Consider the following 70402-nt stretch of genomic DNA (forward strand, 5'->3'; position numbering starts at 1 on the left):
TAAAGCGGAAGAAAATTCCACCTTCTCCATTTCCTATGAAATTCAATTTAAATCCCAGCCAGTGCTGAGCTTGGAACCATCCCCATTGTGATGCACAAACATTCCGTGGCAATGTGAACTAAGCAGGCTGAGGTCACCAGACAGGGCCTCAAAGGAACTCTGGTGTTCGAAGAGTCCAAGAAAGCTCCTCAGACGTTGTGCCTATCACGCTGCTGTTTTGAAGAATTAGGCCTCCAGAGTTTGTAAGGGCAAAGGTGGTCAGAACCAAAGCCAGAGAGCTCTGTTGTAGTGTGTAGGGCATTCTTCAAGGCTGGATGTAGTAACACTTCCACATTCTGCTTGTTTTGCTCTAAAGCCATCGCCCCCAGCATTACAAGTAGGACACTACACATCACTCCATTTGACGTTTGAACTCAAGCCTGGATCTTGCACATGGCACATGATGAAAGGCTACCGAGAGCTGACAAGAGACAATAGCTAGAAAAAAATCAAACTGACAGGCTAGGGGGAGACTAGACAAGGGGAGAAAAAAGCAACAGACAGCAGGGCTAATAGCTGGACGTTTGGGGAAGGAACCAGCTGTTATAGGGAATTTGCATCCCTTCTGGGTGTGTGGCAGGTGTTGCACAGCTCATCTCTGTTAAAGCCATGAAATCTGGTTCCATCAATCAGAGGGCAAGGGGATCTCAAATGCTTCTCTCCAGAAACAGTCAGGTTGGTGGGGAAGAAGCATTACAATAACCTGCCATATTTACTGACAGAGGAGGCTGTTCCTGAAGAAAACCGCATAATTCTCAGAAAGCAATTGAACATTTATATCAAGAACAGCATCTACAGTGAGACTAGCTGGGAAAAATTACAAAGTCTACCAATCGTCGTGCTTCAGGGCTTTAGTGGATCAAGAGTGAGGGGTCAAGAAGTTTTCCCAGTCATGTAGCACAGTATAATCAAATACACTGATGTAACAGTGTGGCTATAGAGTGAGGGGAGGGGCATTTATGTCTGTCTTCTGAACCCTCCAGCACTATCCACTGTCAGAGACAGGCTCCCAGACCAGACAGACCATTGCTGGTCTGCTCCAGTACAGTAACTTGTGAGGAAGGTGTGAGATCTGCTGTTAGTCTGCAAAGCACAATATACCTGGTCCTAAAGGAAAGGCCCTACACAGGAGGCTCCTAGTCTCCAAAAAGATTTCCTCTGGGTAAAGGAGATGATGGATGCAGCTTTCCTGCAATACTGAGAGGGCAAAAGGCTCAAGAGCATCTGGGGAACAGAGACATGCACTAGGAAAATACAACTTGAACACATTTATTTACATATTCACCTCCCTTAAAGGCCATTCAGACGGCAGCACCAAAATACAGATATAAACAGGAGGGAACAGCTATCACCTACCCTGGAGGTTGTGACAAAGCAGGCATCCTGTACAAACAGCATAAAGCTATTTGTTTAAACTATATACAGAATGGAATACAGCACAGGACTCATCCCTCAGAACATGCTGCACGGTATGAGTGTTCAAACACACAGCAATTTAAGATCCTCAGACTCCTTCAAACCAGTGTCTGTTATCAAGCCACTGACCTCAGCATCCCTTCTGCCTTACACCGGGCAAGGTTGCCTCTGTTCCTGTCATCCCAAGCGTCACCTCTGGCCCATGCTGAGTGGGACTGCCTCTAGCTTTCCTCTGCGTCTCACTTGAAGGAACTTAGCTCCCAGGACTCCCCTGTCCCACACTGGGACTTATATACCTGAATGTTGAGCTCAGAATCAGAGCATTAAAGGATGGTTCCAACAGCTGAGTAACCACAACCCATGAGGATCCACACATGCCCCACAGATTACTTGTCCACTAGTTAGTAGTGGGTTTCTCTGCACGGTCTGTGGCACATGAGCTGTGGGAGACAGAGTCAACACTTGATGACTGCACCTTACTTTTCCCAAACTCTATCACCAGCGTTTTCCCCAGCAGGCTATAGCCGTTCACCAGCAGCATTGCTTCCCGTGCAACCTCGACACCTGGAACAGGAGAGTAAAGTGAGCTCAGGTTACAGGGCACATATAACTGCTCTTACAACCAGCTCTGCTCTCAAGCCCACTGGGTTCAAGCACAGACCTCAGGACCATGTGGTCTTCTCCTGACTATTTCTAGCTCATGTGCACTGTTATAAGCTCATCAGTAGAGCAGTGCGTGGGGAATGCCAGCACTCAGTGAACATATGACACTGAATCCCCCTCTTATTCTATGGGAGGGCTGGAATTCGTCAGTGGGGCAGTGTGGGGATGCTGAGGTCAGATAAGCATGGAGGCCAAATTCCCCTTTTACCCCAGGGAGCGTGGCCCTTCCAGCACAGTGCACTGTGGAGCTGACACTGCACCTTCACTCATCAGGAAAGGCCTGCAAGATGCAGCTGAGCGACTCACTGGGAAAGGTGATGAAGGCCTGGCCCCTCATGCGGCCACTCAGCAGACGGAACTGGATCGGTGTGCCATCCTTCTCCTGGAACCGAGCAAACAAAGAGACCAGCTCCCTCACTGTCACCCGAGTGCTCAGGTTCTTCAAATACAGCACCTAATCAGCCCCCAGAACAATGTGGGGAGGAGGGAGAAAAAGAGTCACCACAGCCTTGTGTGAGAAGGGCCATCTCTATACAGCTAACTCCCATCTCACTCCCACAGCCCCTCTGCCACACACCGGAAGGGGCTAGCCCTGACCCTTGCACTCCCCCTACAGCCCCCCCCACCCCACACGGTGGGAGGCTGGCCCTGCCACTCTCACCCCTCTACAGCCTGCTTGCCCCACACGGCAAGGGGCTAGCCTCGCCCTTCTCACTCCCCCTACAGCCTGCTTGCCCCACACAGCGAGGGGCTAGTCCCACCTCTCTCATTCCCCCTACAGCCCCTTCTGCTCCACAGGGGAAGTGCCTGGCCTTGTCCCTCTCATCCCCCTACAGCCCTCCCCCTGCCCCACATGGGAAGGGCCTGGCCCTGCCCCTCTCATCCCCCTACAGCCCTCCCCCTGCCCCACACTGGTGGTTGTATGTTTAGAGGACAGAGACAGCCATATATGGGAGGGCATCTTATGGCTTCTTTGAGGCTGTATCACGCTATATCTACACCGGTTCCTGTTGGCTCCAGTTATTTATATCATGAGCTCTTGCTGCCTGTTAAACAAGGTTTAAACATAGCATTGCGGGAAGGCAGGCAGATTGCTCATGACTAGTTATGGAGGCAGCACTGTGTTAGTCTAGGTCTCAGAGCCAGAGATCTTCCTCCCGCTTTAGTCCATCTGGGGCTGGGTTTGAAGCATGGCTGGCAGCTAGGTATCCTATGAGTATTTAAGCAAGGGAATCTCTTTTGTTGACTCCAAAGATCCCCCTTTATTCCCCAGCAGAGGAGGCTATTTCTCCTTTGGCTGGGAGGTGACTGCACACACTCGTTTGGTGATGCTCTATCATTAGCAAGCAGGAATCTTTATCCATTAGGATTCTGCCCACTAGCCCCTTCTGGCCTTGGAATCCATGAATCTAATACAGATGCCAGAACAGCATCCCCAGAGCTCCACATTAGGGCATAGAATCAAAGGACTGGAAGGAACCTCGAGAAGTCATCTAGTCCAGTCCCCTGCACTCATGGCAGGACTAAGTATTATCTAGACCATTCCTGACAGGTGTTTGTCTAACCTGCTCTTCAAAATCTCCAATGATGGAGATTCCACAACCTCCCTGGGCAAATTATTCCAGTGCTTAACCACTCTTACAGTTAGGACAATTTTCCTAATGTACAACCTAAACCTCCCTTGCCTCAATTTAAGCCCACTGATTCTTGTCCTATCCTCAGAGGTTAAGAAGAACAAATTCTTCTCCTTGTAACAACCTTTTATGTACTTGAAAACGGTTATCATGTCTCCTCTCAGTCTTTTCTTTTCCAGACTAAACACACCCAATTTTTTCAATCTTCCCTCATAGGTCATGTTTTCTAGACCTTTCATCATTTTTGCTGCTCTTCTCTGGACTTTCTCCAATTTGTCCACATCTTTCCTGAAATGTGGCACCCAGAATTGGACACAATACTCCAGTTGAGGCCTAATCCGTGCGGAGTAGAGTGGAAGAGTTATTTCTTGTGTCTTGCTTACAGCATTCTTGCTAATATATCCCAGAATAATGTTCACTTATTCTGCAACAGTGTTACACTGTTGACTCATATTTAGCTTGTGGTCCACTATGACCCCGAGATCCCTTTCCGCAGTACTCCTTCCTACGCAGTCATTTCCCATTTTGTACATGTGCAACTGATTGTTCCTTCCTAAGTGGAGGACTTTGCATTTGTTCTTATTTAATTTCATCCTATTTACTTCAGACCATTTCTCCAGTTTGTCCAGATCATTTTGAATTTTAATCCTAACTTCCAAAGCACTTGCAACCCCTCCCGGCTTGGTATCGTCCGCAAACTTTATAAGTGTACTCTCTATGCCATTATCTAAATCACTGATGAAGATACTTAACAGAACTGGACCCAGAACTGATCCCTGCGGGACTGCATTCGATACACCCTTCCATCATGACTGTGAACTACTGATAATTACTCTCTGGGAATGGTTTTCCAATCAGTTTTGCACCCAGCTTATATGGTACAATTATAACTGTGAAGAGGGAACATACCCAGTTTATTACCTTCAGCTTGACGTTTACCATACCTTGCTTGGCTCTCCCGGCTTGTAGGAGGAAAACCGGGAGATGCTCCTGATCTCCTCCTCCGAGAGACGATTCTTGCGGATCTCCTCTTCTGGGATGAACTCCACGGGCTCCTTTACAGTTGCAGGCCCCAGGGTGGGTCGCTGGGCCACAGTTCCCGCTGCCTTAATCACGGGGAGGCTGGGACCTCCATACTCTTCTGTCTGCTCTCCCTGATCCAGAAGCTGTGTGGTACCCTTAACCACAGGTCCACTTGGGGAGGGGAAGCAAGGCAAGCATGGATCACTTTCTGTAGACTGGGATTCCCCGGTCAATGGCTTTTTTAGCATCTCTTGACAGACAGTCTCCAAATCACCCATTGGGTCCTTTTCATTCACCATCCTCTTCTGAGCTTCATCTAATCCACAGTAAAGAAATATGGTGACATGACAAAACCGACTACCACCACAAGTAAATGAATAGATTACCGGGGAGGGCTAAAGCCTGGGCCCCAAAGACAGAAAGTTCTGCTCTAGGGCAGCTAAGTCCAGCCTCTGGCAGGAGACTGGGGGTCACTGAAAGGCAAAACGTAGGCTGCCAGCAGTAACTGATGGTATTCCAGATTAGAACAGGTTTCCGGGAAGAACAGCAACTCTACCAGAATGTTTTCTATGGCTCTCATTCCCAACTCAATTATCCTGTGGACTTGATAATCTGCCACTTGATTTCAATATGTTCCAGAGATCAGCACACTGACTGGTTCCCCTGTGCTCCAGCTAGCAGAGACCTTTCTCCACCTGGTCCGTGCTTATAGCTAGTGAAGCTTATTTCCTGCCATGCAGCTTTTTAAAAATGTTATTTTGAACAAACACATTTTGTTGAGCTTTCAGGGACACTGTCAGGTTAAAAATCAGGGATTTAAAGGTGCTTCCTTGCCTGGGTTACCAATAACACCTGCCTTAGTTTATTTAATGGAAGCAAGGGCAAAAAAGAAACTTTCCCCTCATCCATGTAGCATTAAATAGGGTGCTTTTTTACTGTGTTAGGGTCCCAGCAGAGTGCAGTGTAACACCAGAGTGGTTAGTCCCTGGGCAGCTGCACTTCCTGGACGCTGCAGCTGTAGGTGGGAATGGGGATCAATGTCATTAGATTGTCAGCTCTTTGGAGCAAGGACCATCTTTCTGTACTGTGTTTGTACAGCGCTTAGTGCAATGGGGACCTAGTCAATGACCAGGGCTCCTAACCACGCCAATAATACAAACAAACAACAATAATAATAATAATCAAAAGAAGCGGCAAAGAGTCCTGTGGCACCTTATAGACTAACAGACGTATTGGAGCATAAGCTTTCATGGGTGAATACCCACTTCGTCGGATGCATGTCTTACTTGAATAATCAAAAAGGCATTTTTAAAAATAAGTCATGAAAAGCACCTCCATTAAACAGTTTTTCTAACAAACAAAACCTAATTGTTAGGCTTGCAATACCCCTTTAAATGTGACCCTCGCTATGATCTGGTGCATGATGCGTTTCTGCAGTCGCCTAGGGCAGTGCTAGATATCACTGCCTAAGGCTCAGACTGTAAGAAAGAATACAACCAAGGGGCAGGAGAAAACTGATGCTCGGGTGAGAGGCCGTGTGGTGAAGTGGAGAGGGTCCTGAGCTGGGAATCAGGACACCTGGGTTTTAGTTCGGACTCTGCCACTGACCCTGCTGGGTGACCTTGGCCAAGTCACTTCCCCGCTCAGTTTCCGTCTAACCCTGAGTCGGTCTTGTATATTTAGCCAGATAGCAATTCAGGATAGGGACAGTCTTACTTTGTGTATTCACTCTGTCTAGCACGATAGGCACTGATTTTGGTTGGCCCTCTAGGCACTACAGCAGTACAAATAATGAATAAGAGAACCAGGTTACATGCTGCTATTATACATACAGGCTGAACTCTGTCTCCAGCTACACCCATGCCATCCCAGTGAACCAACAGGGTTGCACAGCTGTCAGAGAGCGCTGAATTCAGCCTGCCAGTGCGGGCGTGTTCATTCTGACAGTGGCTCTGTGCAGACTCATATGTTAGAGAGTCCTTTCTTTAAACGGTCTGTTCATGCAAGATTCTCTGGACAAAATGAAAATAGCTCCTTCCCGCCCATCGCACAGTCCAGAAGATTTCTTTAGGGAGAAAGGGCAAGAAAGAAACACTCCAGATCTACGTTCACAGAACACTTGCTCCTGCACACCTAGGTGCTCAGTGAGTTACTCCCACCCTGCTAGGGCCACTGATGGCGTTGGGGAGCCCGTGTACCTTGGTGGTAGAGTGCCCGCAGGAAGGAGTGACGGTCCGTCCCCTGGAAGAGCGCATTCTCAATCTCCATCTCCCGCCGACTCAGCTGTTTGCTGCCAGCAAACCTCTGCGGCAGGGACAAAATGCGCTGGCGCTCTGTGATCTTCTCCTGGATGGCTCGCAGCCGTTCCCGCATGGCTTCAGGGGCTGCCCCTAGCCCAGAGCCCTGAAACACAGTAGCAGCATCGCTTAGGAGAAAAAACACCTAATTCAGACTAGAGGGGCGCTGATTAGCGACAAGAGCTACTGTTATCACCAGACAAGGGCAGAAACATCATTATTTTCAAAGCTAGGAACCCACCACCCAGAGGGGTTAAAAGGGCACAGAGCTCATTCTCATCTGATCTTACTGATAGTTCTGATTTCATTTACTTTGCTCCTTATTTATTTGTATCCACATACCCCACTGTTTCTGGCTCTCTTTAACTGGGCAATGGCTAACATCTGCTCCAGTTTGCCAATCTATTTGTAGCGCCCTGCACAGATACACAATTTATATCCACAGATATAAATCGGAACCAAAGTGGTAAAAGCAGCAGCCTGGCGGTCCATCGCTTCCAGGAGCCAGTGCCCTGCGCCAGCAGCCCCTCCAGCTTGGCTGTACCACTCCTAGCACCACCCACTGCACTAGTGCAACCAGGGACAGCTGCCAGTGAGTGTGGTGCCCGCTCCAGTGGGCAGGGCTGGGAGTGGTACAACCACGCTGGAGGAGCTGCCAGCACAGGACACCGGCTCCTGGGAGCGGCAGCCTGCCAGGCTGTGCTTTTGTCACTGCACTTCCCAATAGAGCTCTGCAGTTCTGCAGTTACCGATTTATATCTGCGGATATAAACTGTGTATCCGCACAGGGCTCTACCTATTTGTGAATGCAGCTCTATGGAAGATAGACATACTGTTAGCCATTCCTTGGAGAATGCTTGAGGTGCCTTAAAATCTGCAATTTATTATTGGCTAGTATTAATACGCTCTGCAGAGCTTTGGACTCCAGACTCCATTTTGTTCTAGAGGGCTCTCTATGCTGGATTCCAGGTTCCTGCGGTTGCTAGTAAAGCTCCTTCCCCACCTTATCTGCTGAACCATGGTTCTTCCAGAGCAGGATCTCTGAGTCTGAGAGCCCCAGTTCCCGAAGAGAGGCTGTTTCTTGCTCACTCTCCTGCAGTGCCTGGAACTGCGATAAGGTCAGAGTCCCTGCTGCCTCCTCTCCAAAGGGCTTGTAAAGAGCAGCTGGGGCGAAGCATCGCCGCTTGGACACGCACCTGCAACCCAAATCAACAGCACAGCGAGATGTCCTTAGGGCTCAGAAGTTAAGTGGGGGGGTAAGATCCTGGCCTTTATATAAACCTGAATATGCTCTCACCACCACCAGCCTAGCACGAGCACCAGAGATGCTGTGCTTCTGAAGCCTGGACATACTCCACATTCTTTTACCTGATACTATAAACTTATAAAGCAAGGGAGCATCAAGCAGTGTATATTTCTATTATGTGCAGTGTCACCTAGTGGCTGAAAAATCTAACTGCACTGTGTGTTTGCATGATGACACTGTTGGGAGAAAGAGCCGTACTCCAGTGCTCACTGCTTGAGTGAGACACAGCACAGGAAGCTCTGCTTGTGCAACCTGCCTCCATGTATTTGTCAATGATTCACCTATACCAATATCTTCTCATCACCTGCATGCTACAGCATTAATGCTGCCATCTGCTGGTGGTGCTGCTCTCAAGAATCTGAATGAGCTCTGTCCGCCGGCACCGAAGTGCCAGCAGGGGCAGCCTTTAGCCTTGTGCTTTGCTGGACAATGCTGGCTAGTTCAATACTTACTGTTCAATAGAGACAGCAGTATCAAGCTGATGGTGAAGGAGGCTCTTCAGCTGCCTCTCTCCCTCTGTCTCCAAATCCTCTAGGAGGAGCTCATCGCTAGACAGGCTGCTGTTGACCCTGGGCATGGAAACACAACAGAGGGAGTCAGTGAATTACAGAGTGCTTTACTCCCCCCACACACCCAAATCTACCATATTTATAATTCTGCAGATATTCTGTCTTTCAGTCCTTTATAAGAACACTAGGAAGACAATGTGACAATCCAGATGGGCTATAAAGCACAAGATGGAACTAAAAATAAACTTCATGGCAGAATTCTCACTGATGTCAATTAGAAAGGCACACAGATGATTTTTGGAAAATTTAAAATATGCCAGGAACACTTTTTTTTTTTAATTCACATTCAATCCTGTAATTTTTATTTACGGAAGATCTATTTTAAAAAATTAATTCTGCCTAGCTTCAAATGACTCAGTGCAATAAAAAAAACCCCAAAATCAAAAACAAAGCCATCAGAGACCATCAAAGAAAGCAGAAAGTTGGCAGCATTCTAGAATATAGTTATTTTAAACTTGATTATCAATCTGCCTTTCTAAGGGAGAACTTGCTCCACCCATGGCACATTGCCTTGCACTTGTTATTTCGTACAGAACTTTAAAGGACATTGGCATCTACAGTTCTGTGGCTTTTTGTTTCCTTCTCTCAGTGCCTGCACCAAGGTCAGAATAGGGGGAGGGAAGAAATAGTTGATACACTTCTCAAGCCCAACTCCCAATCTTAGAGGCACAGGATGTTTCTGCAAAAGTTATGAACAGTGAAATGATTAACACTTCTCAAGCCCAACTCCCAATCTTAGAGGCACAGGATGTTTCTGCAAAAGTTATGAACAGTGAAATGATTAACAAAGGTCTAAACACGTATTAAGATTCAGGCTTTAATACTTTATTGTTATGAATGGAGCTGCCCACACCTCTCCTAGAGCGATTGTTTCAGGCTGCCTCTAAACTCAGGCAGACAGCCATGCACTGGGGAACATTTGGGCAAACAGCTCAGTGTTGGGTGAAGGTTTCTTCACAACAATCACAGCTAGAAACTTCACTTTGTTTTTAAATGAAAACTTAGAAAGTGCTGGTATAACAACATAAGAACAGCCATACTGAATCAGAACAATGGTCCATCAAGCCCAATATACTGTCTCTGACAGTGACAGGTGCTAGATGCTTCAGAGGGAATGAACAGGACAGGGCAATTTCAATTGATCTATCTCAAGGGTTCTCAAACTTCATTGCACCGTGACCCCCTTCTGACAACAAAATTACTACATGACCCCAGGAGGGTGCCGGAGCCCGAGCCCGAGCCCTGCCACCTTGGGTGGGGGAGAGGAGGCCACAGCCCAAGCCCCACCACCTTGGGTGGGAGTGGAGCTCAGATTCAGCTCTGGGTGCCAGCAAGTCTAATGCTGGCCCTGGTAACCCCATTAAAATGGGGTTCCGACCCACAGTTTGAGAAGTACTGATCTATCCCATTGTCCAGTCCCAGCTTCTGGCAGTCAAAGGTTTAGGGACACCCAGAGCATGGGATTGTATCCCTGACCATCTTGGCTAATAGCCATTGATGGCCCTATCCTCCATGAACTTATCTAATTCTTTTTTGAACCCTGTTATACTTTTGGCCTTCACAACATCCCCTGGCAATGAATTCCACAGATGGACTGTGCATTGGGTAAGAAAGTACATCTTCACGCTTGTTTTAAACTTGCTGCCTACTAATTTCATCGGGTGACCCACACAGTTCTTGTTATGTGAAGGGGTAAATAATACTTCCCTGTTCACTTTCTCCACACCCGTCATGATTTTATAGATCTCCATCGTATCTACCCTTAGTCGCCTCTTTTCTAAGCTGAACAGCCCCAGCGTTTTTAATTTCTCCTTATAGAAAAAGCTGTTCCAGACCCCTAATCCTTTGTATTGCCCTTCTCTGGGCGTTTCCCAATTCTAATAGACCTTTTTTGAGATGAGGCGACCAGAACTACATGCAGTATTCAAAGCGTGAGCAAACCATGGATTTAAATGGTTGCATTATGATATTTTGTTTTATTATCAATTATTGGTGTGATGTGCCAACTCCATCTGACCCCTCTCTGTGTTAAATTGGAACTTTCTTTTTTAAAATCACTACTTCGTTTTGCCTTTGCCAAAGACTCCCCACATTTCACCATCCTTTCCTGTGTTTAACTGGAGTAGAAATTAACACAGAAGCTTTTAGGCCAGGTATTGCATCAGTGATACTGAACTTTGGTAGCAAATGGAGACTGCTCAAACCTCTCACTGCAGAGCAGACAGGCTGTCCTCACTCACTTCAGGGGGTGATGGGAACATGAAAGATTGCAAGGTGGCCAACCCAAAGCCTCAAAAATCATGACTTGGGCCACGCACTGAAATAATTAGATTTATTTTAAAATAATAAATACTGGGCTTTTTATTTCTGTTGAGGTTTAAGATCCTTTAGGGCAAACTCACTTGGTGTTTTCAAGCTTTTCTCTGCAGTCACAAAAGCTAGTACCTTTTTTTTTTAAAATGGAAGCTGAGACATTGTTGCCCTCTCTTGATCCAGGAACTGGGGCTTTAAGAAAAACACTAAGTATTGTAGGACTCACAATAAAATCACGAGAGCTGGCAACGCTGGAATTCAGGTACAGGCTGTCTCCATTAAAGGAATCTCACAGGAACTTGCATACAAGGAAATCATTCCCCCAGAGCACCTTCAACCCCCACTTTTCCTCCCCCAAAGCACCTCAAATCCCCATCCTTCCTTTCCCCCCCAAGCTCCCCCTTCTTCCTCCAGAGCACCCCAACCCTCATCTTCCCCCCACCTGAGCATCCCCAACCCCCATTATCATCCTTCCCCATCCCCTCCCTTCCTCCCCAGAGCACCCCAACTCTGTAGCCCCCAGCACCCCCCCATCCCTCATCCTTCCACCAGAACACCCCAACTCTACAGCTACCAGCACCCCCTACTAGCCCCCATCCTTCCCCCATGCTCCCTCTCATCTCCCCTCCCTTCCACCCCCAGAGCACCCCCAACCCTCTTTCCTCCCTCCATCCTTCCCCCACCCCTCCTTCAGAGCACCCTCAACCCCCCAGTCTTCATCTTCCCCCGACCTGAGCATCCCCAACGCCCAGTCATCATCCTTTCCCCATTCCCTCCCTTCCAGAGCACCCACAACTCTGTAGCCCCCAGCCCCACCCAGACTTCCCCCTCCCTCCCCTTTCTTCCTCCCTCCCTCCCCCAGAGCACCCCCAACCCCCACTCCAGAGCACCCCACTCCCACTTCCTCCCACAGAGCAACCCCGTTTCTGCCCCCACTCCCCAATGGAGGGCACAGGAGCCTTCCAGCTGCCGAACCCAGCAGCAGCCCAGGCCCTGGCTGCCCCCGGGGGAGTCACGAGCGCCCAGCTGCGAGATCCGAGACACCCCCCGCCCCCGCACCACCCGGAACCCTCCCCTCTCACCTCCGCATGGCTCCGGCCCCCCGCACCTCTCACTCCCCCTGCCCCAGCCGCTCAAGGCCTGGACTGCAACTCCCAGGAGCACCGTGCGGCGGGGCCCGAGTGGAGGGGCGGGGCGGGCTCCAGGGCCTGCTGGTTGTTGTAGTGCAGCCAGGCTCGCCCGTGCCCCCATTGCTAACCCGCCGCGGAGGCCCATGGGGGCCAACCAGAGCGCGGCTGCCTTACGCGGCCTCTATCAACCTCTCTCTGTTCCCCTGGGCCCGAGCCCCACGAGCTTCCTCACGGCGAGCTGGGTCAGACAGACTGGGGCGCCTGAGCTACAGGCCTTTGCCCAGCTAGGGAGCCAGCTTTCTAATCGCAGAAACCCCCCACGCCCTGCTTCCTGACCCCGCCCTCCGCTCCCTCCATCTCCCCCCTGGCGCTTGGTCTTCCCCACCCTCAAGCACGGCCTGGTTTTCACGGCAAGGCCCAAACAGGCCTGGCTATTGTTTTGACAGATGGGTCCTGCTAAGTTCAGGTTTTATTTGTTACATGATGCTAGAGGGGGCAGCAAAACAGTCAATGAAATTTCACTAAGGTTTTCACCATTCCCTCTTCCCATTTTTCGTAACCAGCTCCATGGTTTTTGTTCACTAAAGTTATTGTAATTGTACGTGTAGAAGTAGGACCACCCATTATCACAGCTACAGTGGGTCCATTAAAGGCTCACGCCTGCAGCCTGATACAAACCCATAGAGCACAGCCACAGAAATGCACACCTACAAACTCCCACACCTACCTGCACATGTGTATTCATGTGTACATATCTAGCATGCACTAACACATACTTCCACATTATTTATTATTACAATTATTGTTTAGTACCTGGAGACCCCAAAGATCAGGTTTCCAGGGTGGTAGGTGCTGGACATCCACATAAAAAGAGAGAGCCTGCAACAAAGTTTATAATGTAGGTAGACAAAGGTGGGGAGAAATGTATGATACATTGCAGAAGAGCCAATTACTAGTCAACATTCACTGTTTAAGAAATAATACGTTTCTTTCAGCGTTCCCTTCTCTTTTAAAAACTTGGCATAAAATGTCTATTCATTTCATAACATCTATTTTCTTGTGCGCAAGCCAGCAAGAGGAACAAAAGTCCAAGGGTTAGGCTACAAATTGTATTCACACAGGTATATACACATGCAGGTGATGCAGCAATACACACACCTCTCTACACAAAGACCCACTTGCCATGCATGTATGCACACACACACACTTGCCTACAGACACGCTTTTCCAGGGACTGCCTAAATCACCCAGCCGAAAAGGGGGTGGGGCTGTAGGGGAAAAGATGTGGGGGTTTGCGGAGGAGAGAGGCCAAGGAGAAGAGCAGGGTGGAGGTGAGGGGGGCAGTGAAGGAGAGAGGAGGGTGTGGGATGGGTATGTGGGGAGGCAGAAGGCTACAGGTGAATGAGGATGTGGGGGGCACAGGGGTGTATTGGTCCATAATGGGAGTGCAGCAGTGTATGGTGGTGAATGGAGTGCAGGGGTGAGGGACATGGGGGTAGCGGCTCTGGGAGGTAGAGAGGATGGGTGGGAGAGTGCTGTAAGGGGTACAGGGCTGGGATGGGTAGGTGTGGGGGACAGGATAGGATAGGTCAGGGGAGGGATGCAATGATGGGGGGTGGGGGTTGGAATGGGGAGAAATGCATGATAGGGACGCAGCCCCATTCCCAGCACTGGGAGATAGGGATACGCATACCTTCAACTCCTGGGTGCTGGTGATGGGGCGACAGACCGTGGTTCGCAGCACGGCATGTGCCGCAGCTCAAGCTGAGCCACATGAGAAGAGGGCCATGCAGCAGCAGGAGAAGCATGCGCCACGTGACCCCGCAACAGCCGCCTGCTGAGCGCTTGCAAGTGGCGCTAGTTCCGCCCCTGCCCTGACCCAGCCAATGGGAGCTGCACCTGTGGGCGGGGCAGCACGCAGACTCACCTGGCAGCCCTTAAGGCTAGGAGCTGGACATGCCAGCTGCTTCCAGACCTGGGATCCCCGCAGGCCACAGTGCTAGGAGGGAGCTTGCCAGCCTCACCGCGGTGATGCAAACCGAACATTCAGTGGTGCTGACCAGAGCCATCAGGATTCCTTTTTGACCAGCTGTTCTGGTCCAAAACTGGACACTTGGTCACCCTAGCCCCACCATAGCCATGGCCCTGCTATGCAGGCTGGTCTGCTAGTAATCACCACATTATGGGTCCTTGGCACCCACCACAATCAGGGCCCCCTCGGGCCAAGTGCTGTACAAGTACGGACAAGTCCCTGCCCCCTTATTACACTAAATCTTCATCCAAATAGGGCAGTAAGCCCATAGGGGCTAGGGCTGTTCCTTATTATGTATTTGTATAGCAACTGAAGGCCTGATTCTGACCTCACATTACTGAGAGGCAAAAGTTACTCTGTTAAAGTCAATAAATGTCAGGAGACTCAGGCCCTTACTCTATCACAGGTGGCAACTGGAGCAATGGGGCAAACCAGTTGAGGAGGAAGGGAATCATGCATTAATGTCTCAATTTTATTAGCATTGGTCTGGAGATATTCATACATACTTAGTGAACTGGAGTTAAAGAGAGTTGTGGAGGGAAGCTGCTCCTTCTCCATCAGCAAATATACAAATTAAGATCAATCCAGTTTCATCACATTCCTACAAATAACAAAATCAGTTTAAAACCATATAGAAGATAGAGGTCTACTGCCACTTACCCTCACAATCCATATATGCCAGGGGTCGGCAACCTGCGGTACATGTGCCAAAGGCAGTACGCGAGCCAATTTTTACTGGTACGCTGCTGCTAGCCGGGGTCCCGGCCGCTGGCACCGCTCAGCTCAGTGCCTGCCTGGGTGAACGGAACCCCAGGCTGGCAGCAGGCTGAGCGGGGCTGGCACCCACGCTGGCAGGAGCTGGCGGAACCCCAGATCAGCAGTGGGTGAACCGCTGCCGGTCTGGGTTTCTGTCCGCCACCCAGTTCAGCCCATGACAGTCTAGGGTTCCGGCCGCCAGCCCCTTGCCAGCCGGGATCCCAGACATCTGCCCCGCTCAGCCTGCTGCCGGCCTGGGATACCAGCCGCTGGCCCCACTCACCTCGCTGCTGGTCTGGGGTTCCAGCCGCTCGGCCCCCGCCAGACGGGGTCCGGGCCTCCAGCCCTGCTCAGCCCTCCTGCCGGCTTGGAGTACCGGCAGCTAGCCCAGCACTCTGCTCCTGGCCTGGGGCCAGCGCTCTGCAGCCCTTATCAAAAATTACACTACAATTAGCTTAAAAACTTTAAAACTTAAACTTTGTATATTACAGTAATCGTTAAAAAAATGTTACTATGTAGGTTTGATGAAACAAACTAGTTGTACTTATGTGCCTGTGCTTAGTTTGTGTTTTTGATGATTTATCTTCTTAAAAAAAAAAAAGAATCTTGTATGTCTCGCATCCCCAGAAAGGGCATCTTGCACCCCCAGGGGGTACATGCACCCCAGGTTAAGAACCACTGCACTAAACTGATAAGATCTGCATTTTAATTTAATTTTAAATGAAGCTTCTTAAACATTTTAAAAACCCTTGTTTACATACACTAGTTTAGTTATATAATATAGACTTATAGAGAGAGACCTTCTAAAAACATTAAAATGTATTACTGGCACGCGAAACCTTAAATTAAGAGTGAATAAATGAAGACTCGGCACACCACTTCCAAAAGGTTGCTGACCCCGATATATGGTGTAGAAGAGCTCATTGAACACTACAAGTGCTGGAAGATAAGGCCCAGATCCACAAATGTATTTAGGTTCCTAACTTCCACTGAAGTTAAATACCTTTGTGAATCTGGGTTAAGTGTTTCTGAAGTGCCAAATTTTCCTCTGGAGAGAAGTGGGTGAGCTTTTGAGCTACATGAAGACCTGAAGAGCTCTGTATAGCTTGAAAGCTTGTCTCTTTCACCAACATCAACTGGTCCAATAAAAGATATTACCTCACCCACCTTGTTTCTCTAGCATCAGGGAGCAACACACCTACAACATTTCCTCCGTAATCTGATAAATCATCTTTGAATAAAAAAAGAGATCGGTTGAAGTTATGACATCTCAGAAAAGATTTGTGGGGTACAAGCAGGAAGGGAGACTGCATCTTATTGCAGACAGCAGAATGCAGATCAAGTTTTCAGAAGTGGAAACAGGCCCAATTTAAGATGGACTGATTTCAGTCTTGCATTTGTACTTTAGTTTTCTAAAAAAGGTTGATTCTTATTAGTTGGTTAACCATTAAAACATGATTTGCAATAAAATACAGCCTTTACACTAAATTTGATACTTTTTGCTCAGCAGGATACACTATATTTATACACATTTAAGTAACTGTATATCTTAAATTAAGATTAATATTTACACTGTTAGAAAATGATGAATAGTGTATTTCTTTAGGTGGATTTTTCACTTGTGATTTTTGTCAAGCTCTATTTGGATGGAATGTGGAATTCACCCCTCCCCACCCCAGCATTTTAAAATTTTATTTAACCAAATAAAAACCAGACAAGCTTAAATGTGCTGGATGCATTTAAAACTTATTTATTAAAACAAAGGAAGTATTATCTGTACTTAATGAACGGAACTAGTTGTTTTTAGTCACCATCCATTCATACTTGTCATAGATTGGAAGAGAAAACAAGCTTCTGTTTTGTTTTTCAACTCCCAATCATCTTAACATTTAATGCACTCGTCATTGAACTGAACTAGTTGAATAAACTGAAATGAAGAAAATATTTTCTGCATCTGCAGAAGAGGCTATTGCTTTCAAAAGCTGATTGAGCACTTCAACAAACTGATTCTTGGTGCTTTGTCAGTGAATTCCACCAGTTCAATGATCTGACTTCCTTTAAAACTTGAGCAGCAAACATGTACTGCTTGAATTTTTTAAATTTATTTTAATAGCACATACTAAGTTTAGGTCTTAATATAGGTCATCATAAGTCCAATTTTAAAGCAAAATTGAGCTGGCGAGTTTAGTCATGTGACTTCACTGTAGTTTAAAACACTCTAAAGACAGCAAACAAGAACCGAGTAAAATACATGAAACATATGTACAAAAACCACAGAACAAGGACAGAGGCTGCAGAACTAAGAAGCTCTATGCAATCTCTATGGTACGAGTCAATGTGAATTCCAGTAAGGTGGATATTGCAGACAATAGGAGGTTTGGCATGAAAAAGCATTTTATTGAAACAAAAAAACAACGTGATATCACAATTTTTACTCTATTTTTCCTAAGTTTTTACATAATGGCTATCAGGTGAATATTACAGCAGTAGATATTTCTTGGATCACTCAATCAAATGTGATCCGAAAACTGCGTTCCTGTTCCTTTCGGCGGCTCTCACAAACCTTCGTCACCTCCTCCACTTTCCTCTGCAGCAGGGCTGTGGGAAGAGGGGGGAAAAACATAATACACATATGAGGATCACATGAACATCATAAGAGACAGCCCTAGGCAGTACAGGTCTGGAGGAGAGAGGAATGTCTCAGAAAGAGTAAAGATCAATGATTAAGATAGGTTTGGGAACAGAAGGGGAGAGAAAAACCCAACACAAGACACTGCTGAACTACAAAAGGCTCATTGGATGGCTTTGATTGGAGAAACTCCAGCAACACCCAGAAACAAGTGGACGAGCCCAAGAGGACATTTTAGACATCACATCAATCTTCCTTACTGATTAATTTATGTTATTTCATTTACATTTTCAACAAAAGTTTTACAAAGTTAGAAACTAAACACTTGCTGAACATGAGTAGTTGGAACAGGCTCCATATTTTGGAAATATGCAAATCACACACACACACACAAGCCGCTCTGCCCTCTTCATGACCTATAATTCATTGTCAATTATTGTCTGTAAAATTACTGTAATAGTTCTGTATGCTGTAGGCACTGCACTGAAAAAGCCTACTCTTTCTGAAAGCCTGTAAGTGACTCCTCCGGAATCATTTTACCAATCTTTATCATAAAGCTGCACTATGGGTCTGTATTACAGAGACATTCTAGTCCATTTAAGTTTTTGTAATACATCTAACATGGGATATCAGAGAGTCTTCCAGGAGCACATTAAGTGACCTGACTAGCATTTGGGATGTTTTCTTTCTTCTTAAAGGGAAAATTATATATGGGTTTATTATATACACATTTTAATGAATGTAAGATACTCTATGTGTTTTTGTTAATGAAGGCAGGTTGAAATGCATTTTGCACTTGGAATAGAAAGCAGCATGTTTTGTGTTAGTACTTCGAGTCTGCAGGAGTTCATTCCAATCTTAAGTCAGACTCCAGGAAAGCCCTCTCCTGGACAAACAAGCTTTCCCTTTGCAGTTAACGTGTATTAGAAGTGTTAAAACACATGCAATAGCCCATATTTTCAAGAACAAATAACTCAGCAAATTTAAATACCCTTTCAAAGCTCCATATTATGCAGGGCACTCTGTGTCACAGTGAGTTTTAGCCCCACCATCAGCTACAAATATATGCATCTCAAAACTTAATAGTCCCATTACAAAGCAGAGCTCTCACCAGTGTCCAGTCAGCTATGGTAACCCTCAAACATTTAATAAGAGAAACAGGAAGAAAGTAAAATTCCATGGAGTTATTTTGGCAAGAGGGGAGACTTAAGATTTTCTAGACTATACCCGTGTTCCGCCAGCTAAGCTCTTGTCATTTTAAGGTGCTATGGTGGGCCGAGAAGGAGCAGACTCATTGGAAATGGGAAGCAGATTAGCCTAAGGTGTGTTTACAGATCTTACCAATGTGAAAGTTTGGAATCTAGTAGGTGCCTGTTCCATATTTTAAAAAACCCACACATTTACTAGGCTAATACAGCTCTCTGGATGCAAATGTTAAAGTTACATAAGTCTTAAGAAACCCCTCAGACAAAATAACAGATGTAACTATTATCTAGAAGAGCTCCTTTGCTTTTATGAAGTGGCTCTAAAGGTGTTTTAAGGGAATGGGATTTAGAAACTTGTGAACAATCTCTATGTTTTACATTTTTAAAATCAAGAAAAATATAATCTTAGAAGCTCCACTTCTCCCAGTCCTGCCAATGGGACAAGCCATTCTGGCTGTTGCAGAAGGGGACACATGATGGGGAAGTGTACATAAGAACAGGAACTCTTATATTTGCTAAACACCCCAAGGGAACAAAGGAAGCACATGAATCATTTAGGGAAAAAAGTACATTTTGTAACATCAACTGCTCCAACCCCTGCTTTAGGGACTAGTCCTATCATACTAAAGTTGACAGGTTCCTCTTTGAAACTTGCATATCCCCTAAAAACAGACATTGGACCATTCAATTCATCTAGTGATCTAATTAACTGGCTGAATAGCCATAATTTACAATTAGGACCCTACCAAATTCAGCCATGAAAAACACGTCACGGACTGTAAAATCTGGTCTTGTGTGCTTTTACTGTATACTATACAGATGTCACAGGGGAGACCAGAGTGTCTCAAACTGGGAGTCCTGACCCAAAAGAGAGTTGCAGGGAGATCACAAGGTTATTTTAGGGGGGAATCGTGGTATTGCCACCCTTATTTCTGCACTGCCTTCAGAGCTAGCCAGCTGGAGAGCGGCAGCTGTTGGCCAGGTGCCCAGCTCTGAAGGCAGCGCCCCGCCAACAGCAGTGTAGAAGTAAGGTTAGCACAATACCATACCATGCCATCCTTACTTCTGCCCTGCTGCTGACGGTGGCTCTGCCTTCAAAGCTGGGATCCCAGCCAGCAGTCACCACTCTCCAGCTGCCCAGCTCTGAAAGCAGCCACCGGCTGCAGCAGCACAGAAGTAAGAGTAGCAGTACCACAACCCCCACACCATTATAACCTTGCAAACCCTCCTCCCCCTCGCCACTCCTTTTTGGGTCAGGACCCCTACAATTACACCACCATGAAATTTCAAATTTAAATAGCTGAAATAATGAAATTTACTATTTTAAAAATTCTATGATCATGAAATTGACCAAAACTGACCATGAATTTGGTAGGGTCCTATTTGTAATACAAGAAAAATTCTCACACTGAGGGAACAAATTGCAACCCCTTTAATAATCATCTTCAAAAGAAACAGGCAACTGCTTTACACAAGGCTAACGTTTCCAGATACTTTCTGCAACTGGACCCACAGATCTGCTGCTATAGGCAACATCCCAGAAGCTGTCAAGTCTCATCATGATGACAAGCACTGGGTACTGAGAAGTTAACACCTTTTAGGAATCTGGAAGCCAAATACAGCTCTGGTATAAGGAGATGCAAGTCTATTTAAATCTATTTAAAGTTGTGCCTACTTTCAACAGGGATGAATATAAACCATGGGTTTGGGAACATTCACAGCTTTGCAGGAGTTGAGAGTGCAGCAGAGCTAGTGTACCTGAGTCCTGGAAAGAGCAGCACCACATCACTCAACAGTGTCCCCTTGTGGCTAATTAGGTTCAGTTAAGGAGAGATGCAAACTAGCTAGAATACTCAGGATCCTTTCCTGGGAGACAGATGGTTCCTGGTCATGAAAACTATGTGTAATAACTTTAGAAAAAGCAATTAAACCCTGGAAGCATCCCAATATTTTAGTGGGAAAAAAACTAGTCCCTGGAGAGCAATCTTCCTTTCTAATACCAAGCATAACATCTGCTCAGTATTATCTTCTCAAAGTTACTTTGCAACTTCTGCAGTGTCCCTCAGAAAATGGAGTTACTGCACCTGCAGGGAAGGAACGTTTGACCTCAGCCAATAGTGTAAGGAGCAATCTTCCTGTGCTGAAAGTCAGGAGAGAGAGGGGCCACAGGATAGGTACTGAGGTAGGAAGGCCAATGGGGGTGACCAGAGCATTTTAAAAATTGGCATTTGTGACCCTCATAAGACATTTTCCATAAAGAAAAGACTGATAACATCATAAAAGCCCATGCTCAGGACTATCAATAGGGAAGCCATTTTCTATTGATAGTTTTAGAACACTGATTTTATTTATTTATTTAGCAAATGTCCAAGAACTTCATCCAGGAACTACTGAATCTATAGGCCTTTAATGGAGCATGAAGAGACAGGGGAATCCAAATGACGATAGACTAGGTACTTGGGGAAGACGCCTCATGTATCTTTCTTTAGTGATCTATGGTCAAGAAACACACACACACCAGAACTGGACTTAGTATTTTAACTTCATAACAAGTGATTGTTTTGCACAGTTCACTACCAGCACCAATCACTATCTAGCTGATCTCTCAAAATTCAGTCCCTCCACTAAGCACTGAACAGAGAGACCAGTAAGAGATTACACTTCCCCTTCTCCTTCAAGATATCCAATCTTCCTTCCTAAGTGCAGTTCAGACCTGACATTTTGGCCAGTCTGTTTTCTTTACTTAAAAAAAGGCTTCATTAAGGTTCTTACCAGAGTTCTGGTCAATCCACTGCAGTGAATCCATGTGTGCATTCAAAATTTTACAGATCTGCTGGAGCTGGAGAGAAATAGATGCAAGATTTTAGGTGTGAGTTATTGTGTTGTAACACGTGGAAATGAACAACAGTAAGAGAAATACCAGTTAGACACCAGTCTATCCTGGTCCTCGGGGCTTGCTGTAGCAGTCAGGGCTAACTAAATACTCCATACATTTAGCAAGTCTATCAGTCACTTCACCCAGGTGAAGCTGGTACAGAAGTAGCACATAGTACAGCTGTATGAGGGACCTCTAGTTTGGAAAATATCCTTGTGGCCTGGGCTTTCTTAAGCTAATAGAGGTCAGATACATCATACCCGTAAAAGGTTTACTCTCAGGGTGGTGTAGAAGAGGCTGGGAAGTTCTCCACTGACAAGCCTACAGGCAAAAACTATGATGGAGATTAAAATCAAATTGATATGTAGGAGAAAGATGAGAATGCAGTCTGAATTAGAAGATGAAAAGTACAACAGATGGAAATAATGTCAGATATACATGGGACGGAGGAGAACTTTGATCCATCACAAGGAATATGCAAGCAGCACAATAGTAAGCAGGATTGCAGCCACACTATCTGTGTAAAACAAATAGTATTTGGTCCTAAACCCAAGCAAGAGATGGCCTGTTGTCCCTAGGGCAGCTGAGTGGTGCACACAGGACTATCCAAAGTTCACACCCAAAATCTGATAGGTCTGCAAAAGTCTACAATATGGTGGAAAATATCTTCCAGACTTCAAAAATATATTTATATAAAAGATAAATACAACAGGTGAGTGATTGTGTGGGGAGGTTTTGCAATCTCTCTGCTGGCAGCATTTATAATGTTCATGTGACCCTAGAGGAAGCATAAGGAAGCCACATTGGCTTGTGCTGGAACAGGAGTTTGGCCAACAGAAAAAAAAACAGGGAGTAAAAGCTGTAAAATCCTCTTCAAATCCTGAAAATACAAACGACGAAGAGTATTGAGAGCTACACAAGTTAAAATAACCTATAAGAGATTTTTACCATGTTCACAAGAGTACTGGGCTCATACTCACTGGGTCACTGGTATCGGCAGGGCCCCCAGATGTGTTTAGGTGCTCGATGATGTCTTTGAGATCCTGTGCCATACGCTTCAACTGGGCATCTATGTTTTCAGCCAATTTATAGCTGCAAAGAACATAAGAGAAGATGTGATCAGAGTGTTTCAAATCAAACAGATATACCAGGTACACTGGGAGGAATGTTTTGCCACACGAACTAGGCAACACCAACATTCTTTCATAGGAGAGAGACCTGTGAGGACACTGGGAGCAGAGATGTCTTCAGTGCTCTTTGACATTTAAGATTCAAGAGGATATTCTCCTCACACCCTGCCAGAGGAATAAAACAAACCAACTGGTCCAGATCCTGCAAGACATCTCTTGGGCAAGTCAGACGCCCTCTCTGGTCGCCTTACTAGAATTCACCAGTCCTTGCCCTAAAATGCTTGCATGACTTGAATAATCACACACTGTGCTTCCCTGGCTCTAATCAGCATCCATGGGACTTCACTTTCAGTAGTATTAGAGAGATCATTAATAGACTGCCCTCAAATAGCTAGTTAAGTCCACATCCCTCAAAAGAACTCCGTTGATGCTACCGAATAAAATATATTGACAGCTCTACTTCCCCATTCCTCTATCCCCACTTCCAATATGGGAAATGTAAGCCACTGGGAAGACTATGTTCCACAAAAAGCTGTTACTAGTTTCCTCATCCTATAGCAACCCCGTAGAATGCCCTGTAGTCCAAGTTTAATTCTCCCTGTTTGCAAATGTTACTACATTAGTTCTGCCCTATCATGTGCTTAACCAGGGTCACTTCCGTACGTTCGCTCCCGCTCCTCATCTGCGTGCTGCAAGTAGATAGTCCCACTCTGTTCCTTTACAGACTCCTCCAGAGGAATCAGCAAATCTTCCAGCTCCTTCTGTTGTGACAGGATGAAATCAAGTTCCTGATCCAACCTGCAAAAAGGCAAATGAACAAGTGTGCTACTGAAAGCAACTTAGGGGAGAGTTATATATGGTGTATAAACTCTTCATCATCAGAAGGCTGCAAGGAGATGGAAAGAACACTATCCCAGGAAAATAAAACAACTCACTAAAGCACTCAGTCTCTCTTACCTCTTCTGATCCAGCTTCACTTTCTCCACTTCTCTGTGTAATGAAGTAATCTAAAACCAGACAGGAACACACAGCATTTAACAGACTGTAGTAACAGAATTCAGAAATCATTTGTCAGGATGTAGGGGTAGATGGAAAGGGGTAGGATTGAGAAAAACACCATGAAAATTGTGTACTAGAAAGAGGAAATAGTGGTATAAATATTTATAAAGAACATTTTAGATTTAGCACTGGAGTTATGGCCACAAAAGCCAACTCCTAGAAACAGGCTGGTCTAAGATTTCTCATCTTATCTGTGCAACTCTTAATCATGCTGGGCCAGATTTGTAAAGCTGTATAAGCAGCAGATAGGTGCCTAGAGGGATTTCCTCCTCCCCCCAAAAACCCACCAATGGGAGTTTGGTGTCTAGGTGCTTTTGAAAATCCCACTGGGTGGCTATTTGCATCTTTCGGCACCCAAATACCTTTAAAAATCTGGCCCTATGTGAAAAGCAGGTTGATAAGGCATGCCATCTCACCTTCTCTCCATTCTCAATCAGTGTCCGATCCCAGGCATTGACCTGGGTAGCCTGATGAAGAAAATGTTTCTCCTGGTCCTCCAGTTCTAGGCTCCACTTATTAATCAGACTCTCCAGCTGAGCATAAGTCATCACTGGGGGAGCACTGGGGTTCGGGAAGTTGAGAAAGCATTAAGCATTAGAATGAATACAAGCTCAAAAATGACAAGATATAAAGCTGACAGCACAGTTAGCGTAAACCACAATACCACTGAATTATAAATAGACCCCAACAGAACATCCCTGCCAGGATATAGTATATCTAGGATATTCACTGTACTGCTGCATTCCAATCCCACCACAGACTCTTTGTCTGGAGTAGCCTATTCTGATTCCTCCACCCAAAATCCAATAAACTGACTACATCATGAATTTGAGTACTCACTCTCAGTACTCAGACACTGAACTAGGACACTTGGCAGTAACTCAACTGGCTGAAAGGACTCACCTGGTTGTTGTGGCGGCTATAGTAGCAGTAGAAGTCACAGCACCAATGGTACCAGTGGTGGTCAGTGGTTTAAGATTCAAGGCAAAGCCTGTGCTAGGGGCAGAAGAAGTGCCTGCAAGGGAAGATTTAGTGTCACACCACACATAAAAGGAGAGGAATGAATACAGAGGAGGAGAGGTCGGAGGAGAGGTCAGCTGTGATTTAGCAGATTGGACGCAAGATTGGGAATTAGGAGACATGAGTTCTATTCGCAAATGACCTTGACTGTGTGATCTAGATTAGCCACTTCACTTGAGTTTCTCCATTTGTAAGATGTAGATAACGCTTTGTAAGGTGTTAGGAGATCTTTAGAAAGCTCTATCCTGTATAAGCAGCAACTGGTGTCTTATTTCTCTTAGTTTTCAAATTATATAGATATAGAGAGAAGATTGATTATAAATAAATCAATATTGCTACAATGGACAGGGATGGACTGAAGATCCCCAAGTTCCCTTCCAACCCAAGTGGCTCTATTAAAATGAGGGACTGAAAGCATGTATTTAACCAGGTAATATTGAGAAAGATACAATGCAAACTTTGCACACATTTCTCTCAACCCAGTTCTGCAGGACCCCAACTACTAGGATACTGGATCTACACATAGCTCTGCCAACGCATGCAATTTGTGAGCTGCATCACCACTCTTCTTTTGGAACTGGACTTCTTATAAGCAGAGCTGGTGAACAAAAAAAATGTTTTTATGATGCTGATGAACATCTGTTAATAAAACTTGACAGTTACACTGCACCTTCTGTTCCAGGACGTCAAAGCTCTTTATGAACCTTAAGGAAACAAGCCTCAATGCTTGTTGGGCAATACTACTATTTTACAAAAAGGAAAGCTAAGACATAGACAGGCAAGGATCACAGAGCAACTGACTGTCAGAGTCAGGAACAGGATGCTGGGTCCTGGATCTTGGTACTGTGTTATTATTAAGTCTAGACAAGGACTTCTCAACCAGTCGGGTGCAACTCAGAAGTGCGAACAACCCACTGGTTGATGGAAGTGGGGAAAAGGCTTCAAAATTCTGCATTCTCTAGGATCCAGGGCACGGAAGAAGCTAGATGCTCCCTTTCTATTCTATCACCCCAACTAATCCTACTGCAGCTCCCTAATCCTTCCTATTTCTCCCTCCCCTCTATCCCTACACAATGTTCAGCTAGATCCACAGCCTCTTGAAGCAATGCTATGCCTGCTGTGTAGGAAGGCTGGTGGCTGGAGAGGGAGATGCTACCCCAGTAACAGCAGCCCCTCACCAACCCTGTAAACCAAACTGCCAAATTCCAACAGTCCCCAGCCAAGACCACCTGTGGTTTCTTGCTGTGAACACAAGTCCACAATGACCACAAAGAATTGTGGGACCAGATGTATCATAACACAAAACAGTGGATGGTTTTCAGATCCTGGGCAGAAAGAGAATGAGAACCATGGGACTATACAATAGTGTTATCAGCATGACCATTCTCATTCTTTTCAGAATCTAGTCCTTACTGGTGGTAGTGATGGTTGCAGCAGTTGTTGTTCCAGGGACCTTTAATCCAAATCCAAGAGTACCCAGACTGGTTGCTGCAGTTGAGGTGCCACCAACTGTAAACAGAAGAGAATGAAACAGCTTCCTCTGCATCCCACTGCACAAGGATCCCCTTTAGAAAGTTACTGTGCCCTGGTCCCTATTTTATCTGTACAAGCAATGAACCAATAACTATGTAGGCTGAGGGAACATCCAGGCATCTAGGTGAAGAATGGCAAGATTGAAACCATGAATACATGCAGAAGGCCTCACAGCTGTTTTAAGAGTTCTTCTCAATTCAGCTGCAAAGCTACTAACTATTATATTTGGATAATTTGAAACATGCAACATTCAACAAATACAAACTGCTAGAACAGGCAATAGGACCCAAACACCAGACTCAAGACAGGTTGGGAACACAATTCGGAAGGATAAGTTCTCAGAGGCTAAATGAGAGTAAGGATTGAGAGTAACTCATTATGGAAACAATCCACTGTATCAAATACAGCAACCTGGATATGGCGAAACTCAGAAGACTCTCTTGTCAAATTTACTAAGCCCCACAGAGAGACACTTTGGAAAAGGGCTGCCAAATCGTAAGCAGAATGAAGGCAGTAAGCCAAATTCAATTCTGGTAGAACTCCACTAACTTCAATGGAGTTACACCAGGGACAAGTTTGGTCCCCACGAGGTGCATGATTGACTCCATACTCACTGAGTTTTTACAACATGTAATGTAATTTGGTTGGAGTGATCTGGCTAGGCTATGTTCCTATGAACACAGCCTAAAGATCTCAAAATACTGCCTGGTTTCTTCTAATGCAAGTGAGCGGCTATTTCTTACTTCAGGTGGCCCAGTTTTGCATGCTCTCTCTGGTAAACTACATGGTTTCTCTCATAGACAGAAAATGAAGGTGATCCTGAAGTTACATAGCATATGTATTTACTGATGGACCCAACCTTCTGCTTTCATGTCCTAACACCTGAAACAGCTGAATAATATAAAAAACAACAAAATTACTCTGGTCCACAGAGTAAAGAAAGTGTCATCTATGGAAAAAAAAGAAAAAGGGAGGGGAAAAAACCTCCACAAACAGTGCAGCCAAAACCCAGGCCTTTATCTAAAAAAGGAGAGGACACCTGATTGTCGTTATCAAGCCAAAAGCCCTCCTCAAGCCTCTTTGCAAGGGTAGGGGCAAAGAAAGTGAGCATTCTGGAGAGCTTGAGTCACAGCTGATTAGACCAAGAACAACCTTATCCTGAAGCTTCTGTATCTTAGAACTACATGTAATACTGTTACAAAAAAACCAAACATCATTCTGGGATGTATTATCAGGAGCGTTGTAAGCAAGACACCAGCAGTAATTCCTCTACTCTACTCAACACTAGTAAGGTCTCAGCTGGAGTACTGTGTCCAGTTCTCGGCATCACACTTCAGGAAAGGTGTGGATAAATTGGAGAAAGTGAAGAGGAGAGCAACAAAACTGACTAAAGGTCTTGAAAATATGAACTAGGGGGAAAGATTGAAAAAAAAAATGGGTTTGTTTAGTCTTGAAAAGAGCAGAGGGGACAGGATAACAGTATTCAAGTGTATAAAAGACTGTTATAAAGAGGAGGGTGATAAATTTTGCTCCTTAATCACTGAGGACAGGACAAGAAGTACTGGGCTTAAATTGCAGCAAGGGAGATTTGGGTTAGATATTATGGAAAACTTCCTAATTTTAAAGGTAGTTAAGCACTGAAACAAAATTACCTAGGGAAGCTGTGGAATCTCTGTTATTAGAGGTTTTTAAGAACAGGTTAGACAAACACCTGTTCGGGACGGTCTAATACTTAGTCCTGCCACAGTGCAGGGGACTAGACTAGATGACCTATTGAGGTCCCTTCCAGTCCTACATTTCTGTGACTCTATGTTTTAATCAAGTACTCAGAGAAAATCTGGTAAATTATTCATACAGCAAATACATAAGCTACTAAAAGTTACAGGTGAGCAATCAAAAAAGATATTCTCCAGTCACCAAAAAGACTGTAGTGCAATAAATCCACATTTTCACTTCTCCAAAGGACTTTTAAAACCTCTCTCTGGCTAGGTACAAAGTGGCGTTTTTCTACACAAATAGCTATATTAACAGCAGAAATCAACCCTTGTGGTAAAATTCTTTAGTCACGTTTGTTTCCCCGTTGTTGACTATGACTGTTAACACATTTATAGGCTTGCAAAGTGAGAGAGCAGTTGGACACAGGGTGAGATTAACTACCCTAAAGTGGGCAGAAGAGGGTTAGTATTTCCTGGTATGAAGTAACTGACAGTAGCTGGCACATCTCCTACCACAAAGGAATTACTGAGATATGCAGCATATTAAAACCACCGAATATTCACATACACCCTTCCCCAAACCAGCACCTCACTTGAAAATAGAATGTGAAGACCTGACCATCATAAACACTATCTCAAAGATAGCAACACAGGGAGGGAAAACTACATTACAAAATTAAGTTGACTTAAGTTACATTGCTGTACAGTCACTGTAGTAATTAAATTACATTTTTCAGGTCCACACTCCCCTCCTGCTGTCAGCAGTGCACGTCCTCACCAGGCGCGCTTCCACCAATTTAAACTTACAGTGTGGGGCACTGGCAGCTCTGGGCTGTCAGCCACCAGGAATTGACAGCCAGAACAGTCAATTCAGTGTTTATACTGACACTGCTTCAACCTAACTATATCAACCTAAGCGCTACAGTTCTCGGGGAGGTGGAGTTATTAAGTCAGCCTAGTGAGCGACTTAGATCAGCAGGAGCAACATTGTAACGTAGACACTCACAGAGTTAGGTCAATGTAAGTGGCCGCATGTCAACCTAACTCTGTAGCATAGATCAGGCCTGAGTTTAACATGCGTAATCATAGTCACTGGCATGTTCAGCTGTGATGACAATATCAGGACAGTAGACAAAAAAAATCAGAGTTAGTTAAAATTGCCACTCTTCTCACATGCATTATGTTCTGGACAAAAGCTTCTATGCAATGAACAGGATACATCACTGACAAGATTTTTGCCCTGAAGCAAACAAAGACAAGCTGACACTATCAAAGACCAAAATAACTGTAGTTGTGCCTTATCACAATTCCTCCGTTTTAGTGAAAAAGCACCATCACCACAAACAGAGCCTGCCAACCTACTCCTTAACCATCTACTTGCCAATACGAGGACAGACTGTGGAAAACTGTCTGATACATGTTCTGTGACTTACGTGAGAGGCCTGTGGAGGCAGAGGAGTTTGGCGCTGAAGAACTTGCTATGGATGCAAACAAAGTAGGCCCAGATGAACCAAGAAGGGAAGCTGTGGTGGTAGGAGCTGTGGATGTTGCTGTCAAGCCTAGAACAAAAAAAGCCAAAACCCATATAAACATATCCTTCTCTGAAGCTTCAACACATACTCAGAATGAACAGAGAATGGGACCTTTTGACACACCTTTTCTCCATTCATCTACACCAGCGGGTCATGACCCCAAAGTGGGTTGTGATGCCGTTTTAATGGCATTGCCAGGGCTGGAGTTAGACTTGCTGGGGCCCAGGGCTGAAGCCCAAGCCCTACCACCTGGAGCTGAAGCCTGAGGGCTTCAGCCCTGGGTGGCAGGGCTCAGGTTACAGGCCCCCTGGCCTAGGACTGAAACCCTTGGGCTTTGGCCCCCGCCCCGCCCGGGGCGCAGGCTTCAGTCCCCCCCACCCTGCCTAGGTTCATGTAGTAATTTTTGTGGTCAGAAAGGGGTCATAGTAAAATGAAGTTTGAGAATCCTTGATCTACACTAATCTTCTTTCTATTGATGCAAGAGTCTTCTCCTCTGCAGCTTCTGTTTTCTAAAACAGTTTTCCTGTATTATGCCTCATCAGTACTACATATCTTTTCAAGTTTAATTTTAAAGTATCTCTTCCCCCTCTCCCCATCACCTTTAAACTTCTCTTTCTGTTTAATTTTACCCCATAAAGAATTGTGAAAGAGTTTTCACGCGCAAAACTCTGTACAAAGTAAAATTGAGCTGTACAGTAAAATAAGGTGCTTAGAGAACTTACAGAAGGGTGCTTACCAAGGAGCAAATTCACTGTAAGACAAAGTATAATGTGTCCACTCCACTCCTATTTTGATCTGTTCTCCACACCCCAATAAACAGAACTATTTCAAGAAGGGTAGTCAGATCCCCTTCACCCTGACTCATCTTTCAGTCACTATGCCCCAGTCACCACCTACCTCCAAGTTTGGCTCCAAATGATAAACTAGGTCCCTGGATGGTAGTAGCTGTCAATGTTCCTGTGGGTGCAGAGGTGGCTGCTGTTGAGGCCAGTACTCCAAAATTTAAACCTGGATTAAGAAATACAAAAAGAATGAAACAAGAGCAAACAGTTCTCAAGCAGAGACTCTAAAATACCCGCAACTGCGGAGAGAGACTGAAAAAAACACCACAATATCCTATAAGTAGAGCTAAGAGTATCTATTATCAGGTTAATATTGATCTCTCTCTGACAGACCTAGGTCCAGAACTGTCAAAGGGATTCACTAGATCTAATACATTCTGTCCATAACAACTTTTAGGATTTGCTCTAATGCAGACTAACTGCAGCTGACCATCACCCACCCAGGCTATAGACTTTACCCCACTTTTTAATAGCTAAAAGACCATCACTGTAACTTCGTGCTGATGTGTCAAATTTGACTTTTTGCTACTTCTACTTTGTCCCTGTCTGAGGTACTGGAACTATTCTTGGGCCTAGGCTACACTGTGGGGGGGTGGAGGTCGAACTAAGATACGCAACTTCCGCTACGCTATTCGCGTAGCTGAAGTCAAAGTATCTTAGTTTGAGTTACCTGGCCGTCCTCACGGCGGCAGGTCGACCGCGGCGGCTCCCCCATTGACTCTGATTATTCCTCCTGCCGAGGTGGAGAACAGGCATCGATTCGGGGATCGATTTATCGCATCTAGACGAGACACGATAAATCGATCCCCGATAGATTGATCGCTACCCGCCAAGCCGCTGGGTAGTGAAGACGTACCCTTAATGGCCTGGGAAGTACAGTGGTGGCTTCAAATCCCGGCACACAGTCCACTGAGCAACTGACTATAAATGCCCACATATAGATCTTCTTTCTAAAGAGAACTGATTTTACAAATGCAACCACTTTTCAACTTGCTGCCGACACTCAGGATGTGGCAGAATTTTTTCAGTCCTTTGAGGTTGAAAACCAGCACATACGGAAAACACAGTTCTAATAAGAGATATTCATCTGTAACAGTCACAATACTATGGTACCAAACCCTTTCCACAAAGGTTTTTGGAACTATGATTGCAAAGACACTCCAAGCCGTGCAAAATAAAGATCAGATGATCCCACTGTCATCTCTGCAGTTGTTTCTTTCTAAACTCTTATTTCATCCCATCATCTGAGTGCGTCTAGATACTCAGACACAAGACATGAGTAAGTCAGTAGCCCAAGATTTAATGAGATAAGACTGCAGACCACTCATCACAGCATTATGGCCTTAGATTGGAGTGCTATGAAAGATAAATTTCCTCTGCGAAATGGCCTACAAAAGAGTCCAGCTTGGTTAACAGGCAACTATCTAATTAGGCCACAAACTGATTTGTTGACTCAGTGCATGCTCACACTCTGTCACTTCCAATTATAGCATCTGCAGCAGCAAACAAAAACACTCCTGCTAAATTTCAGAGTAGCAGCCGTGTTAGTCTGTATTCGCAAAAAGAAAAGGAGTACTTGTGGCAACTTAGAGACGAACAAATTTATTTAACCATAGGCTTTCATGAGCTACAGCTCACTTCATTTCACTCCTGCTAAGGTTCTACTGTTTATATTTTCTAAATTTCATATTATCTGTCGGGGATCAAGAAAGAAAAGCTGACTATCAACATTTAGGGTGCAAAGTATACTCTGTATTTCCGTGACATTATTGAGACCATCCATAAAGATGCCATCTTAAAGACTACATGAAAAAATGTTACAGGTAACTGGTGACTACGGGCAAGCATATATTGGAAAATGCTGACCTACAGCACCAATTCTATTTCACACCAGACAGAAACAGCAGACTTCAGTGTCTATTTATCAAACAAATCATCAATGCATTATTAGAACTTTTAATAGGTAAATACCATTTCATTTACATAGTTTCAGAAGTCAGCTGACTGAAGGAGCTTTAATACGAATATGGTACTGTTAACACTTGGGCTTCCAATTCAAGATTGATACTCACTTGTGGACTGTCCCCCAAGACTGAAGGCAGTGGCTGGTTGTGCAGTAGTTGCTGCAATGGTGGCAGCAGCTGGGGCTCCTCCAAAGGTTAACCCTGTAGGTGCTACTTGCTGAGTTGTATTTCCCACAGAGCTGATATTAAAGTTCGGGGTTCCAGTCTGAGCTGTTCCACTGCTGGCGAAGTTGAACCCTCCAGTTGTCCCAGCCTGAGCAGTGGTGGTGGTAGCAGGGCCAAAAACAAAGCCAGAAGGAGCTGCTACCTGACTTGAAGGCACACTGCTTGGTATAGAGCTGGTAAGGGTGGTACTGTTAGCAAGTCCAAAACCCCCAGCAATTCCTGTAGTCTGAGTGGTGCCACTGCTGCCCAAGTTTAACTTTGGTACATTTCCCCTAGACAGAAAAAGAATAGCAAGGTGAACTGCCCTGTTTATAATATAGTCCAGCAAGCTGCTGAAGGGCAGGTTTTTATAGATTATCTTTAACGTTTTAGATAAGCAGAGTTTCAGGAAGGTCAGCCCTTTACCAGATTCCTTTGTAGAACATCGGATTTAATCTCAAAGAGATAGCTCAGTTCTAACACGCTATACTACAACCCGTCACATCTTCACTCCACTTACCTTGAGGCTTCCTTAATTACCTCCTCTCAGTAAAGTCTACCTTTTCCACACCACTTGGTATGCCTGGGACAACCACTCTCCTTCTATATGTCAAACATCTTCCCCATCTTCCTTCTTCTGAATCCCCCACAAGACTTAATCAATCAACTAGCTTTCCACTTAGATTCTCTCCACTCCCACACACAATGTATTTTTTAAAAATTTACAGAAAAAGACAACTCAATTATGGCAACTCATGAGAACAACACGAACAGATGCTTCCTCTAGTTAGTTCTTACCCTAACGAAAATACGTTTCCTGCTGGGGCTGCAGTTGATGTGGCCGGTGATCCGAAAGTGAATCCAGAAGCCTGTGCAGATGTAGCAGGGGTGGCCAGGGAGAACAGACCTGTAGACTGGGTGCTTGCTGGGGTCTGAGTTGGTGTCCCAAAACTGAATCCTGCTCCACTGCCAGGTGTGAACGAATATCCTGTTGGTGCTGTGGTGGCTGCTGTCTTTGGAGTGCCAAAGTTGAACCCTCCCCCAGCAGAACCAGATCCAAAGTTAAACTGACTCATTATGATTTCTGACTCTGAGAAGAAAAGGAAAGAATAAATTAAAACCACCCAACTGCCCATCGCACTTTGTGCCACCCTAATTTCTGACTGACTAAGGAATTCGGCTTTTCTGTGCATCCATGCACTGTGAGTAGGTAATGAAATACAGTTAGTGTGATTCACTTGCAAAGTGCTACTGAGCTCTACCTTGCAGAGTAAAGAATATTTCAATGCTTTCATTTTCCCCATGAACATTTCTACCAGCGAAACATTAATTCACCACAGTCACCAAAGGCGACATAACACATGTTAACTATAAGAATTTGCCAGTCACGAGTGCTACAAGGATGAGCACTAATGAAATTAGCCTTAACTTCTATGAATCTACAAAGAAAGACAGAGGCTGCCATCATAACCTGGGGCACACTGAAGGCACATGGCAGCACTCCTTGGGAAATGCGCTACAGCAGGGTACAGATATCCCTAACTGAGCTACAAGGCTGTGCCACGAGATGCCAACAGCAGCTGACTAGGGGAAAGATCACGGCAGGTAGCGCCTGCCTCGGGGTGGATCTTAAACTTCAGCAGGCACCACGGAGAGCACCCACCCCCCACACACAATAAACACCCCTTCACCCCGAGAAGCCCCGTGCTGGGCCCTTAGCACCCGGGGACCGGGCAGAGGAAAATGTTCTAGATCCCAAGGCCAGCACCCCCCTGGGCTCATCTAGTTTCAGCTGTTGCATCGCACAGGCCATAGACGCCCGCCCAGTTAAATATCCCTGAGTGGGGGGGATCGGGACGCCATGCGCGGGGCGGGGCAGGTTTCACCCGCGTGCCGCTGGGGGGGCGGCAGGACCCGGGGTCCGAGAGGCACGTCAGGTCACCGCCCCGCCCCAGCCCAGGCAGCGGGGCAAGGCCCGAGGCGCCCCTCAAGGACCGCCGAGCCCGTGCACCTGCGCGGGCCGCCATCGCTGCCCCCACCCCTCAGGGCAGAGCGGCGCGGCGGCCGGGGCCGCGCAGGGCCCAAGGGGAACAGGCGCCGTCTCACCTGGTCACTCAAGGCCCAGCCCCGCGCCACCGCTCTTTGCCTTACAGATCGCGCGCGCCGGCCCTGACGGCGAGTGACGACGGGCAACATGCGTGCGTGTGACGCGTACGGACCGCGAGGATGATGGGCCCAGCTTCCGCCAATCCCTCTCAGCGTTAAGAGGATCTAGCATGTTACTGACTGACCTTGCTGCCATTCCGTCATGCTCTCGCGGGGTTGGCTGAGAGGTCGAGATCCCGCCCTGCACGGGCCGCGTCGGGAGGGGGGGAAGGCGCGCCGCTGCCATGGTAACGGCAGACGCTGGAGACCGCCAGGTACCGAGACTGGGGAGCGAGGCGCCGGCACCCCGGGCGGGGGGAGTCGGGGAGTGGGAGGGACCCCGGGGGATTGGGGCGGGGAGCGCGGGGGGCCAGGGGTTCCCCCCGGGAAGGGGACGGGGACTCGCGGGAGGGACCGGAGCGGGGGGGTGGAGGGCCTGGGGGTGACGGAGGAGGGGCCAAGACCCAGGGGAGGCCTTGAGGCGGGAGCTGGGGAGAGGAGGGGGAAAGACGCGGGGCAGGCACGTTGCGAAGGCGTCGGGAGGTGGGACAGAGACCGGGATCGGGTCGGGCGAAACCCTTGGCGTGCCGAGTAGTACAAGGGGCAGCGGCCACATCGAACCACTTCGGCCCCCGTCGCCGTCTCCGCAGGCTCCTGGCTGCCTTCGGGGGGTTTCCCCCCATGACCCCTGCATTTGGGGCATAAAGTCTCCCCCCCCCCAGCACCACCAGGAGCTGCTCTGTGTGTCGAAGAGTCGAAGGTGTGAGCAGGGGTGAGGTCCATAACCTTTAGCCTGTGGCAGACGGCTCTGAGACCAGGTGCTGTAGCAAAGCTGGAACTATACAGCTCAGATAGTTGACCGCACATGGTTTGAAGTTCTTTGGGAGAAAAAAGAGCAAGATGAGGGTAGTGGGCAGATGCCTGTGCTCAGCCTTGGCCCTGGAGCCAGTGTAAAGAAGGAAATGGGACCTAGTGAGAGCAAAAAGGGGACAATGTCCCTGAGAAAAAGAGGAGAGATACCAAATGCCCAGGCCTATGAGAAATAGAGTAGTCCCAGAATCAGCCAAAGAAAGTGGTCTCTTTTCCACACAACCCCACCATCCACCATACATATTGCCAGGCACCTTTGAAAGAAAAAGAAGCATCTCCGAAGGGGATAGAAAAGTTACTCGGAGGCCTTGTCTGCACTAACATTTTGCTTCAAATTTCCTACTGAAACATTACCACTGTTTCAGCTCTGGCACTGGTAGCAACAGTGCAAGCATAGTTTAGATAGGCAGCCAGACAGTGTGTTAACTCTGTGGCTAAGAATTTCAAAGGTGGCTGCCAATTTTGCTTGCCTCAATTTTCTGGTGCTCAATTTGAGATATCTTAAAGAGTTCTGATTTTCACACAGTGCTGAGTATCCACTCTCTGAAAAACAGGCCCTTTTAAGGTGTCTCAAATTGGGCACCCAAATATTAAAGCACTCAAATCGACTAACCACTTTTGAAAATCTTGTCATAAATTATCTGTACCTTCTCTGTACAGGATTGGATGACACAACAGTTAAAATAAAGTGGCTGGTTTACATGAGAGCTGTGACAATGATGGCAACAACTAGATGTTTCATGAAAAACAGTCTAGTACAGCTATAGCCTTATATCCTAGGAAAAGGACAATTGATGGAAGAAGAACAAAATGATTCTGTTTGATGCCTGTAGAAAGAGTTTAGGATTAGGTCTCACAGGCTGCGTCTACACAAAGGAATGGACCCATAGGTAGGTGATGCAGTGGGATAACACCAGCATAAGAACCATTGGTATTATGCATCAACATTAGTTGTGTTGTTTTGTGTGCCATTTTCCCCCTGTGTCCCAATTAGTGCTGTACTACATTGCTGTAGTTGCATTGCCCTTTGAGTAGCAATCCCACAGTTCCTGGCACAGCTAACTGAAGCAAAAATTTATGGGAGATTTTGAAAGACCTTCTGGGATCCCAAGGGGATTCTGGGAGAAGAGGACAATCATCGTTCACCTCATAAATAGAGCCCTGCAAACCTGTGGCTATTCACAGATGATGTTTTCAGATCACAGATCAGCTGTGGATACAATTTTGAATCCATGCAGGGTTCTACTCATAAGGTTTAGAGTTGGAGGCTTAGAGAATCAGAGAGTTCGGAAAATGCTAAGTATTTCATCTTCCATAAGATAATCTTTAATATTTTTATGTTATTTTTATTGGTTTTAGGAACTATCTAACTTTATTAATACTATCAAGTGATTATATCTCAAAATAATTATACATAAGTAAGAACAACTGAGAATCAAAGTCATCTCCTTATCACAAAAGCCTTCAGCAGATTACATCAAACAGAAGAAACAAACTCACCAACATTCACAGTAAGTTATAAGACCATATAACTTAGCAATTTTCTCACATCAGGAACATCTCTGTAACAGAGGTTGACATCTTCTCTTATACAGAGCTAGCTGAAATTTAACCCCAATTCCGTAAGGTGTTTAGATGCTTCTGTGATCAATATGAAGAAACGGGTTAGGGCATGAGGCTACAACTGGGAACACCCAGGTTCTAGTCTTTGCTCCACCACAGCCTTCCTGCGTGACCTTGGACAAGTTGCTTAGTCTCTCTGTGTCTCAATGCCCCATTTGTAAAATGGGGATAATAGCACTTCCTTAGCTCACAAGTGTTTTGTTAGGATAGCTACATTAAAGAATATGAGGTGTACAGATATATTCCTTTTACCCCTATTGGTTTGTCTGTATCAATCTTATGTCTTATACTTAGATTGTAAGCTCTTTGGGGCAGAGGCTGTCTCTTTGTTCTCTGTTTGTATCGCATGTAGCACAATGTGGTCCTGGCAGGGCCGGTACAACCACTAGGCAAACTAGGCGGTTGCCTAGGGTGCCAAGTGGTTGGGGGTTGCCAAAAGCGCACTCTGGGGAGGCGGTGGAGCAGAGGTGAGCTGGGGCAGGGGAGTGCAGGGAGGGCCACCTGCAGCAAGTAACGGGGGGCGGGGGGCACACAAGAGAACCGCTCCCCGCCCCAGTTCACCTCTGCTCCGCCTCCTCCCCTGAGCATGCCGCCCAGCTGTACTTCTCTCCCTCCCAGGCTTGCGCGCCAAACAGCTGATTGGCACCGCAAGCCTGGGAGGCAAGAGAAGCAGCAGTGTGCTTGGGGAGGAGGCGGAGCAGAGGTGAGCTGGGGCGGGGAGTTGCCGCACGCGGCTCCCCGGGCCGAGGGAGGGGGCGGCGGGGAGCTGCCGCACGGCTCCCCGAGGGGGCAGCAGGGAGCTGCCGCACGGCTCCCCGGGCCGAGGGAGGGGGCAGCGGGGAGCTGCTGCATGGCTCCCCGAGGCCGAGGGAGGGGGCAGTGGGGAGTTGCCGCACGGCTCCCAGGGCCCAGGGAGGGGGCGGCGGGGAGCTGCCGCGTGGGGGGCACCTTCAGGGCAGGGGGGGTGCAGAGCTGCCACAGGGCTGGGGGGGGGGGGCGGACGCAAGGTGGAAGTTTCACCTAGGGCGCGAAACATCCTTGCACGGGCCCTGGGTCCTGGCCCATGAGCGGGGCTTCTTGGAGCCACAATAATAATAAATAATGAGGCAATAGGGGCTAGATAAGTACCTTAGAAAGTTTTCTAACTATCTTGCTTCATAAATAGTAGGATCGGTGTGTGTTTCTGCCCAGAGATGATCACATCTAGAAAACAAACAAAGTGCTTTTGTATTGTTATTTAAAAAAACAAGGAAAAAGTAATTGTTCTTTCTTCAGCTGTTATGTTTGTTTCTGTACACAGGTGAGCAATAGATATGGATCTAGACAGCGTTTCCCAATTCTCTTCTCTGCAAGCTCTCGCTAAACTGCTTGCTGACCCTCAGGAAGAAGACAATGAAGACAATGATCTTGGGGTGAGTACCTGACAAGAAATAAGGAATACTGTAGTCGCATGGGGCCAAATGCAGGTCTGGTAGAAAATGCTGCAACTCCCATGGAAGTCAAAAGTCCAAGGGCCTGATTCTCCTTTCTCGCTGATTTTACGTTGGTGTAACTCATTGACCTCTATGGATTGATTTTAATTTAATGTAAAAAGAGAATCAAACCTAGAAATCTTTTCAGGTGCTAGATTGATTGAAACAGGAGGAAAATTATTGCAAGGTGGCATTCTACGGAGAGGGAAAAGAAGAAATAGTAGGAAAGCTCATGCTCCTGGGAACAGGAGAGAAATTGAATGCTCTAGTCAAAAGGAAATGAAAACTAGCCTCAAACGCAGACTTAGCCCTCCCTTTCCCCACAGTCTGCTATAGATGAAGGCATTTACTCCTAGAGACAAATGGCTTCATAGGAAGGGATAAAAAGATGCAGTGCAACTTGAGAGTAAAGCCTGTGATAATTGGGAGGAGACTCAGTGTACTGATTATGTGTGTCTCTGAAACATTTTAGAGATAACTGATTGTTGGAGGGGATAGAATTGGGAGAGGTGAGTAAGCATTGCAAGATGAAAAATTTGGAAACAATGATTAAGGAAAGAAACATCTTTGCATTCTTTTATCTAGATGACAGTCATGGTGTCTGGAAAGTGTACTCTATGCCCATACTATGTTATTGTCACTGTTGTTGGTATTTTCTGAGTGTGTGTATCAGGGGAGTTATGTGTCTGGCCCTGTTTAGGCCACAGCAGGCTAAGCAACCTACAGTGGTGCAAGGAGTCTTCACAACTCTTTGAAAAGTCTGATAGAATCTTGTACATGTTCTGTTATGGCATAAATAAAAATGACAAATGTCTCAGTCCTCTTTCATGACATCGCATCCACTATGGAGCCAACTGGCTGGCCTTAGAACCTTCTTGTGTAGTAGTCTTCATTTGGGGTTGGATGCAAGTCCCTCAAGATCTACCTTCAATAGCGGGAGGATATGAATCCTCCACACTCCCTAATCATCCCTCAATTCTTCTATATCTGCCTTTGAAAGTTATTATTATGCCTTACTATCTTGTCAGAAAAGAAATCTCGATCATTTGTTTATGTCTTATTAATAAAATGAATAACACTTCTGTGCCAGCAATGGAAAATTGCCCTCAGTGATGCCCATGAAGTCTGTGTCAGTCTTCTTGTATGCTGTGTAGCTGTAGCCATGTTGTCTCCCAGGACATTAGAGAGACAAGGTGAGTGAGGTAATATCTTTTATTGGACCAACTTCAATAAAAGATATTACCTCACCCATTTGTCAATCTTCTTGGTAATTTGGAATATTTGTTTTATTTATTGTCCTCTGCATGTGAAGTGCTTTTATCAAACCAAGAAATTTTTAGAAAACATAGCAATGGTTCACACTGACTGCCTATTAGCATTACAGTGATTCATCATTTAAAATAAATGTTATTGCCTTGCATGATTGCTGGCATTAAAAAGATTCTAAATGCTATGATGGGACTGCATGTAGTACACAAAATTGGTATGCAGCATTGTCATGGCAGGCAAAGTGGGGCAGTTTTCCCAAGTGCCCCATAGGAAAGATCTCTGAGGCCTGGTCTACAGTATGCAGTTATTTCGGAATTAGCCAAGTTACTTCAAAATAAAACTGATTCCGTCCACAAGAACAAACCAATTTTTTTGATTTAAAGGGATCTTTAATCCGATTTCTGTACTCCACCTCAGCAAGTGGAGTAGCGCTAAAATCGAGATTGCAGTTCCAGGTTACAGGTACTGTGGATGCAATTTGACGTTATTGGCCTGCAGGAGCTATCCCAGAATGCTCCCTTGTGACCGCTCTGGACAACACTCTCAACTCCGATGCATTAGCCACGTAGGCAGTAAAAGCCGCAGGAACTTTTGAATTTCCTGTTTGGTCACCATCAGCACAGGTAACCATCAGCACAGTCCACCATCACAGGCGACCATGCAGAGTCCACCATCACAAGAGACCACACAATCCCGGATTCGCAGACAAGCTCCAGCTTGGTCTGAACAGGAGGTACGGGATCTCATCTCATGTTGGGAAGATGAATCTGTTATGGAAGAACTATGTTCCAAAAAAAGAAATGCAAATACGTACATTAAAGTCTCCAGGGCCAATGTGGAAAGAGGTTACTCCACGGACACAGAGCTGTGTTGTAGAAAAATCAAGGAGCTCAGGCAAGCGTACCAAAAAGCCAGGGAGGAGAATGGGCGCTCTGGGTCACAGCTCCATACATGCCGCTTCTACCGTGAGCTGCATGCAGTTATGGGGGATGACGCCACCACTACCCCACCACTGTCCATGGACACCTGCAAGGGGGGAGTAGCACGGAGTGAGGAGGATGAGTTTTTGGAGGATGAAGAGGAGGAGGACGAGGACAGTGCACAGGCAGCAAGTGGGGAATCCATTTTCCCTCCTAGCCAGGAACTATTCTTAACACTGGAGCCAATAGTCTCCCCCCACTCCCAAGGCATGCTCCCAGACCATGACCCTGGAGAAGGCACTTCTGGTGAGTGAGAGCTTGATCAGAGCCACACGGTGGGGGGGTGGGGGAAACCCAGCCATGCTGGGCTGTTCGCGTTTAGTTTAAAGGGCTCATCCCTGCTCAGAGCCTCATCAAAGCCACGCGGTGGGTGTGGGGTGGAGGGGACGGTGTTGTGTGAAGCGATCATCCCAGACAGCCCACAGGCCCTCCTTTTATATGGCAAATCCACCAGGCATTGCTTGCTATGGGAAAGGGGGCCCTGCCGTTTGAAAGCATTGAAATGAATGCGGAAGAAGCAGAAGCCCGCGGGCCCCCAGGGCTTACCATGGGTGCATGAAAGCTGAATTCTGTTGCCTGGCCGCATATGATGGCTTACTCACACCAAAGTGGCAGGCACTTCAGTATAAGAGGCAAAATGCGACTTTGTACAGAAAGAACATGTGCTATGTACTATGAAGTGCCTGTTTCACTGAGAAAGAGTGTCCCCTTTGTTCTCTAAAATGTATCTTTTAAAATACTACCCTCCCTTTTTCTCCTCCTGCAGCAGGTGTAAATGTTTCAGCATGGCCCCTATCTACTCCATCCCAGAGGCTGGCCCAGATTAGAAGGCAGAAAAAACGAACTTGGGACGACATGTTTGCTGAGCTCATGCAGTCCTCCCGCACTGATAGGGCCCAGCTGAATGCATGGAGGCAAACAATTGCAGAGTCGCGTAAAGCGTTACATGAATACGAAGAGAGGAGGGACGTGCACGCTGAGAGCAGGCAGGATGCTATGGTCAAGCTCATGGCGGAGCAAACTGACATGCTCAGCTGTATGGTGGATCTAATGCGGGAAAGGCAGCAAGACCACAGACTGCCACTGCAGCCCCTGTATAACCACCCTCCCTCCTCCCCAAGTTTCATAGCCTCCTCACCCAGACGCCCAAGAACACAGGGGGCGGGAGGCTACGCGGACTCACACAGTCAACCCCAGAGGATTGCACAAGCAGCAGAAAGCTGGCATATCCTAAATTTTGATTTGGTTTCTGGACTTGTCCTTCCCTCCTCCTCCACCCCCTTAACCCAATACCCGCCCTCCCCTGTCTAGCTTCTGATTTCTCTCAATGTTTTGTGCAACAAATAATAAAGAATGGTTTTTAAACAATTGTGACTTTATTTCCTTTCATATATATAGGAAGCGGGTAACTTTAAGAGAAACAAACACAACTCTCACACTGTACCCTAGCCAGTCATGGAATTGGCTTTCAAAGCTTGTCTGATGTGCAGCGCACTCTGCTGTGCTTTTCTAATCGCCCTGTTGTCTGGCTGTGCGAAACTGACCACCAGGCGAGTTGCCTCAACCTCCCACCCCGCCATAAATGTCTCCCCCTTACTCTCACAGATATTGTGGAGCACACAACAAGCAGCAATTACAATTGGAATATTGGTTGTGCTGAGATCTAACCGAGTCAGTAAACTGCGCCAGCGTGCTTTCAAACGTCCAAATGCACATTCTACCACCATTCTGCACTTGCTCAGCCTATAGTTGAACTGCTCCTTACTACTGTCCAGGGTGCCTGTGTACGGCTTCATGAGCCATGGCATTAAGGGGTAAGCAGGGTCCGCAAGGAAAACTATAGGCATTTCAACATCCCCAACAGTAATTTTCTGGTCTGGGAAGTAAGTTCCTTCCTGCAGCTGTTCAAACAGACCAGAGTTCCTGAAGATGTGAGCATCATGCACCTTTCCCCCATCCCACGTTGATGTCGATGAAATGTCCCTTGTGATCCACCAGTGCTTGCAGCACCATGGAAAAGTACCCCTTGCGGTTTATGAACTGGCTGCCCCGGTGTTCCAGGGCCAAGATAGGGATATGCATTCTGTCTGTTGCCCCACCACAGTTAAGGAACCCCAGCCATCCACAATGGTCTGCACATTTCCCAAAGTCACTACCCTTGATAGCAGCTGGTCAATGATTGCATTGGCTACTTGCAGCACAGCAGCCCCCACAGTAGATTTGCCCACTCCAAACTGATTCCCGACTGACCGGTAGCTGTCGGGCGTTGCAAGCTTCCACAGGGCTATGGCCACTGGCTTATAAACTGTGAGGGCTGCTCTCATTTTGGTGCCTTTGCACTTCAGGGCAGGGGACAGCAAATCACAAAGTTCCATGAAAGTGGCCCCACGCATACGAAAGTTTCTCAGCCACTGGGAATCATCCCATACCTGCAACACTATGCAGTCCCACCAGTCTGTGCTTGTTTCCCAGGCCCAGAATCGGCGTTCCATGGCATGAACCTGGCCCAACACCACCACGATTTCCCAATTGCCACATGCCGTGCTTCTAGGAATGTCTGTGTCCAAGTCCTCATCATTAACGTAATCGCACTGTCGTCGCTTCCTCACCCGGTTTTGCAGGTATTGCACATACTGCTGGATAATGTGCGAGGTATTTACAATGGTCAAAACTGCAGCGGAGATCTGAGCGGGCTCCATGGCTATGGAGCCTGCATGGATAATCATGGAAAAAGGATGCGAAACGTAGGAGAGCAGAGTGGCAGTGGAAGAGGTGCTGTTCGGTTCACGGTAGCTGAAAAAAGGTGGGAAATGGTTGTCTTCTGTTGCTTTCACGGAGGCTGGAGCCCAGGACAGACAACATGGAGAAGCTCGGAAGCGCGGCAATAGTGGGAGAGCAGAGTTGGCAGCGGAAGCTGTGCTGCTCGGTTCACGATGTCCAAGCAGAGTTGGCAGCGGAAGCGTTCAATGAGAAAGAGTAGATAGTAGAGATTACATAGGAAGATGAGAGGAAATGAGAGATGGATTTATAGTAGCAGGAGAGCAGCGGTGCACCGTCTGCTGAAAGCAGTATGGCGTCTGCACGCCAAAAAGGCGCAAAACGATTGTCTGTCGTAACTTTCACGAAGGGAGGAGCAACTGATGACACACACCCAGAAACACCCAAGAGAATGTTTTTGCCCCATCATGCACTGGGAGCTTAACCCAGAATTCCAAAGGGTAGTGGGGATTGCCGGAACTGTGTGATAGCTACCCACAGTGCACCGCTCCGACATTCAATGCTAGCCTTGGTACTGTGGACGCACTCTGCCGAATTCACACGCTTTAGTGGGGACACAGAAGACCGAATGTATAAAATCGCTTCCGAAAATTCAAATAGAATAATTTCGAAATAATTTTGTACTGTAGACGTACCGTTAGATGCTAGCACATGTGGCTATAAAGCCATAGTTATGGGGTTCTTGTTTAAATGTAGCACATCAAGGCCATGGTCTCATTGGTGAGAATGAGGTGGGAATTGTTACATAGTGGTTAGAGCAAAGACTGTGACACAAGACTTTTCAGTATTGCCATTGATTTGGACAAATAATTTAACTTTTCTGTGCCTCATTTTCTCCATCTCTAAAGTGGGGATGATAATAATGCTTATAGGGAAGTTGTGAAAATGTAATTAAAGTTTGTAAAAGCATTCTGATATAGATAGCTATTGTTGATATCCTTTGATGAACAGTGCTCTGTAAATACAAAGTATTATTGCTATTAATTGTTTATTATTATTACTGAGGTGGGCTATGAGAACATTCATTTCAGTTGTATTTGGCTTTTTTTAGTCACATTCTTTTACTGTTAGCGCCGTGGGTCCTGGGAATATCGGACCAGCAAAGAAAGCAGAGCCTACAGGTAAGTTGAGTTGTAATAGAATGGTGTCAGCAAAGACAGGGATCCACCATTACACTACCACAATAAAATAGCTGTAATAGCAGCTGCCTCTGACATAGCTCGTCTCAGCTATGACTGAGGGCGGTTGCTTTCAGAGCTGGCCCACAACATTTTGGCACCTGAGGCAGGGAGCTCAAATGCCGCCCCCCAATACTCCCTCACTTGGGCCAAAACTTTGAAAGGTCTCAATTCTGCCTTCTTCCTGTTCTACTCCTCTCATGGTACTGCTCTGCTACCTACCCCAATAAAGGAGAACCAACAACTTAAAATGCCTTGTTCAAAAATTTTAAGTAACACTTAACTTTCAAATGCCTGAACAGCAAATGTAACTTTTCTTGTCTGCATAGTAAACACTGGCATTTTTATCTGTTTGAATAATCAAAGCGGTGCTTTCCGTGCCTTCTTGGTTGCAAAGATTTGAATTGCTTCCTGCTGAAGGTCCACAGTCTGGGCCAGCTCATGCTCTACTGAGGTGGTTGCAAGCCCGACCAGCCTCTCCTGTGTCACTGTGGACCGTAGATGTGTTTTTATTAACTTCAGCTTGGAGAAGCTGCGTTCTCCACTGGCAACGGTTATAGGAAGTGTTAGAAGTATGCGCAGAGCAACAAAAGCATTTGGAAAGAGGGTGGTCATCTTATTTGTGCACATATATTCCAGAACAGCATTTGGAGCATTTGGCATGGTACTCAGTTTATCCACCCAATAAGGAGGAGAAGCTACTACCCCACCATGAAACCATAGACATCTTCCTCAACCCCCCCCCCCCCCAGCAAAAGTCACACAAACCTATTTAGGAAAAAGCTTGAGAGAAGAACTGAGCCTTAACTCTGTGCCCTGAAGATCAACAAACTCAAACTGTGCCAGAGCAAGGGGAAAGGAAATTCCTCATTCACGGTACCCCTCATAGAACGTACTGCCTCCAGTCCTCAGTTGGGAAATTGGAAATTGCAGCACAAGTGGTGACAACTCCACTGGTCACATGTAAAGAGAGAGGCAGGCTCTCAGACAACTGGAACCTAAGTCCTCTAGGGTCTTATGCATTAATGTCAACACCTTGAATTACATCCAGAAAAAAAAAAAAAAAAGAAAGTCAGTGTAGTCTTTGCAGAATGGGTGTAGTATCCTTCCTGCTGCTAAAACTATCAGACAGTTGAGCAGCTGCATTATCCACCAGCTGTACCATTTGCATAGTCTTCAAGAGTGGCCCAATAGTAGTGACAGGTTTCAGAGTGGTAGCCGTGTTAGTCTGTATCAGCAAAAACAATGAGGAGTACTTGTGGTACCTTAGAGACTAACAAATGTATTTGGGCATAAGCTTTTGTGGGCTAAAACCCACTTCATCTGATGCATGGAGTGGAAAATACAGTAGGCAATTATATATATATACAGTATATGAAAAAATGGGAGTTGCCTTACTAAGAGTGGGTCAGTTCTAACAAGATAATTCAATTAAAGTGGAAGTGGGCTATTATCAACAGGAGGAAAAATCACTTTTGTAGTGGTAATCAAGGTGGGCCATTTCAAACAGTTGACAAGAAGGTGTAAGTAACAGTAGGGGGGAAATTAGCATGGGGAAATAAGTTTTTAGGTTTTTTTCATGTAGTGTGTATATATCTCTGCCTACTGCATTTTCCACTCCATGCATCAGATGAAGTGGGTTTTAGCCCAGGAAAGCTTATGCCCAAATACATTTGTTAGACTCTAACGTGCCGCAAGTACTCCTCGTTGTTTTTGCCAATAGCAGTGAGTCATTCCAGACGTCACAATGACATGGAGAACTGCAGTGAGAGCTGTGTCTAAAAGAAACAGTCTCAAATATAACAAAGATGCTTTTAAATACTGTTTCTGCTTAGGAATCCAGAAACAATCAGGGAGCCAAAAGAACCCCAACCTATATACTGGATGAAGGGAAGACACGTCCCCTCAATAATAGGGGTAGATACCATCCCTGCCATATTCCCTATTTGCTTTTTCCCAGTGTACATCATCACCTTTGTTTTGCATATCCCCAAGGATTTATGAAAAGGACTGTGATATATTGTGCTGTTTATAAATGAGAGGAGAAAGGGGATCCCTTTACAAATCATTTCTGTTCACTTAAAATCCTATTTGGAGAAGTCTCAGTATCCTGTAATCCCTTTAGATTTCACCCATCCCAATTTGAGGAATGCCTGATGTTTTGTGACATGGAGCAGAATGTTCCCTGACTTGTTCCACACACAGGGTGGGCAAAAGAGAGTAAAATTTATGGAAATAAAAAATCGCCTCTTTTTCTAAATCTCCACTTAGATTGTGGCTAGGTAGATCCTAGGGAGACTAGGAATACCGTGAAATATCTTTTATCAGACAACCACACCATGGTTAAACACAGCAACCCTAGAAAGACAGACCTATCCTAGAAACTGACAGTATCAAATTCTCGCTTTCATCCCCTCTCCTAGTCACCCTTGATGTGAAGTCTGGAAATAGTAAAGATATCTGGAATACAGAGGAGGTGCCAGAAGGATCAGAGTTTGATGATATCTGGGATCCAAGGGAACAGCCAGAGTAAGTGTAACAGAGCTAAAACTGTGTGCATGGGTTTTGTGTAGCTGAAATACAAGCATGTTCTGCATAGCATATATATTGTGTTTACAACAAAACACACACTACTGAAAAGCTTGTGTCATGGAAGGGCAGAAGGGATGTACACTAGGGGGACGTTTCACTGCAATGTAAGCCCAGGGTTAGTGGGACTTGAGTCAGCTGACCCATGTTAGGGAACCTTGGGCTTTGAGGATCTACACTGTGTTTTACCCCTACGTTAAGTCTTTTCCAAGTGACGCGTGAACCTTGGGCTCTGGCATCCACATTGCAGTGCACAGACCCAAGTCAAAGTAACCATATCCCAGGGTCCCTAATGCCCCCAACTCCCGCAGCTCTAGAACTGTGGTGCGGTGTGGGAAAACTTTACTGCCCACCCTGCACATTACTAGGAAGCAGCTTGCTTTGCAAAAGGCTGGATCGGTTTGCTCTCCATTGCAAACCCAGGAGACTCTCTGATAGTATGCTTGCAGATCGGTGATCAGAACAGAATGGGTTAATGCTAACCTGAGCTGCTGCTATTTGCAAAATGGGGATGGCTTCTGTTTTCAGTAGAGTGGATTGTAAACTGTTGGAAATTGTCCCATGGAGTTGTGGGATACTGACTCCCATGACCCGAGTCAAGTAGGGTTGTGTCAACACTGCAAACCACTAGGGCTTGGACCTTGGGTCTTGGCTTAACTCAAGCTTGGACCCTTCAACCCTGCAGGGTCCTGGGACCCTGGGTCTGAGCCCTAGATTAGCACAATTGCAGTGTAGATGCACGGTAGATATATCCTGATGGGCTTTGCCTCCAAAGCAGCAACAATTAAAAAGTGACTTTAATCTCTTCTGTGGAGGAGACCTTCTAATCTCATTACTGAAATTTGGAGTCTGTTATCCCTGTTATAAGATTATTCCCAGTGTCAGATGCTTGTGTAAAGTAGGATTAGGAGGGAAAGGAGGCCAGTGCCAAAATTTATTAGCCTTCATACATGCCAAGTTTGTATACAACATTACTGAATTTACCTGCTGCTTTTATGACAGTAAGTGAGAGTTCCATTCTTTTGATAATGCTGTACTGTATGGGGGGCTTTGGATTTATATTTATATTGCAGGGAATTAAGTGCTTTAGAGGCAAATACCTGCTGTTGGAGCAGTATTTTACAGGCAATGTTACTTTTCTAATGGATGGCATTCAGTCAGAGATGGATTGTAAGAGGACAGCCTAAAAATACTAATAGACTTCTTCCTTCCCCACCTCAAATAAAGCATTCTTAAGTAGATGCTGTCATGTAGTTTAGGTTGGAAAGTGCTCTGAAGTGCTCTGGAAGATTCTCCGGCTCCAAGGGGTCAACTAATCCAAAAGGCAGCCTTTACATTTATTATCACAAAATATTGCACCTCTGAGGGCCAGATTCTCCATTGGTGTAAATTGGAGTAGTTTCATTGAAGTCAACAGAGCTACACAGTGTATACCTGATTGAAGATCTGGCCCAGAATTTCCACTTTTCTCTGTGCATAAATACAATTAGCCACTCAGTTGCCTGATCTAAAAACTAGGCTGATTTTTCCCCTTTAAAATTAGACCTTAAAAATGAACATTTTTGACAGTCCCCTGTTTAGCCTCCGCTTATGCATCCACATACATTTGTGCACACATTTTTATTTAAAACTATGACTTCTATTGTCCTGTCGAAGTAAGGTAAATTTGTCCGATGCTGATATGAACCAAACTCTCTGGACTCATTCAGTCTCTACTGAAGGAGGTATATCTTTTCTTTGGCCCTGAGCAATTATGTACTGTGTAGCACAAATAAAATGAGAGTATAAATCTTCGTAATAGTTCATCAAATTAATGCATGGAAAAAGCCTTGAAAGATAAATCTAGAGCTGTTATTAGATAGATTTTACACTGACTGAGAGACTAGAATTGTGTTACATGCATGCATGACCACTGGAGATGAAAAAACAGCTTCTTTCCATACAACCTTTCAACAGTCTGGAGAAATTGCTCTATTTATTTTGCTCAATTTACTAAGAGTGTTACATGTTCTAAATACAATCTTCAGTTGTGTTTCCTCATTCATTAAAGACCAACAGAAAGAGAACATAGAATTCCAGATTTTGCTGCATTCTGAATTAGACAGACTGATTTGGAGAGAAAAAAATCAATGTATGTAAAATGGAATATCATTAAAATTAGCAGAGAAAGCTATATTATTTTTGGGCTCCAGGAGCCAAATGATGGACAGAAAATTGTTTGCAACTTAATTACTTGACTGCATCCTTTTAAAATTTTTCCACAGGGGGCTATCTAGGAGATCTAGGAGATAAATATCACATCCACATGGTTCAGTTTCCACCCCCAGTGTCTTATTCCCTGGTCCTGCAAAGGTTGATTGTGCTGTGGAGGCAGCATGCCCAGCATCTGGTGACAAGTGAAGGGTGACTCATTGTTCATCATGAGCCCTCCAGCCAACTATGAGAGACAGTGATAGTTATGAATAGAGTCCCAAGCCAGGTGTCCCTTTGAAGGGCATGTAAAATGGAGAATCTCAAGAGTGCCAGCAGAGATAAAAGGACCTATATTCCCAGAAGAAACAATATTATACTCTTCTTCTCCTGCCCTCCCTTAACATGGAGATTCATACAGGGTTTGATGACCAGTTTTGTCTCTGCTAGGTATGAGATTTTATTCAAGCAACAGGTGGGAGCGGAGGACATCTTCCTGGGGATGAGCAGAAAGGACCCTTCCACAGCCTGTTGCGAGGACATGCTGGTGAGCATGAACCACAGCTCCAGTCCCTTCTCCTTCCCCTTTCCTCACTGTCTCCTTCAATGTAGCACATACCTACACAGCAGCTCTATTACTGTCTTTGGACCTATGCAGGATCTGCTAAGTAGCTTTCAGTGAATCTGCCATTGCCACTGCCCTGAGTATCATGCAGCTCCTTGAGAGCTGGATATATTCCGAAAATACACAACCTGCCCAGTTCTATGGGCCAGGTTCAGACCTGGTGTAAGTGGATGCAGGTCCAACTGGATGTTACACCCACTTACCTATAACCCCGTGTGGTTGGGGGTTTTTTTACACTTGCATAAACTCATTGAAGTGATAGTGCAGTTAAAGAATAGACTGTGTCACAGCCAAGTCGTGGGTGGCCAGACCTATTAGAACCAGAGTCCACAGTCATGAGACAGGAATCAGCTGCATCAGGATACCAGGAGGTCAGAAGCAGGATACAAACTGGAGATCAGCAACCACAAGTCAGATGCCAAGAGTCTCAAGCCAGGTTAGAATGTTAGAGGAGCAGGAGCAGGATGGAACCCATTTGTTCAAACAACTTCCCGTTCCTGCTGCTTGCTTAAATAGGACCAGTGGGCCAATCAGCTGCTCTGGGACTCCACCAGTCAGTGCTCAGGGGCAGAGCCTCATACTAGGGCTGGACTTCATGTGGCCCAGGTAAGCTGCTGTTAGCAGGCTACCAGTGGGAGGGTTGAGTGTGGCTGCTCCAATGAACCCTATGGGCCTGGGTTTGAGAACTGTGGGTCATGACACTGTGTGAAGTAGTGGAACATTACAACATTGTGACAGCCCTCAAAGTCACAGGTATCTGAACCTCTCACCTTACTATATATGATCAGTGACCTCCTTCATCTGCAACATTCATGTGTATTTTATTCTAGTTGGTATAAGGTGCTCCAGGCCTTTACCAGAGCAGGGGCTTTCAGTGACTGCAAAATATCTTTCACGTAGGCTTTCAACTTCGGATTTGTGTAGAGGGTAGTGGTATCTGCAGACTTCATGAAACCATTGAAAGAAATTATTACTACTTCATCTTTCTTCTGATAGAAATCACCTCTGCTAAATGCTGGCCCTGATCATCTGTAGACCATAGTACTGCAAAGCTCATCCCCGCTTCCAGTGCATCTCTAGATTCCCCCTGCCATTACCTCTCCCACACTTCTGTCTTACTTGTACCTGTCCTTTCAGATTAAAATCAAACTGCCAGATACAAGGTCCTCGGACATTACACTTGACATCCAGGACAAGATTCTTGACCTTCGAACCCCAAAAAAGTAAGTGAAGCAGAATTGTTATAAGTTTTCTCTGTAATGGAATTTAACAAAGGCTTTAGGGGAATGCTCAGCAGCATGCAAAGGTGATGATGCAGATGTGATTATTTAATTGCAAGGAAAAATACAGATAGATGGAAACCCAGCCATTATTAATTTGTTAGATTAATAGTGGGCTGGGTTTGGGGCCCCTAAGACTAACATCTCTGGAAACCTCTATAATCCTTCTCTGACAAGGATAGCCTTAAAACAGCAAACCCTATGGGCCAAAATTGTAGTCTACAAAATTGGGCCTACAGTTCTGAATGCCTACTTGGTTATTTGGCCACAAATGCCAAGTGTACATGCATACAGCTGTTCACACACAAAGATGGAGGACCATCTGCAAGTTGATCCAAGAGGTGTGATCTGGATTAAGGCCAGAGGAAAGTTGTCCCTAATAGGCTAACTATATAATACCACATGAAGGGCCAGCTTCATATCCTTCCAAAACCATTTTAAGCTCCGCATAACCTTTTATATACAGAGATCAGATGTTTTCCCTATCTTCCACCAACACAAAAGTGTTTTGGGTATCCATGATTAGCAGGTTGAACATATACGCACAGCTCATATTCTTCCCATATTGAAAAGATCCAAACAGCCCCAATGTTTATTTTTAAGTTGATGCACAAATACACAGAGCTTCAAAGCACATATTTTGATAAATACTAAAGAAAAATTTTATTTTAAATATTAAAAAAAATAGGAATTGCCACATGGGAAACAAAAGTCCATAGGGCCTTCTGAGCACTGTTCAGACCCACTGAAGCCAATACAGTTATACCAGGCATGAATTTGACCAAAAGACCTGTGAATACTGGAAGGTCACACTAAATGTGGCCACCAAATTTTCCCTTCTGAAATGCAACACTAGTCTTTGGAAGTGATGCCAGTCAAAAAGCAGGAGAAATGCATATTAAGCCAGCAGCCACTGGCTAGGCAAAAACCCCTAGTTGGCAAAATCAGACATCTAAGAATAACACTGCAGCTGTAGGGAAACCTCAACATGCTGTTTCTCTTGTGATCCAGTTTCATTAGTGAGTCAGGGATTTGCCATATCTTCTTTGCTTCGAGACATTGCAAGTCCTGAATCCAGCAAATGAAGAGATTCTCAGTAAATCTAAAGGCTGTATAGGGCACTATCTGAGCTAGTGTTGATTTCCCAAGTATAGATGCAATTCCTTGCACTATGAAAGAAAGTAAGATTTTCAGTCTTATATCTTCGAATGCATCCAGTAAATGCTGGACACAGCTGAAGTTGAGGAGCACAAAGGAACTGTGTGCAGCTTTCTGGTCCTGGGGCTGGTTCTGTGTCAGTCCACTGTAAAGCTGCTTTAGGCTGCTCTGAACTATGCCAGCTCCCAGTGGCCCATTCCAGCAGCCAGGGCACAGGGAATTGGGACTATACCCCTCTCCCAGCAACCCCTACTACAGCAGAGGGCCTGGAGGGGCATGATGTAGAACCACATAGCTTAGTGCCTTGTTTAGAGTAGCCATGAGACTTCGCTGACTCTATGTAGTCAAGGATTCCCCCATGCTTGAAGTAATCCTTGGCTAGCCAGATCCCTTGGGATCACGGCCTCTTGTGTCATTGGAGTGGCCAAACTTTTAATCAGGATGCTCCTATTATTTTTTCTTCATTGGGGAAGCTAGGTTACTGCTCCCTGAGCTACATTTTCTTCAAACACATGTTCAGACTGTATGCATTATTCAGATTTTTACCACTGTGACAGCCTGTGGATGTGAGTCATTCTCACTCTGCATCTAAAATGCACCACTATGCAGCAGCAAGAGCTGTGAGAGGCCCGACAATCTATTACTGGAAATCTTTGTCAGAGCACAAAGCCAAGAGCGTGTTAAGAGAGAACCAGATTTGGAATAATTCGAGGGCCCAGTGGGGCAGAGCCCCAGTAGTTCAGTGAGTCCCACCACCTCACACTAAATTAACATGGCCCATCACATTCTGGTTTCTAAATAGCAAACACTAGCCTGGCACTAGTAATTTGCATTCCCTTCTCTAGTGCCTACTTAGGGCTGAGGCTGAAAAATCCCATTTCCTGTTTTCTAGGAAGCTGCTACTGCATCTCCCCCACCCTGTGGACAGCAAGAATGGCAAAGCTTGTTTCATCTCAGAAAAGGAGACCCTGGAAGTCACCTTGAGGATGAAAAGAGAGTTTGACTTCATCAACTTTGCCTAAGGGAAAATGGGGAACGTTTTCAAACAGTGATCTATATGGCTACCTGTTTGATAGCCAAACATTGGCCTATTCCCCTTGGGAATGGTTCAGGAAGGATAGATCCTTCCACTGCAGCTCCTGGTTGTGCAGTTAGGCAGTGTAATGAACCACCCCATTTGTCTGTTGGAGGTGAATAGCAATCAGAGGTGTCTCTGAGCAAGTATAGGATAGTATTTCTATCTCTGTGCAATTCTATCTCTGAGCTTGGGATCCCAGCCTTACCATATAAATTCTCAGAACCTCTGAATTTTCTCTGAACTCATCTTGGTATGTGAGTGTGACCCAGAACACCAGCTGTAATGGCCAATGGAACGGGACTGCGAGACACCATTTCTGCCTCCTAGATAAAATCCTGCTGAGTTCATGGATGGAGATGATTCCATCTTTAGCCTCTCATGGAACTCTAGTGTTTGTTGTACGGGTTTCCCAGGTTAAGCTTGATCTTCCCCTGTTAGATAGCACTCATCATTCCATATCTCAGGAAGGAGATGCCTGTGAGTATGTGTTTTGGAATAGAAGCCATGGATCTGATCCAAAACTCATTGAAGTCAATGGAAACACACCTAATGACTTCACTGAGCTTTGGATTAGGCCTTAGATAGTGGTGCATCACTTGGTCCAGAGGGCAGGACCTAGACCAGACATATGTATTTGGTTTGAATTAGTTGTCACTGGGTTGCTGCTGTTAATGTGATGCTGTAGTCTACACGCCATGAATAATTAAAATGTTACTCCTATCTAACTAAAATGCTTGCATTGACACCTTTTTGGGGAGATCAGGCCCTAAAACCGAAACATATAATGACTGGGGAAAAATGGGACAAATTTACTCGGTCAGTTTGGTTTCCAAATCTTGTAAAGAGCCATCATACCGAGGTTCAGTTTTAATTTACAGATAGGTTGATTCATTATAACAATGTGCATATTTGTAAAGCACCATTACAGTTAAAAATAGGAATGTAAGTGTGGAAACAGGGTTAAAGGATTTAAATATAGGCCTCTTAGTTGTAAGAAACAGAGCAACTGTCATGCTAAGTCTTAGCCTAATATTGCGGGACCTGTAGAAGCAGGGCTCACGTCAGAAGCGGGTGGGAAGACAGCAGAGTAGAGTCAGCGTGACCCCGCCTTGAGATAGCGATGTTTTGAGAACAGAAGTGAGAAAATACAGAAATGGGCAGGACATAACATAAACAAACTGCAGATGTTTTTAATTAATGCATGCCACTAAAATGTATAAATTCTTGTGTGATATTGCTTGTACTTTGAAGAAACTGAGGCAGAGATGCCTCTGTCAGCTGTATTCTTCCCTTGCAATTGCTCAAATAAAGCTGTCTCTGATTTTGTTGCTTCTAAGCTGAGAGTGGAGTTTGTTTTCTTTCACATAAGTAATTTCAATAAACAGATTTGAAACATGCATAAAGATATAAAAAATATTTAGGAGAGTCATGCAGTTGGCGTTAATGCATTTAAATTGGGAGTATTTTGATGAGAGAGGGACTTAAAATACTCCACCGGGTAAGATACAGTATACTTTCTATGTCCCAGATTTAGAAGGCCTCTTCATAGCATCTGTTCCAAATAGGAAAACAGGCCAATCTGCAGTATTTAAATATATATTTTCATGTATACTATATGTGCAACAAATGTCATTATTTATAAAATGAACACACGGAAAATATATGGTGTCTTTATGGCTGATGCCACATAATCAACCCTCAGTTATTCCATTCCTCTGCTTAGGCCAAGAATGGAGAGGAAGATGCAATGGTGGTGTTAAACCATCTGTGCTTCCTGTGTTCTGGGGCTTTGCAAGGGGCCTGCCTGATGCCCAAGCAAGCTAGAGCAGCCTCGGGGTTCCTCTAATTGACAGTCTTCTTACCATGGTCCCTGAGAATCAGAGAAGAGTAGATTATAAATTCTTTGGGATGGGGTATCTTTTTCTCCTGTGTTTGTTCAGTGCCTAGCACAGTAGAACCCTGGTTCATGAGAGGGGCTCCTAGGCAACAGTGCAATACAGATGAGTAATAATAGTGTAGTGCCCTCTGACCACACTTCCAACTACCCTCCAAATGCCCTCTCCCTGAGGGGCTGGGAGTGGGCTAGCACGGAACGCTTATTTCAGCTCTCCTCTTGCCGCGTAGGCCTTCTGTGCTGTAGGAGGCCATTTCCACCAACTTCAAGGCCCCTGGGAGCTGCAGGATAATGTAGCATGCACTTTATTCTGACTGCTGAACCTCTTGGCTTTCAAGAACAGTTTACTGAATTGCGTGGTGCAGTGTTAGCTACCCACCCTGCCGTGCCTCCACCTCTACCCTGATCTGTCTTATTAAACGGGAAGTACATGCTGTATTAATTGTGCCGATCTCCTCCTACCTCTACCCCTCTCCAAAGTGGATCCTGAGAGACTTCCTGTAAAAAGTAGTACTAGGGGAAAGCTTCTGTAAAAAAGCGTCACTTTCCAGAGGGGCTGAGGCATTGCAGAGGTTCCTCTGTGTAACCCTGGAGTACCTTCCAGAGACACAGCAGTATGTACCCAAGAAACACTCCTCCTTCACTAGCAGCCAGACCAATAAATCCTCATAACACTCTGCAGACATGCACTGGTGTTAATCATCCAAGAAGCAAACAGGTATCTGCTCCATGATTAGAGTGGAGAGAGGACAAACTGGACCTGGGCTTTGATGGATTGGATATGTTTAACAATCAAGATCTTGTAATCAGTTTAACAATACAATGTCTTGGGTCTGCATGAAAGTGGAGGAAGGAGATTGACCTGCTCCACTGTGACCAGTGCCCATGCAGCTAATTTCATGACAGGTTGTAAAGGGGAGATGGATCCCTCATGATGGAGATGACAGACTGCCAATGATCTCCCACGAGAAACATTTTCTGTTGGATCAATGACAATTTGCAGCCTTCGGTGTATGTCTCTATTAGGCTGCGTCACATCCTAGGAGAAACTGAGGTGTGTCAAGGCATTTCAATTGGTCCCTTTGCTGAAACCCAGGTAACAGTACCCACTGCTATAGTGTTAATATTCTGTCTGGAAAACAAAGGAAAATTGCCGTTTAGAGCATCTTAACTTCTGGCAAGGCCTAAAGGCCTCCTGAATTTTTATTTGCCAGAGGACTTCAATAAATCATACCACGCACTGGCTCCAACTCTGAGATTCAATGCGGAAGGAGATTGTGCTGGTGTATGAGAAAGCTGAAATCATTATTTCTGGCTGAGTATATACAGGCTGCTGCTGCCAGAAGTTACAGCACCAGCCCTTCTTGGAAAAAGACTAGCTTTGTGATCCTGTTACATAATAGGAATTGGGTTTGTAATAGGGCTGTCAAGCAATTAAAACAATTAATCGCGATTAATCGTGTGATTAATTGCACTGTTAAACAATAGAATGATGTGTATTTAAATATTTTTGGATGTTTTCTACATTTTCAAATATATTGATTTCAATTACAACACAGAATACAAAGTGTAGAGTGCTCACTTTATATGTATTTTTGATTATAAGTATATGTACTGTAAAAAAACAAAAAAATAGTATTTTTCAATTCACCTAATACAAGTACTGTAGTGCAATCTCTTTATCATTAAAGTTGAACTTACAAGTGTACAATTATGTAAAAAAAAACAAACAAAAAAACCCCTGCATTCATAAATAAAGTCCACTCAGTCCTACTTCTTGTTCAGCCAATCACTCAGACAAACAAGTTTGTTTACATTTGCAGGAGATAATGCTGCCCACTTCTTGTTTACAATGTCACCTGAAAGTGAGAACAGGTGTTTGCATGGCACTGTTGTAGCCAGTGTCTCAAGATATTTACCTGCCAGATGCACTAAAGATTCATATGTCCCTTCATGCTTCAACCACCATTCCAGGGGACATGCATCCATGCTGATGACAGGCTCTGCTCAATAACAATCCAAAGCAGTGCGGACCAACGCATATTCATTTTCATTATCTGAGTCAGGTGCCACCAGCAGAAGGTTGATTTTCTTTTTTGGTGGTTCGGGTTCTGTAGTTTCCACATCGGAGAGTTGCTCTTTTAAGACTTCTGAAAGCATTCTCCATACCTCATCCTTCTCAGATTTTGGAAGGCACTTCTGATTCTTAAACCTTGGGTCGAGTGCTGTAGCTATCTTTAGAAATCTCACATTGGTACCTTCTTTGAATTTTGTGAAATCTGCAGTGAAAGTGTTCTTAAAATGAACATGTGCTAGGTCATCATCTGACACTGCTATAACATGAAATATATGGCAGAATGTGGGCAAAACAGAGCAGGGGACATGCAATTCCCTGCCCCCCAAGGAGTTCAGTCACAAATTTAATTAACACATTTTTTTTTAAACGAGTGTCATCAGCATGGAAGCATGTCCTCTGGAATAGTGGCTGAAGTATGAAGGAGTATAGGAATGTTTAGCATATTTAGCACGTAAATACCTTGCAATGCCAGCTACAAAAGTGCCATGCAAATGCATGTTCTCTCTTTCTGGTAATATTGTAAATAAGAAGAGAGCAGCATTATCTCCTGTAAATGTAAACAAACTTGTTTGTCTCAGCGATTGGCTGAACAAGATGTAGGACTGAGTGGACTTGTAGGCTCTGAAGTTTCACATTGTTTTGTTCTTGAGTGCAGTTATGTAACAAAACAAAACAAAATCTACATTTGTAAGTTGCACTTTCACAACAAAGATTGTACTACAGTACTTATATAAGGTGAATTGAAAAATACTATTTTTTATTTATCATTTTTACAGTGCAAATAGTTGCAATCAAAAATAATATACACTTTGATTTCAATTACAACACAAAATATAATATATGTGAAAATGTAGAAAAACATCCAAAATATTTAATAAAATTCAATTGGTGTTCTATTGTTTAACAGTGCGATTAAAACTGCAATTAATCGCCATTACATTTTTTAATTGCGATTAATTTTTTTGAATTGTGAGTTAACTGCGGTTAATCGGCAGCCTAGTTTATAAGAATGGAATGTAGCCCCGAATATATACCCATTTGGAAGCAGTCACCCTGCTTCACTCTCCATGGTCTTAATTACAGAAAGCTCCACTATTGAAGGCTTTACCCTTTTCCAGGTCTCTTCCATACATTATAGCATATTGACAGTCCGGAAGACTGAAGCTCTCTAGCCACCAGGATGAGTATGGTATGAGCAGCAGCTTTGTCAGTTTGCCCTACCACTGTGATTTAGTGCTGACCTGGAGGAACCAGCTCTAACTGGCCCATAAAAATCCATAGCCACTCTGCTAGGACTGACAGCAAGGTGGCGGGGGCAGTTTTGATCGTCCCTTTTGTGATATCAACACTTGCTCAGGAGGATCAGGGCTGAGAACCACCAATTCATTTCAGAGATGCACTGAAGATCCACCAGACAATAAAGGATATTTGGCCACTGCCACCATAGGGCAGATTTGAACTAGTGGTGTCCCAAAGCATCAAGTTCTACTTAAATCATTGATTTACTGGTACATTTGTTATTAATAACCTCTTGGAAGCTCAAGACTGCTTTCAAATCCATGAGGTGAATCTGGCCCATTGTGTTTTAATTTGCTTTATTGATAACAGAGTAGATCCCTCTTTGTCTGGAGGCCTCTGTGTACAGTTTATCATCCCAATCAAGTGCATTTCCCTAATTCTGAACAGAAACTACTTGAAGTGGCTCTCAAATTCTCACATCCCTCCCATCAAGGGTGACAGAGGCCTGCCACTGATAGAAGGGATTTTTCCAAAAACTGAGCTGAAATGCAGTTGGACTGGAGGGACAAAGGTGCTGCCAAGTCTCTGAGAACTCTTGGGCTGCTGTCCACCTAAAGAGGTTAACTTTAAGCAAGGGCATTATCGAAGTTTTGCTCTACTGAACCAGCACCTGCAGAGATCTTTCAGAAAGGACACAAAGCATTATTTGCCTCTGAACATCACAGCCACTTACCACTTCAGTACCTGTAGGCATCCTCATTAACCAAAATTACCAGCCCAGTCAAACAGCAGCCTATATCATCAAGCTTTATTTGGCTGCTTGAGAAAGTTAAGAATATAAGAGCTGCTATACTGGGTCAAATCATGGTCTATCTTGCCCAGCATCCTGTCTTCAACAGCAGTCCATACCAGAGCTCAGGATTAAGTGTGTCTGTGAAAGTGTGTAGTACCCCATTAAGGGACAGGCTGGAGCCTACAACCAAGACAGCCTGGGTATAATCCTGGAGACTCTTGCCCACCCTGGGGCTGGGCTATTTAAACAGGAATAGGAAGCTAAGTGAGAAGAGGGGACTAGAAGCCATGCAGGCTGTAATGGTTGCTGTCTAAGGCTCCTGGAGACTAGACTGAACAGGGTCGAAGATTTTGTTTTGTGGACTTTAAGTTTAGGAGTGCTGAACCAGGGTCCTAAGGTGAGGGCTTTATGAACTGTGGTTAAACTGTTCCCTCCCTGAAACCTTATTAACGAGGATAGACTTATGTTCTTAGTTTGTAATTTGTTTCCCTTTGCCCGGATCCTTTTAAGTGAATTTATTGGTGCCCCAATTAGGGAAATTAAGATGGGGCACACCCATAGTGCCTCACCTGACTGCAAGGGGGCATGCAGGGATGGCAGATGCCTCTTCTTTCTTTTTCTCCTCCCACACTCTCAGGTGCATAGGGCAGCTGCCAGTTTCTGCCATTTATTTCATCTTGCGCTGGTCTGTTCAGGCTTCTGAGTGTCATTCTGATGGATTTGCTTTTTTTCCTCTGTTGTTCTGCACAATATTTCTCTAGGTTGCCCTCTGTTTCTCTTCCCAGGTGGTGTCCATATTATTGTATGACATGGAAGTCATGTTGGTGATATCTTAAAACGTGTCCTAAATATGTCTATAATTGTCGTCTTACTACAGTTGATGCTCTAGATTGGTTTGCTCTGATGTTACAAGAAACTCTCTCCAGTGGACTCTGAAAATCTTCCACAGGCATTTGCTTTGGAATGAGTTGATCTTATAAATTTCTGTTGTACATGTACATGACTCTGCTCTGTAAAGGAGGACAGACATAATGTTGGTTTTAAAAATTTGTGGTTTTTTATCAATGCCAGTCATGCTATTTTTCCAAATCTTTTCCAAATCTTATGAAAGTTATTTGCTGCTTTTGATATTTGTTGCTTGACATCTCACTCTATAAATAGGTGAAAGGACTTACATCTTCTAGAAAAAAGAAAGGGAGGACTTGTTGCACCTTAGAGACTAACAAATGTATTTGAGCATAAGCTTTTGTGAGCTACAGCTCACTTCATCGAATGCATCCGATGAAGTGAGCTGTAGCTCATGAAAGCTTATGCTCAAATAAATTTGTTAGTCTCTAAGGTGCCACAAGTCCTCCCTTTCTTTTTGTGGATACAGACTAACACGGCTGCTACTCTGAAACACATCTTCTAGAGTTTCTCCATCTCTGATGGTTCCTTTTGAGACATTGATATATTTTGTCTTCTCCTTTCCCCAACTAAGTAGATTGATCTGTGATTGCAAAAATAGAAGGGAGGCAGTTTGCGATTACATTCTGCTACTCCTAATTCACAAGCATTGACAGGTTGCCCTGCTGCCTTGACTACACATCACTTCCTGAATGTGTATTATTATGTATGCTCACTGAATCACTGTTTTAAACTACACCTCCCAGCTTGAATGATTCCTACCGTGTCTCTCTATGAGACTCTTTTTTCTGCCAGTTCAACACTGCCCTGAGCCCCTCTCAGCCACAGAAAGAGTGGATCTAATTCTGAGTTCAGTGGCATTGGTGTAATAACTCTCTATTTGAGTTGTTTTAGATCACGCTCAGTGATAGAAAGCTCATTCCATCCTCTTCTTCCTGGGCTGCCTCTCTTATTTAATGTGGAATTTCTTTGTAAGTGCTTGGACCTTTTGCCCTGTTGTGGCCCTCTCCTGGTCATGTGCACTCTCCTTTGGTTTGTGTTCCTGGGCCCAAGTTTGACAACAGCTTTGCAGGCAAATTGATTCCTGACTGACAAGCGGCTGTCTGGCGTTGCAAGCTTCCAGAGGACTATCACCACTCATGAACTGTGAGGGCTGCTCTCATCTTGGTATTCTTGCGCCTCAGGGCAGGGGAAAGCAAGTCACAAAGTTCCATGAAAATGCCTTTACGCATGCGAAAGTTTCACAACCACTGGGAATCCTCCCAGACCTGCAACACTATACGGTCCCACCAGTCTGTGCTTGTTTCCCAGGCCCAGAATCGGTGTTCCACCGCATGAGCCTGCCCCGTTGCCACCAGGATGGCCAAAGTGCCGGGGCTCGTGCTTTGAGAGAAGTCTGTGTTCATGTCCTCATCGCTCTTGTCACTGAGCTGCCATCGCCGCCTCACCTGCTTTTGCAGGTTCTGGTTCTGCATATACTACATGATAATTGCCGTGGTGTTTACAGTGCTCATAACTGCCGCGATGATCTGAGCAGGCTCCATGCTTGCCGTGGTATGGCGTCTGCAGGAGAGCAGGATTGCAGGGGAAGCAGTGGTTGGATGACCAGTTTTGCAGACATACTGCACTGTCTGCTGCCAGGACACAACAGCTGAGCGGGCTGCACGCTTGCCGTGGTATGGCGACACAAGAGCAGCCGAGTAGAGTTGCAGCGGAAGCGGCCCCGCGAGACCACCAGGAGAGCAGAGTGGCAGCGGAAGCGGTGGTTCGATGACGACGGTTAGCAGTCCGACTGCACCGTCTGCTGAAAGCAGTACGGTGCCCACACAGAAAAAAGGCACGAAACGATTGTCTGCCGTTGCTTTCACAGAGGGAGGGGCGATTGACAATATGTACCCAAAACCACCTGCGACAATGTTTTTGCCCCATCAGACATTGGGAGCTTAACCCAGAATTCCAGTGGGCAGCAGAGACTGCAGGAACTGTGGGATAACTACCCACAGTGCAACGTTCTGAAAGTCGACGCTAGCCTCAGTACTGTGGACGCACTCCGCCGACTTAATGCACGTAGTGCATTTGCCCTAGTCTACACTAGGACTTTAGGTCGAATTTAGCAGCGTTAAATCGATGTAAACCTGCACCCATCCACACAATGAAGCCCTTTTTTTTTTACTTAAAGGGCTCTTAAAATCGATTTCCTTACTCCACCCCTGACAAGTGGATTAGCACTTAAATCGGCCTTGCCGGGTCGAATTTGGGGTACTGTGGACACAATTCGATGGTATTGGCCTCTGGGAGCTATCCCAGAGTGCTCCATTGTGACCGCTCTGGACAGCACTCTCAACTCAGATGCACTGGCCAGGTAGACAGGAAAAGAACCGCGAACTTTTGAATCTCATTTCCTGTTTGGCCAGCATGGCAAGCTGCAGGTGACCATGCAGAGCTCATCAGCAGAGGTGACCATGATGGAGTCCCAGAATCACAAAAGAGCTCCAGCATGGACCGAACGGGAGGTACGGGATCTGATCGCTGTATGGGGAGAGGAATCCGTGCTATCAGAACTCCGTTCCAGTTTTTGAAATGCCAAAACCTTTGTCAAAATCTCCCAGGGCATGAAGAATAGAGGCCATAACAGGGACCCGAAGCAGTGCCGCATGAAACTTAAGGAGCTGAGGCAAGCCTACCAGAAAACCAGAGAGGCGAACGGCCGCTCCGGGTCAGAGCCCCAAACATGCCGCTTCTATGATGAGCTGCATGCCATTTTAGGGGGTTCAGCCACCACTACCCCAGCCGTGTTGTTTGACTCCTTCAATGGAGATGGAGGCAACACGGAAGCAGGTTTTGGGGACCAAGAAGATGATGATGATGATTGATGATGAGGTTGTAGATATCTCACAGCAAGCAAGCAGAGAAACCGGTATTCCCGACAGCCAGGAACTGTTTCTCACCCTGGACCTGGAGCCAGTACCCCCCGAACCCACCCAAGGCTGCCTTCTGGACCCGACATGCGGAGAAGGGACCTCTGGTGAGTGTACCTTTTAAAATACTATACATGGTTTAAAAGCAAGCATGTGAAAGGATTAATTTGCCCTGGCATTCGCGGCTCTCCTGGATGTACTCCCAAAGACTTTGCAAAAGGTTTCTGGGGAGGGCAGCCTTATTGCGTCCTTCATGGTAGGACACTTTACCACTCCAGGCCAGTAGCACGTACTTGGGAATCATTGTACAACAAAGCATTGCAGTGTATGTTTGCTGGCGTTCAAACAACATCCATTCTTTATCTCTCTGTGTTATCCTCAGGAGAGTGAGATATCATTCATGGTCACCTGGTTGAAATAGGGTGCTTTTCTTAAGGGGACACTCAGAGGTGCCCGTTCCTGCTGGGCTGTTTGACTGTGGCTGAACAGAAATGTTCCCCGCTGTTAGCCACAGGGAGGGGGAAGGGTTGAGGGGGTAGCCACGCGGTGGGGGGAGGCAAAATGCGACCTTGTAATGAAAGCACGTGTGCTATGTATGTAATGTTAACAGCAACATTTACCTTGAAAGAGTGTACCCATTGTTTTATAAAATGTGTCTTTTTAAATACCGCTGTCACATTTTTTTCTTTTCTCCACCAGCTGCATGTGTTTCAATGATCACAGGATCTTCTCCTTCCCAGAGGCTAGTGAAGATTAGAAAGAAAAAAAAAACGCACTCATGATGAAATGTTCTCTGAGCTCATGCTGTCCTCCCACACTGACAGAGCACAGACGAATGCGTGGAAGCAAATAATGTCAGAGTGCAGGAAAGCACAAAATGACCGGGAGGAGAGGTGGCGGGCTGAAGAGAGTAAGTGGTGGGCTGAAGAGAGGGCTGAAGCTCAAATGTGGCAGCAGCGTGATGAGAGGAGGCAGGATTCAATGCTGAGGCTGCTGGAGGATCAAACCAGTATACTCCAGCATATGGTTGAGCTGCAGCAAAGGCAGCTGGAGCACAGACTGCCACTACAGTCCCTGTGTAACCAACCACCCTCCTCCCCAAGTTCCATAGTGTCCTCACGCAGACGCCCAAGAACGCGGTGGGGGGGCCTTCGGCCAACCAGCCACTCCACCAGAGGATTGCCCAAAAAACAGAAGGATGGCATTCAATAAATTTTAAAGTTGTAAACCTTTAAAGTGCTTTGTGGCATTTTCCTTCCCTCCTCCACCACCCCTCCTGGGCTACCGTGGTAGTCATCCCTCTATTCGTGTGATGAATGAATAAAGAATGCATGAATGTGAAGCAACAATGACTTTATTGCCTCTGCAAGCGGTGATCGAAGGGAGGAGGGGAGGGTGGTTAGCTTACAGGGAAGCAGAGTGAACCAAGGGGCGGGGGGCTTCATCAAGGAGAAACAAACAGAACTTTCACACCGTAGCCTGTCCAGTCGTGAAACTGGTCTTCAAAGCTTCTCTGATGTGCACCACGCCCTCCTGTGCTCTTCTAACTGCCCTGGTGTCTGGCTGCGCGTAACCAGCAGCCAGGCAATTTGCCTCAACCTCCCACCCCGCCATAAATGTCTCCCCCTTACTCTCACAGATATTGTGGAGTGCACAGCAAGCAGTAATAACAGTGGGAATATTGGTTTCGCTGAGGTCTAAGCAAGTCAGTAAACTGCGCCAGCGCGCCTTTAAACGTCCAAATGCACATTCTACCACCATTCTGCACTTGCTCAGCCTGTAGTTGAACAGCTCCTGACTACTGTCCAAGCTGCCTGTGTACGGCTTCATGAGCCATGGCATTAAGGGGTAGGCTGGGTCCCCAAGGATAACTATAGGCGTTTCAACATCCCCAACAGTTATTTTCTGGTCTCGGAATGAAGCCCCTTCCTGCAGCTTTTGAAACAGACCAGAGTTCCTGAAGATGCGAGCGTCATGTACCTTTCCGGGCCATCCCACGTTGATGTTGGTGAAACGTCCCTTGTGATCCACCAGAGCTTGCAGCACTATTGAAAAGTACCCCTTGCGGTTTATGTACTCACCAGCTTGGTGCTCCGGTGCCAAGATAGGGATATGGGTTCCGTCTATGGCCCCACCACAGTTCGGGAATCCCATTGCAGCAAAGCCATCCACTATGACCTGCACATTTCCCAGGGTCACTACCCTTGATATCAGCAGATCTTTGATTGCGTGGGCTACTTGCATCACAGCAGCCCCCACAGTAGATTTGCCTACTCCAATTTGATTCCCGACTGACCGGTAGCTGTCTGGCGTTGCAAGCTTCCACAGGGCTATCGCCACTCGCTTCTCAACTGTGAGGGCTGCTCTCATCTTGGTATTCATATGCCTCAGGGCAGGTGAAAGCAAGTCACAAAGTTCCACGAAAGTGCCCTTACACATGCGAAAGTTTCGCAGCCCCTGGGAATCGTCCCAGACCTGCAACACTATGCGGTCCCACCAGTCTGTGCTTGTTTCCCGAGAATCGGTTGCCCAGAATCAGTGTTCCACCGTATGAACCTGCCCCATTAGCACCATGATGCATGCATTGGCAGGGCCCATGCTTTGAGAGAAATCTGTGTCCATGTCGTGATCACTCACGTGACCGCGCTTGACGTCACCTCCTCGCCCGGTATTGCTCTGCCAGGTTCTGGTGCTGCATATACTGCTGGATAATGCGTGTGGTGTGTAATGTGCTCCTAATTGCCAAAGTGAGCTGAGCGGCCTCCATGCTTGCCTTGGCATGGCGTCCGCACAGAAAAAAGGCGCGGAACGATTGTCTGCCGTTGCTCTGACGGAGGGAGGGGTGACTGACGACATGGCTTACAGGGCTGGCTTACAGGGAATTAAAATCCACAAAGGGGGTGGCTTTACATCAAGGAGTATTTCAGGCAGGACTTCACGGAGGGTTCCAGTAAGAAATGGTGCACCTAAGTAATTGTTCTTATTGGAACAAGCAGCTTGGTCTGGCCTCTGATTGATACATGGCTAGATTTACCTCGCTGCACCTTCTCTGTGAGTGACTAGAGGAATGAGTCCCCTAGACGGGTGGCGGGGGGCGGGGAAGCCAATGAGTACAAAACAAATCTGGTCTATTTCTTGTTTTGATCCACTCCATCTATCTTTTACATCTTTGGCTGGCAGCAGACAGTGCAGAAGGACTGCAAGCCATCCACGTCTCATGGCTGCTTGGCAGAAGATGGTACAATAGGACTGCTAGCAACCCGTATCACCTGCCTGCTCACCATAAGATGGTTCAATAGGACTGACTGCAGGACTAAAGAGAATGACCTGGTCAAATCACTTCTAATGTAGTCCCTGCACCCATGTCTGCCCAGGCGCTCTTGGCCGATGTGGCCAGGAGCACCTCAGACATGACGATGACTGCTACCTGTCCTATTGTACCGTCAGCTGCCACAAGGCAAGGGGTTGCTGCTGCTGTGTAGCAATGCAGTACCACGTCTGCCAGCACCCAGGAGACATACGGTGACGGTTACCTGAGCGGGCTCCATGCTTGCCGTGGTATGGCGTCTGCACAGGTAACTCAAGAAAAAAGGCGCGAAACGATTGTCTGCTGCTGCTTTCATGGAGGGAAGGAGGGAATGGGGGCCTGACGATATGTACCCAGAACCACCTGCGACAATGTTTTAGCCCCATCAGGCATTGGGATCTCAATCCAGAATTCCAATGGGCAGCGGAGACTGCGGGAACTGTGGGATAGCTACCCACAGTGCAACGCTCCGGAAGTCGATGCCTGCCTCAGTACTGTGGAAGCACTCCGCCGAGTTCATGCACTTAATCCACTTAGAGCATTTTCTGTGGGGACACACACACTCGAATATATAAAAACGATTTCTAAAAAACCGACTTCTATAAATTCGACCTAATTTCGTAGTGTAGACATACCCTCAGTGTGGGGACACACACAATCAACTGTATAAAATCACTTTCTAAAAAATCGACTTCTTTAAATTCAACCTAGTTTCATTGTGTAGACAATTGGTCTCTGAGAACAAGCTAATGCAAAGGCTGCACAGATCTATCCAGTCAGGAATCCTCCCTTCCCTAGGAGCCCATCCAAGATAACACTCAGCAACTACCCCAGCCAACACTGGAAGAAAAGGGGAATTCTGGAAACAGCCTGGAGAATAGAACTTGTGTGTTCTGAGAAGATGGGGGCTTGGAGGGAGCGGGCCAGAATTCATGCACTCCCCCAACAAAAGCCCTGCTTAAAGCAGCTTGATTTTCTGTGATGTCCTCACTCTTTGTATATTTTTCTGTCCTGGTCAAATTCATGTGTGAATTGCACAAGCCTTGTGGAAGGGACTCCCCACCACACTAGGGCCAATGGATAGTTCTTGGGTCCTAGAACCATAGCCAGGTGCATCCTATACTCCGTTCTCCTTTCCCCATTGAAAAAGGACCTTGTGAGGCAGGTTTGAGTCCAATGGTTGCGCACTGTGGGGGCAGCTCAATTCTGAAAGTATGTGAAGACAACATTCCCCTCTGATTCTACAGAAAGGAGCTCCCTGCAAATCAAGATTGGGGGAGTCCATTGGGAGAAGAGTCGGTGCTTGAAGTCCAGTACAGGATGGACATAGCCACTGAATTTCTCTCTCACAATTAGGGAGGATTTTCCAGGCTGGGGGTGGGCCACTGCTGTGGCAGTGTGAAAGTGAAACTCTGGATTGATGCCTTGATCCATAAGCCCACTGAAGTCAATAGAAAGATTCCCATTGACCATTTGCCTTGGTTCAGGCCCTGACTGGAGAGTGAATTCCTTTCTCGCCCTGAGTGAGGACCGTTGGAAGGCAACAGAGCACAATCGCCTCCATTCTCTCTTTAACACTGAGATCTCTGGCTCCCGCTCTGTGAGTTTAGTTAAATCAGACCTTTGCCATTATTGGCAAGCAAGTTTGTTCTTTTGAATAAAACATCTCCCCCAGTGCTGTCCCCCTGCCCGAGCCACAGAGAAGAGGCATCTCGGCCTACACCTTTAAATCAAGAGAAAATTATATGTGTCTTTGGAGGCTGGGAGAATAACAACCAAAGAAAGCCAGGAGCCACAGGAGCAATTCATTTGTAAGTTAATGAAGATTATGCAGAGGAGGTGGGACGAGGATAGGGACTGTTTCTGGGCAGTGTTTGCCAAGCTAAGCCTCCTTCTGTTGGCACTGCATTCCCCATGGAGATACGGCTGGACGGTTTAAATACCACTTGTGTAACTGAGGGGCAGATGATAATGAAACATTTCTTTACACGACGACATCCGCTGTGTCTCAGGGGGGAAATCCAGCACTACAGGGAAGAAGGGATGGGGGGAAATGAAGAGGGGGAAAAAACCCATTCCCTAGTTTTGTGCCATATCATAAAAATCAGCCATCTGTGTGATATTTTTCATATAGTTTGCCGTTTGTCGCATTGAAGTAGATTCATCCCTCACTGAAGCCCAGTGAAGCTGATGGTGGTGCACAGGGGAGAAGTTTGGTCTGCACCGTGCATTGTGTGTGCAATCCATTGTATGGAACACAAAACACCTGAATGGGGTGGAAGTAAACATGCCCCTGGGATTACGCTGCTGGCCTCCAAGCAAGAGGGAAGGGCCAGCAGAACGGAGGGGAGGAAGGAAGCAGCAGCTCATACTCCGGATGGGGGGGAATGTCTCATGGAGTCTTTTTTCCAGGTGGTGTTTGGTTCAGATGACGTCACTGTGGGCTCCGACCTTGTTCCACTACTGCAGTTTGTGCAGGCTGCTGAAGGGGGCTGAGATTAGGTGTCCAAAAGCTAGCTGGTCTTTTAGAGGCAGTAGAATAAGTGCCTGGGTGCCGTAAACTCTTGGGTTCGACTCCCAGTTCTGCCATGGCCTTGCTGCTTGGACTGAGACAGTCATTTACCTGCTCTAGCCCTCAGGTTCCCTATCTGTGAAATGGGGATAATAATACCACCAGCTCTTGTCTGGCTGCTGTACGGATTAGTTCACACCTGTACAATACTTCACGGCACAGACATAGTAAATACTGCATTTCCCTCACCCACTCCTCCCTGCCAATTCAGGAAGAATGAGTGCTAGCTTAAGAGACGCTGTATAATCAGAGATTTGCTAAGGTGTGTACATGTGGCCTGCTTTTATTTGGACATCTGAGCTGATGGGACTCGTGTGCTGTCGACAGAGAGAGAATAAATATCCATCAATAACATTAACCCATAGCCCCAGTGCACACATGGCCCTTCAGACTAGAGGGACAAATACCTCTGCAGTAGTGCTTAGCACCACCTAGGTGGTCATTATCGGCCATGTGAGCCTGCAGAGAGAAAAGCGGCAGTGATAGGGTGCAACAGTGGCTTTAATAACAGGGGAAATAATAGCTGCCTGGAAGGCATTACCCCCGCAAATGAGCTTCAGTGCAGTCCATGTAAC

The 70402-nt window shown here is 45.8% G+C and overlaps 4 protein-coding genes across 6 annotated transcripts; 2 read left to right on the forward strand and 2 right to left on the reverse strand.

Moving 5' to 3' along the window:
* Positions 1–1292: 1292 nt before the first annotated feature.
* On the reverse strand, positions 1293–12627 carry RBM41 (RNA binding motif protein 41). 2 transcript variants are annotated; one of them, XM_048865475.2, is made up of 8 exons: positions 12343–12627; positions 11487–11511; positions 8831–8947; positions 8076–8268; positions 6974–7178; positions 4697–5091; positions 2425–2572; positions 1293–2019 (listed from the first exon to the last, which is right to left on the reverse strand). In XM_048865475.2, exons 1-8 carry the CDS (start codon positions 12533–12535, stop codon positions 1853–1855), a joined length of 1443 nt encoding a protein of 480 aa, XP_048721432.1. In that variant the 5' UTR covers positions 12536–12627; the 3' UTR covers positions 1293–1852. The 2 variants fall into 2 exon arrangements, with proteins under 2 accessions (XP_048721432.1, XP_048721433.1); XM_048865476.2 differs by lacking the exon at positions 11487–11511 and having other exon boundaries at positions 12343–12600.
* A 4285-nt stretch (positions 12628–16912) lies between these two features.
* NUP62CL (nucleoporin 62 C-terminal like) lies at positions 16913–35108 on the reverse strand. The gene is made up of 13 exons (XM_048865474.1): positions 34993–35108; positions 33685–33976; positions 32791–33179; positions 30774–30884; positions 29778–29903; positions 26510–26605; positions 24980–25091; positions 24493–24637; positions 23975–24024; positions 23681–23815; positions 22868–22979; positions 21785–21851; positions 16913–17776 (listed from the first exon to the last, which is right to left on the reverse strand). Exons 2-13 carry the CDS (start codon positions 33960–33962, stop codon positions 17685–17687), a joined length of 1713 nt encoding a protein of 570 aa, XP_048721431.1. The 5' UTR covers positions 33963–33976; positions 34993–35108; the 3' UTR covers positions 16913–17684.
* Positions 35109–35162: 54 nt separating this feature from the next.
* On the forward strand, positions 35163–55457 carry DNAAF6 (dynein axonemal assembly factor 6). 2 transcript variants are annotated; one of them, XM_048865479.2, is made up of 8 exons: positions 35163–35306; positions 37261–37412; positions 38825–38936; positions 45075–45144; positions 47625–47730; positions 50431–50527; positions 51743–51828; positions 53936–55457. In XM_048865479.2, the coding sequence occupies exons 3-8, from the start codon at positions 38838–38840 to the stop codon at positions 54063–54065; spliced, it is 588 nt and encodes a 195-aa protein (XP_048721436.1). In that variant the 5' UTR covers positions 35163–35306; positions 37261–37412; positions 38825–38837; the 3' UTR covers positions 54066–55457. The 2 variants fall into 2 exon arrangements, with proteins under 2 accessions (XP_048721436.1, XP_048721437.1); XM_048865480.2 differs by lacking the exon at positions 35163–35306 and adding an exon at positions 36599–36791.
* Positions 38944–45068, forward strand: LOC125643196 (uncharacterized). The gene is made up of 2 exons (XM_048865478.2): positions 38944–41491; positions 42012–45068. The coding sequence occupies exons 1-2, from the start codon at positions 40924–40926 to the stop codon at positions 42554–42556; spliced, it is 1113 nt and encodes a 370-aa protein (XP_048721435.2). The 5' UTR covers positions 38944–40923; the 3' UTR covers positions 42557–45068.
* Positions 55458–70402: the final 14945 nt, after the last annotated feature.

The sequence above is a fragment of the Caretta caretta genome, chromosome 9 (genome assembly GCF_965140235.1).
Source record: "Caretta caretta isolate rCarCar2 chromosome 9, rCarCar1.hap1, whole genome shotgun sequence".
Classification (NCBI taxonomy): domain Eukaryota; kingdom Metazoa; phylum Chordata; order Testudines; family Cheloniidae; genus Caretta; species Caretta caretta.

What these genes read in the sequence shown, in the direction of transcription:
- LOC125643196 (XM_048865478.2), top strand. Translation starts at nt 40,924, where the DNA reads ATGCAGAGTCCACCATCACAAGAGACCACACAATCCCGGATTCGCAGA. An exon ending in CCCTGGAGAAGGCACTTCTG is followed by an intron (nt 41,492 to 42,011) that starts GTGAGTGAGAGC and finishes CTCCTCCTGCAG; the next exon opens with CAGGTGTAAATGTTTCAGCA.
- DNAAF6 (XM_048865479.2), top strand. Translation starts at nt 38,838, where the DNA reads ATGGATCTAGACAGCGTTTCCCAATTCTCTTCTCTGCAAGCTCTCGCT. An exon ending in GATCCAAGGGAACAGCCAGA is followed by an intron (nt 47,731 to 50,430) that starts GTAAGTGTAACA and finishes TGTCTCTGCTAG; the next exon opens with GTATGAGATTTTATTCAAGC. An exon ending in GACCTTCGAACCCCAAAAAA is followed by an intron (nt 51,829 to 53,935) that starts GTAAGTGAAGCA and finishes CCTGTTTTCTAG; the next exon opens with GAAGCTGCTACTGCATCTCC.
- NUP62CL (XM_048865474.1), bottom strand. Translation starts at nt 33,962, where the DNA reads ATGAGTCAGTTTAACTTTGGATCTGGTTCTGCTGGGGGAGGGTTCAAC. An exon ending in GGAAACGTATTTTCGTTAGG is followed by an intron (nt 33,180 to 33,684) that starts GTAAGAACTAAC and finishes TTTTCTGTCTAG; the next exon opens with GGGAAATGTACCAAAGTTAA. An exon ending in GTGGATTGACCAGAACTCTG is followed by an intron (nt 17,777 to 21,784) that starts GTAAGAACCTTA and finishes CTCTTCCCACAG; the next exon opens with CCCTGCTGCAGAGGAAAGTG.
- RBM41 (XM_048865475.2), bottom strand. Translation starts at nt 12,535, where the DNA reads ATGGGCCTCCGCGGCGGGTTAGCAATGGGGGCACGGGCGAGCCTGGCT. An exon ending in ACTGCTGTCTCTATTGAACA is followed by an intron (nt 8,269 to 8,830) that starts GTAAGTATTGAA and finishes TTTGGGTTGCAG; the next exon opens with GTGCGTGTCCAAGCGGCGAT. An exon ending in AGCCGGGAGAGCCAAGCAAG is followed by an intron (nt 2,573 to 4,696) that starts GTATGGTAAACG and finishes GGGGCTGATTAG; the next exon opens with GTGCTGTATTTGAAGAACCT.